Here is a 71,137-nt window from a genome sequence, read left to right as displayed (position 1 = left end):
CACAGGGAAACAGGGAGTGGCACCTGGAACTGGGGGGAAGCACAGGGAAACGGAGTGACAGCTGGAACTGGTGGGAAAGCACAGGGAAACAGGGAGTGCCACATGGAATTGGGGCAGCTCTTGGGGGCAAGCACAGGGAAACAGGGAGTGGCACCTGGAACTGGGGGGAAAGCACAGGGAAACAGGGAGTGACACCTGGAACTGGGGGGAAGCACAGGGAAACATCTGCAACACACCTGCACCGCACCTGCAACGCATCTGCAACGCACCTGCAACACATCTGCAACACATCTGCACCACACCTGCACTGCACCTGCACCGCACCTGCACCGCACCTGCACCCATCTGCAACACATCTGCACTGCACCTGCAACACATCTGCACCGTGTCTGCATCACATCTGCATCGCACCTGCATCGCACCTGCAACGCATCTGCAACACATCTGCACCTCATCTGCATCACACCTGCACCGCGTCTGCACCGCGTCTGCACTGCATCTGCACCACATCTGCAACACATCTGCACCCTGCAGGGACCTCGCATCTCCACCACATCGCCACTGCATCTGCGCCACATCGCCCCTGCATCTGCACCGCATCTGCACCCTGCAGGAACCCCACAATCGCACCGCATCCCCACCCTGCAGGGACCCGGCCCGGGGCAGCCGCTGCTGCTCGCAGCGCAGCACAGCCCGGGGATGTTCCTGCAGCAGAGGGAGCTGCAGCCCCGCGTTTCCATCGCGTTTCCATCGCGTTTCCACCGCGTTTCCAGCGCATCCGCAGCCCGCAGGCAGGAAGGCAGGGACCCGGCACAGCCCCGCAGGTGCCGGGCAGGGTGAGCCGGGCCCAGGACAGCCCGGTGCCTCTGACCCGGCCCGGAGGAGGCTCCGGGCAGGTGAAACCCGGGGTTTTCCATCCCTCAGGGCGTTCCTGGCCAGGGCAGCCCGGCAGTGGGCGGGGGTACCCCCGGGTCCCGGGCAGAGCTGTGCCCGCTGCCAGGGGACACCACAGTGGCCGAACATAAAGAAACCAGCCACTGGTTTCTTCTGTTCTTCCTATCCAGTGACACCTGCCGAACTCTTCCCGCTCCCTGTGCTGCTGCTGCACTGGTGCTGCTCCACAGGGCACCTTCTGTGCCCTACCAGACCCTTCTGTGAGCTCCAGATGTGACTGAGGGGCAAAAGAAAGAATTTGAACATCTCTTCCTGGACCTGGTTCCAGCTGTTCTCTGTGGGCCACCCCGAGGTGTTTAACACCACCACACAATCCACAATGGGGTTTGCACAATCCTCTACACTCGGTATCTCCCCTGATTCCTGATGACATTCAGGCAGGACCTGAACTTTACCCCAAGTCTGCTGCACCTGAATATTCAAAGTAACAAAAAATCAAACTTATACAAGATTGGTACAGGGTGAACAAACGATCTAATTCCTCAGAGCCTCATTATACAAAGTTAGGGTAAGGGGAAATCGGTAAGAATGGAATGAGAAAATTAAAGACTTCACACAGATGCTGAAGAGCCTAATCAAAGTTATTTTTTCGTTTTTATAGGAAGGATGACTAACTGGAAGATACAGTGCCTGTGCCTTCCCTTTCAGTCACTTCATCAGTTAAAATGTGCCTCTCAACCTGTTTTCTGCATCCCCGGATGAGGAGATCATTGGCTGAGCTTCCAGCTCAGCCCTGAGAGCCAGGAGGAAGGGCTGAGCTCCTCCCTGTCCCCTGTGGCACACCTGTTGTGCCACATTCCGGTGGATTGCAGTTCTGTGCAGTGCTGAGTCTCGTGGTGCTGTCCCTGGAGCAGAGCCCGTGGCTGCGGCATGGATGGGGTGGCACTGCTGGGACCTGCTCACCCAGGTGTGCTTTGGACTGCAGCACCGACCCTGCAGTGCAGCACCGACCCTGCTGTCACCAGTGACCCTGCAGTGCAGCACCCACCCTGCAGCGCAGCACCAACCCTGCAGTGCAGCACCGACCCTGCAGTGCAGCACCCACCCTGCAGTGCAGCACCCACCCTGCAGTGCAGCACCCACCCTGCAGGGCAGCACCTGCAGTGCAGCACCCACCCTGCAGGGCAGCACCCACCCTTCAGGGCAGCACCTGCAGTGCAGCACCCACCCTGCAGGGCAGCACCCACCCTTCAGGGCAGCACCTGCAGTGCAGCACCCACCCTGCAGTGCAGCACCGACCCTGCAGGGCAGCACCCACCCTGCAGGGCAGCACCTGCAGTGCAGCACCCACCCTGCAGGGCAGCACCCACCCTTCAGGGCAGCACCTGCAGTGCAGCACCCACCCTGCAGTGCAGCACCCACCCTGCAGGGCAGCACCGACCCTGCAGGGCAGCACCCACCCTGCTGTCACCAGTGACCCTGCAGTGCAGCACCGACCCTGCAGTGCAGCACCCACCCTGCAGTGCAGCACCGACCCTGCTGTCACCAGTGACCCTGCAGTGCAGCACCGACCCTGCAGTGCAGCACCCACCCTGCAGTGCAGCACCTGCAGTGCAGCACCCACCCTGCAGTGCACCCACCCTGCAGTGCAGCACCTGCAGGGCAGCACCCACCCTGCTGTCACCAGTGACCCTGCAGTGCAGCACCCACCCTGCAGTGCAGCACCGACCCTGCAGTGCAGCACCCACCCTGCAGGGCAGCACCTGCAGGGCAGCACCGACCCTGCAGTGCAGCACCCACCCTGCAGTGCAGCACCTGCAGTGCAGCACCCACCCTGCAGGGCAGCACCCACCCTGCTGTCACCAGTGACCCTTCCTGTCCCCCCAGCCCTGCCCACAGGTCAGTGCTTCAGGGAGCTCTGGTGCTCAAACATTTTCTCTCAGCCCTGCTGCTGCTTGTGGATTGGCCTGAGTGGGTTCGAGGGGCTGGGAGAGCAAAGTTTGGCTGCAGGAGGGTTTCCTTCTGTTCCACAGGGGCATTCCTACTGATCCCCCTCAGCAAGAGCAAAACACAACCAATCTGTGAAGCTGATTCTTAAAAATCCCTCTCAGCCGAGTCAGAGGTGCCTGTGTACGCATCCCCTGGAGGCAGCTGGGGGAGTTCAGCCGTTGAAAAGTGTTTGTTGTCAATGCACTCCCCTTTGTTCCAGAAGAACAATGTCCTGAAGGATCTCCCTTCCCTCCCCATGGCCAAAATCAAGTGTGAACAAGAGCTGAAATAAGCCTGGATAGTAGAAGAGACTTCTTTAAAATCCACATTTCCTGCGGACTTCGTTTGTTCCACAGCACGTGGTAGTTTTATACTGCATGGAAAGGACTCAGCAGGAGCAGTACCACAGACAAAGGCCTTCATAAGCAAGAAAAACCCCTCTTTTTCAAATATCTCTGCCCTCTGGAGAGCTGGAGTACCTGCCACTGGGATTCAGTCAGCATTCTTCTTGTCCAATCTCCACACGATGATCTCACATAGCCCTTAGTGACTCAGTGTGTTTATTATTTTTAACAGGGAATATTACAGCCTCTCACCTACTTTTAGGCCCTTATGTTACCTTTTTTACATTTCATTACAGCAACAAGCAATCATTTCTAATAAAACATTGTACATTTCTGTATGTGCTTCTACCCAGTCCTAAAAGAATGCTACAGCACTGACAAGGGCTTGAAGAGATTGAAAAGGATGATAAAAGATTCAAAGACTCTGCATCTTTGATCTCAAATGATATCCTAAATTAAGTCTAACTTAAATGTCCAATATATGAAATGCTCTAATTGGAGCAAGGTTAATGAATAGATCGAAAGCATTTCCTAGAAATTCTCTTTTAAACCGTGCATTCTGTGGTAAGTAATTCAAGTCCACCCAAACTCTAAGGCAGTAGATAATCCCTCCTCATTTTCAGAAGCCACCACCCAGGGGAGTTCTCTGAATTCTTTGTGGAGCATCAGTGGTTCATGGGCACTTCCAGGGGGTCTGTGGAGTTGTCCTTGTTCTTTTCAAGTATTTCCCAGTTTTCAGCAAAAAAGGCAATCCCTGGGAGCTTTCAGGAATTTTTGGGAACGCTTCAGACCTCCCTACTTGTACTTGCTCCAAGTCCTTTTCTCTCATGAGTTTCTCACGTGGGAATTTATTTACACTAAAATTTGCTGTTTCAGGAGAAGCAGCACACACAGAATTGCATCCCCCTGTGCAGATGGGAGCAGCTGGAGCTGAAGCCAGCACAGGAGACCCAGAAATGCGGCTGAGCACAAACCCTGCAGGCAGAAATGAAGAGCAGAGGCAGGACGTGGGGGAGAGGAGCTGCACACCCCGCACTCCAGGCAGGAGCCGATTGAACTCCCTCTCACGCAGGGCATGGCCCAGTGCCACCCAATACCGCAGTGCCCCAGAAGGGCAAAGGATAAAAAGCAGCACAGTGACTCCTGAGGGGAAAAGGAGGTCCCCAAGCCCTGTCCCACTGCTGCCACAGCAGGAGGGGCTGCAGGATGGAGGCGGCACAAGGGCAGCTCAGCCTGGTCAGACACTGGAGCCAGCTCTCCCAGAAGGGACGGCTTGGAAAAAAGGAACTCTGGCAAATTTCCATGTGGAAATTAATTCAGACATAAAGGCTCTGGCTGGACGGTGTCATCCAGCTCCCTGCAGTCATTGCCACAGCCCTTCAGGGTACCTGCAGGAGGCCCTCAAGGCCGGGTGACAGAATTGTAATCCCTCTCTGCCACAGAGCTGTGCTCCACCGGCCAGCAGGTGAGACTGAGTTCTCTTTTTGACCCCTCCAAAGCCAGATTCTACCTGCCTTTCATCTGAGTTTCAAGCCCTGGTGTGTGAAGAACAAAAGTAATGGACACCACATGGTCAATATTCCCTGCAATGCCTTCACTCTGCTCCAGAGTGCCTCAGGAGTCACAGGGACTTGTGCAGTTTGGCTCAGACAGAACAGATCTCTGTCTGTGGTGCATGCACACTGCAGCAGTTTTTATGACAGATTTTCACTCATTTTTTCTCACAGGATCCCGTGGGAGTCTGACTGAATGAGACATGAACAAGGGCTGAACCAAAACCTCGGGACCTGGTTCACTGACACTGAAGATGCAGAGCAATCCCAGAGTGAACAGAGGTCAGTTTTCAGTGGAAGCTCACAGGACTGACTCACTGGAGTAGGTTTTCTCACCTTCCTGGTATTTCTAGAACTCGGCCTTTCAGGCCTGTCTGTAACACGGCTCATCTGGAAAACTGTGCTCAGGCTCTGGTCACCTTTCACAGAACAGAACTGACTCTGTTTGCCCTTCTCTGTAACTGCATGGACACACCAGCTGGGATATGTCAAGCTCAAACAGGCAACCTCTGCATTAATGGAGATCTGTGGTTCTGTCCCTTTGTCATCCCTGGCTACCAGAACTTACAGGCATTAATTCCTTCCTGGCTGCAAGGAAGAGAAAGCTCTGTAATCCTTTTATTATAATTTAATACTGCATCGTTTCTTCAGCCCTGCCCCACTGCTGTTGCCAGCTAACACTTCTGAGTGGGAATATTGCCATTTGGAGCAGCTGGATGTGCATTTCTGTACAGGTGATAGGGAAGACAGGAATTGTGAGGGATCTCTTTGCTTTCCCCCATGACCATCCTGGCTACCTGAGTTTATTCCCCACTGGGAATGAGAGCAGTGCTACTCAGCCTTCCTCATTTTGAGCTGTCCATTGCCAAAGCCTGGAAAATTGCTGATGACAACCGTGTTATTTCCTGTTCTCTCGCATTCTGAGCAGCTTCAGACAGGGCAGGCACCAGGCTCCTCAGCCAGCCCTACCCACACCTCAGACAGGTCATGTCTCTGAGCTGCTTTCTGCTGGAAACCCAGCTCAGTGCCCACCTGGAAACAGCCACAAACCTCAGGGCACCGTGCCCTTCTCCTCCCCTCCTGTGCAGACAGGCCCTGCAAAGGAAAGCCCCCTGTTCCCCTGGGCAAGGCTGCAGGTGCCCACACTGTCCCAGAGCAGAGCAGGGTCTGTCCCTCTGCACCCTCTGCACCCACAGCTCTGCACAAGGGCCAGCCCCAGGGAGGCCACTGCAGCTGCAGCCTGGCCCATTCACACGTGGCACTGCCCTGGACTGAATGTGCCCAGCTGTGCAGAGCAATCCTCCTTCAGACAGGGACAGATCCTGCAGGAATGCGCGCACCCGTGGGAGCTGGAGCAGGAGAATGTGCACGCTCTGAAAACAGGATGGCCTGGCTTTCCTTTCAGCTCTGGCTGCGACAGCGTGCCAGGAGTGGCTGTCCCTGGGCACTGCAGGCAGAGCTGCCACCATGGCCCTGCCTGGTGTCCCTGGCATGGGCACAGCTGCCACCCTGGCCCTGCCTGGTGTCCCTGTCCCTGTCCCAGCACCCTGGGTGCTCACACACCCCACGTGTCACAGCACAGGCTGCTCAGGGTGTCACTCACACACTAAACAAGGCAATTCCAGCTCCATTTGGTCTTAGCCCGTTTGAGGAAGTGTTGAGCACCAGCTAATAAGGACTTAAGGCAGAGATTATAATGAGGACTAACAAGGCTAATAAGGGCTCTAAGCAGAGATTCCACCCAGACTCACGGCTCCAGCTGAGGCATGTGGACTGAACCGGGAGGGGAACACTCACCAAAGCACAATCCAAGCCTTCAGGGATGGGAAATCAACATTTCTTTAGCATCAGCTTCTCCCCACTGTTTGCCAGAAGGAGGGAGAAGGAAAAGAAACAGTAGAAGTTTGGGAATAATTAATTTGCAGTGAGCCCTGCTTAGGCAAGTGCTTCTCCACCAACTCTTCTTTAAATATTTCTGATAATGGGATGCAGATACTTACACCTGTGAATTACAGCGGTAATTTGCACCCACTTAGAGCTCCGTTTTGGGGAGGTATAAAAATACCCCAATAACAGGAATCTGGTCCATTCCTTATAACTGTTATTAGAAATGAAACTAGAAATTTTTTTAGCTTCACTAATAACAGGAAAATCAGGCAGAAATGTGCCTTTGAACATTCTGTGACAATCTTGTCTGCCACTAAATATATGAACACCATTCCTGCAAAAGTTCTCCTGGGTTTTTCATCCTCCTGCCCTCTTCAGCCACCCCCTTCACAAGAACCCACCCCTGCATGCTCCCTCCACAGGGAGCCTGGCTGCACAGACCTGGAATACCAGGGATCCAGGGATAAAGCATTCCAAGGAAAGGCACTGAACAATAGACTCCAGCACAAAAAGGCATTGGTGTCCATCCCTCCTGGGACATCCTGGGTGTAAATCCTCTCTGATACAAATGCTGCATAAACACACATCATTTCAATCCTGTAAGTGAGCAAGCTCAAACTTTTCATAAAGAACTTTTCATAAAGAACTGCCAAGAGAACAAAAGATTTTTTTTTCCCCTGGAATTCTTCCACATACACTGGAACAGCACTAAGATATTTTGGGAATGCTGCTCCCCCTGTAAAATCGGCTCTAGATTCTCCATGACAGGTAATTGTGGCAGGTAACAGAACAGATGACCTGAGACTGTCCAAACAGATTAAAGTGAGCAGGAAAATGAAGGGGTTTGAAGGCAAGCCATTTGGATCATCCCTCTCTGCAGTTACAGCTGTCATACTCCACATGACAGCTACAACTTCAATTTCTTTCAGCTTGATTTGATCCTTGTGTGACAGTCCATCAAACTCAGGAGTCAATCCCAGAACTGTATCATAACTTTCCCTCAAATTCACAGAAATCACACTGCTTCTAACTCTGTTAAAAGAAATGGCCTGAAATGAAAACTCTCCCCAACCTTTGATAATTATTTTCAGTGAGAGTGCAGCACCTCCCTAAGCAAATGTGCAGCTGGGACCATGGCCGAGAGCAGGGCCTGCACAGAACCCTCCAGTGGCTCTGGGGGCCCTTCCAGGGCAGGACTGGAGCACAGTCTGTGCTGCAGGAGGGTGCAGGCAGCAGTCCCACCCCACCCTGGGTGCTTGGCAGGGCAGTCCTGGCTGCTGAGCCCACCAGGGCTGGCACAGCAGGGAGGAGCAGCCACGAGTGTCACTCCTGACTGGGAAACTGCGGCTGCTGAGCACTCACAAGGAACAGCTTCACCCTCCCAGCTGTGGGAACATCTCTGATTCTGGCATGCACTGTTGTGTTCAGGATTGGCTTGGGGGTTCCATCCCAATCTCCCTCCAAAATATGGAGAAAAACCCAAACAAGGAGTGCAGAGAGGCCACACAACTTCCAGCGCAATCCTGCTGGCACCAGCACCTCTGCCACCTCAGGGACACCCACGTGTCCCAAAATCCAGCACAGGAACCTGGGTCAAACACAGATTCACAGGACAAGGAGAGAGAAATACAAATACAGAGTCACAGGACAAGGAGAAGGAAATACAAATAGAGATTCACAGGACAAGGAAAAAGAAATACAAATACAGAGTCACAGGACAAGGAGAAAGAAATACAAATAGAGATTCACAGGACAAGGAAAAACAAATACAAATAGAGATTCACAGGACAAGGAGAAGGAAATACCAATACAGAGTCACAGGTCAAGGAGAAGGAAATACAAATGGAGATTCACAGGACAAGGAGAAAGAAATATTAATACAGATTCACAGGACAAGGAGAAGGAAATACCAATACAGATTCACAGGACAAGGAGAACCAAGAAAACTTCTCCCTTAGCACTCCTCATCAAGAGCCTCCATCCCAAGGATCCATGGGTTTATTGTGGGGCACTTTACACATCCTGGGAGAAGACCTGAGCTCCAGGCTCAGCTGGCTCCTCGTGGGAGCCTGAGCCTCCCCACACAGAACTATTCCAGGCATCCTGAGTAATTTCCTCTGTTTACCATGCCCAGGGCTCTCCTTCTGCCAGGCAAAGGCTGCTGGGCTTTCTGAGGGTGTCCTGGCAGTGCCCCCATCCCTGGCACAGCCCCCATCCCTGACAGAGCCCCCATCCCTGTCAGTGCCCCCATCCCAGGTACAGCCCCTGGCAGTGCCCCCATCTCTGACAGAGCCCCTATCCCTGGCAGTGCCCCATCCCTGGAAGTGCCCCCATCCCAGGCACAGCCCCATCCCAGGCACAGCCCCTGGCAGTGCCCCCATCCCTGACAGAGCCCCCATCCCTGACAGAGCCCCCATCCCTGACAGAGCCCCCATCCCAGGCAGTGCCCCCATCCCTGGCAGTGCCCCCCATCCCAGGCACAGCCCCATCCCAGGCACAGGCCCTGACAGTGCCCCCATCCCTGGCACAGCCCCATCCCTGCCAGTGCCCCCATCCCTGGCAGTGCCCCCATCCCAGGCACAGCCCCTGGCCATGCTGGGACACCCTGACTGAGCCCCTGCAGAACACCCGGACACCTGGGCGAGCTCCTGGCACAGGGATCAGGTTTCTCCTTCACCTGGGGCACGGTTTGTGAAGAAATCCTTCCCACGTGCCTTGAGCAGGCTGGGGCTGTCAGTCATGGCACAATAGCAGTGCCTCAGCTTAATCACAGCCTTTCCATCAGCTGCTGCTTTGGGGGCTTCCACAATCCCACCCCTCTTCCTGGTGCTCCAGCCTCACTCCTCCTGGGATTTCTGCCTGCACTGGTTTGCATTTGACCTTCCAAAATTCATCACCAATCAAGCAAATCCGTTCATGTTACTGGACCATGCCAAGTGTAAAATAAAGGCACTAAAGGAAGCAAACTTCATTTTAACCCAATGCAAACAAATCTAAATTAAGAATTTTGATTATTGCGAAGCAGATGGGACAGTGAGGCATTACATGACCACTGCTACAATGCCTGATTTATAAAAAGGAAAATACTATTTCATCAAAATCCATTCTTCATAGTAATGAATATATGAGATAACTAAGGCCCATTAAACCAAGTTACTCTCTTTAAAAGTCTCATTTCAGTGATAGAAACTAGTGTAAATACAGTCTCTTACTGCAGGATAAAAAAATAGACTTAATTTTAATATTTTCTTTGGTCAGGGGTACATTAAATGCAGCAACTTCATCAGCCACGCTCCTATGTGGTGGAAGTTGGAAGTTTTATGCAAATCAGGATTAATTCTCCTGGCAATAGCAGAGGGCCCCCATTTCACTGCCAGCGTGCCCCTGCCTGCTCAGAGGTGTGCTGAGACAGCCCAAGCCACACAGGGTATCATGCAATAGGGAAATGGAACTTTCAGAGCTTCTTTTCCCAGCCTGGCTGTGGCCCCTCACTCACTCTGCAGCAGTGATCTCCCAGGGTTCTCCTAGAGAAGGAAATGGGTTAAACTGATGAGGTATTTTTAATGTGTGTTGACAAAGGTCCAGAGTGAATGCACAGTTACATCAGTTAAATTGGGACTGCTCTGCTCAGCCCCAGTAGGAATGTCCTCCTCCTTTATTATTTAAAGCTTCTGGGTTTTTTTAACATTTCCTTATGCAGAAAGAAGAAATACATCAGATGCAAATCCACTGGGAAAATATTCCTGCATTTTCTGTAAAATCACATTGAAGAAACCATGGAAATTTGTATTATTTTCAAGCTACCTTTACACTTAATTTGTACACAATCCTTTTCCTTTTCTTTTCCTAATTCCACTGCATGGTGCAAGGAAAGAGGAAAGGGAAAGTGCATTTTTTACTCAGTTTGCAGAGAGTACCCCTGCAGGGTGAGGATGGGGATCAGTGGCACCATTCCAACCCCTGTGTCTCAGTCCCACTGTGAGAGCAGGGAACAGCCTGGAAGGAAAACCCAGACCGAGATGCTCCACTGAGACCCTCCTCAGTGACAAAGTGCCTGTTGGCACCTAGGAGGACAGCATGCCAGGGACTCTGTGGCTGGTACAGGAAGCCAACAAGCCATGTTCTGGCAGGACCCTGGGCTGCTAGCCTGAGTCACTCTGGGTGCCACCAGGCTGCTCCCCTGTGCAGCAAAACTGCCTGCACGCATTCCTGGCGTCCTTCCACAGGGAATTTCCTTCCTTTCCTTGTCTCTGGGGGCAGAATTCAGCACTGAATTGATCAGGCTGTGATTGCTTTTGTTCATGTGAGCAATCTGTGCTCACTCCCACTCAGACCTGCTTGGCATGTTGGCTGAGCTGCACGTGGTGCCCCATTTCCCCCTCGATTCTAAAATATTCAGGGCTCATTTCTGGTGAACAACAGCACTGTGGGGACTTTTCAGGGAGACCCCAATCCATATGGCAACTGGGCTTAAAATTATCTATAGGTGCAAGTTCCCTGGTGAAAGAATGCATCAGTCGTGTATTACAAACAGCCTGAACATAAACAGATTTCACTGTTATTGCTTTAGATAAAATCTTTCACCCCTTCCAAGGTTTTATATCATTTCACACTTATAGGAAAATGTCCCAAAAGCTTTTCAAATGGGATTCAGCCACAGCTGCTCTATCATAAATCTAGAGAATTAAAACGTGCAGTGAGACAGTTGGGCTAAACAACCTCTTAATTTCCTTCACGTGAAGCAGCTTGTGTAAACAGGAACAGCAGCAGGGATGGGAGCTTGCTCAGGCCATGGGAATGGAGAGAAAGGGAGAGCAAAGCACCAGGAAAGCAGCACTGGAGGGGCTGAAGGAGAACTGGGGGAGCCAGGGAGAATTAGCAAAGCCTTTGGAGTCAGAGAGCACGGGAGGGAAGGGGAGCATTCACCTCAGCCAAACATGGGGACATCACCAGTGCCCAGCTGTGAAAAGCCCCCTGGAGCCACTGGAGATCCCAGTGGCAGTGGGGAGACAGAGCAGCATAACCTGGCATCACCCGTGGGACTCGGGGAAGAATTTGGATTTTGCAATCAGAGAGCAAATTTAGAAATTGCCTTGCAGTTTCCCCAAATCAATCCCCTGCAGTTTAAACAATTCTCTCCCTGAATCCTGATGGAATTCCTCCACTTCTGGCTCGATCCATGCAGGCATGCTGCCAGCCCAAGGAGGGCCAGTGGCTGCTCAGTGCATTGCAGATTTCAGCAGCCACACCAAGGAGCTTTCCATGAACAGCAAATTCAGGATTAATACCAACCCCACGTGTAACAGGAACACCCAGCATGCAGACTGTTCCTCATCTTGTACAGCCAGCCAAGCTGGCAACTGGCCATCCTTACACAAATACCAAATACCAGAAGAAAGAAAAAGAAGCAAGAATCCTACAGGTCTTACTTCTCACTCAATTAATCAGAACCACATAACAAAGACACTGTGGCTCATTACAGGGGGAAAAAAAAAATGTTATTCCTGATGGAAAACAACCAAATGGCAGCTAAACAATGAACTGTGAAGAGAAGTGGGAAGAGTTTTCCTTCCTCCTGCTAGCATGGGCATTAGGCTTGCACTGCCAAGGTGCTCAGTGCTACCCCAGAGCAAAGCCCAGGGCTGGGAGGGAGCAGCTCTGCTCTCAGCTGGACCCTGCTCCCCACAGCAGCAGCTCCTGGTGGCCCAGCAGTGGCACTGGAGCCACCCCAGCCAGCCTGGGAGGGCTCTCCAGCTGCACTGGCTCTTCCTAGGGACAGCTTCTTGGAGCCTTGAAAGAGTTTTATTTTAGCATGGAGCTCTTTCCTGTCAGATCAGATACAGTGATAGCATCAGCCTGTACAGGTACAATTCCAGGATTGTTCCTGCTCTCATTTTAGATCTGGCATTTGTGTCCCAGCACTGCCATAACTGGTGCATGTGGCTGGAAGCTGAGAAGTCAGTTGTGTGTTTTCCTTTTCCACAATGTCTCGAAGGCCTGGGAACAGAATGTCTCCCTCCTGCTGAAGCACACTGCACATATCAGCACCACTTTATGGGCCTCTACCTTCCTCTGTCAGTTCATAAAAGTGCCTGCCAAGTTCTGCTTTGGATGGGCTGGAGCAGCCCTGGGGATGGCCCTGCTTTGCCTGAGGCAGAGCTCAGCCACGCTCACCCTCTGCAGGGCACAGCACTGAGTGAGGCTGGCAGGAGACCGGGAAACCACAGCCCACACAGGAGCAGCCCTGTCTGCCAGCAGCAACAAACCTGGGGACAGCTGGGGCAACAGCTGGGGCAACAGCTGGGGGAGCAGCTGGGGGGATGAGACTGCCAGAGCCCATGGTGCCCACGGGCACAGCAGCACTCTCTGTGCATGTGCCATCAGGAATAATGGCATATGTGGGCTTGCACTGACCCCTTCCTTCTCCAAACTCCTGCTGTTCCACTGCCAAGTTCCACCAGAATCATTTCCAGGCTGGTCAAAGGCAGCAGGAAAGGCCAAAGAGGAGAGACCCTGAAGGTGAGCTTTGACTGAGCTGCAGGGTGAGCAGGGGCAGGGGGAGCAGGAATAAGGTGAGCAGGGGCAGGGGGAGCAGGAATAGGGTGAGCAGGAATAGGGTGAGCAGGAATAGGGTGAGCAGGAACAGGGTGAGCAGGGACAGGGTGAGCAGGAACAGGGTGAGCAGGAATAAGGTGAGCAGGAGCAGGGTGAGCAGGAACAGGGTGAGCAGGGACAGGGTGAGCAGGAATAGGGTGAGCAGGAATAGGGTGAGCAGGGGCAGGGTGAGCAGGAATAGGGTGAGCAGGGGCAGGGTGAGCAGGGACAGGGTGAGCAGGAATAGGGTGAGCAGGGGCAGGGTGAGCAGGAATAGGGTGAGCAGGGGCAGGGTGAGCAGGGACAGGGTGAGCAGGAATAAGGTGAGCAGGAGCAGGGTGAGCAGGAGCAGGGTGAGCAGGAATAAGGTGAGCAGGGACAGGGTGAGCAGGAACAGGGTGAGCAGGAGCAGGGTGAGCAGGAATAAGGTGAGCAGGAATAGGGTGAGCAGGAACAGGGTGAGCAGGAATAGGGTGAGCAGGGACAGGGTGAGCAGGAATAAGGTGAGCAGGAGCAGGGTGAGCAGGAATAAGGTGAGCAGGAATAGGGTGAGCAGGAGCAGGGTGAGCAGGAATAGGGTGAGCAGGAGCAGGGTGAGCAGGAATAGGGTGAGCAGGAACAGGGTGAGCAGGAGCAGGGTGAGCAGGAGCAGGGGGAGCAGGAACAGGGTGAGCAGGAATAAAGTGAGCAGGAGCAGGGTGAGCAGGAGCAGGGTGAGCAGGAATAAGGTGAGCAGGAATAAGGTGAGCAGGAATAGGGTGAGCAGGAATAGGGTGAGCAGGAGCAGGGGGAGCAGGAATAAGGTGAGCAGGAGCAGGGTGAGCCTGCTGGGTGCTGCAGCGTGGTGTGGCACCGTGAGCTGGGGCAGGAGTGCAGCACCAATACCAGAGCTGAGAGCACACAGGAATGGCCTGGCTCTGACCCCAGAATTGCTGTGCAGGGCACCCAGGGTTCCCAGGGCCCCAGGATGGTCTGTCTCTGCCTTTCCTCCCAGGTAAGGCTCTCAGGGGGCTGCAGGCCAGGGCCCCTCTTTCTCACAGAGCTCCTCTGGACCTGTCTCGCCTGGCTGAGGTGTCACCACTCAAACTGCAACTCCAGAGCCCCCGGGGTCTGTCCTGCATCACCCACTGCTGAACTCAGCCCAAAGCAGCCTCACACTCCTGTTTCCAGTGCGCACAATGAGCCAGCCCAGCCTGGAGCAGGGGATGGGAGCAGCTTCAGGCTGTGCCCCAGGCATGGCTGGGATGGGCTCTGCTGCTGTTTGCAGACAAGGCAAGGAACCCCAAACGCCTCTGCTGGCTCTGAGACCCACTGCCCCCGACACTGGAGTGGGGATCCCTGGGGCTGGGGCATTGGCAATGTCCCCTGACGTTCCAGGGACCCTGGCCTCAGGAGCACCATCCTGCTCCAACACCTCTCATCTGCCTGCTCTCTCCTCTCCTGCTTGCTCTTAGAAGGGGTGCAAGGTGCCCTGGTGAGGTTTTTGGCAGCCTGAGCTCAGCCTGGCTATTGAGGCGCTGTGGATTTGTGGAAGCAAGTCTCTGCTGCACCTCTGGGCTTTGCTACAGTCCCAGAGCATAAACACAGTCCCATTCCTGACTTTTCCCACTGTCTCTGCTACTGCCCCACAGCTGCTGGACCAATCCCTAAGAAAGGCTGCTTTAAGATAAAACAAAATAAAAGACTCCCTCATTTTAAAGCAGAAGCACAAGGCCCCAAGCAAAAACATGCACACAATTAAATTGATTTGTGCATGGAAATGTGGTGAGCACATGAAAATGCAGCATATTTCTGTGCTGCCTTGGGCTTCTGACTTTATGGAAATTCACTCCAATATATTAAACCCTATTTGTCCTTTGAAAAACAAATCCCCATTATTAACTAAAGTGCCCAAACTGAATAAATATGATTGTCCCATGCTAGCTGGATTGCCTATTTTAAAAAACACCAAACTAACAGTTCATATCCACTTTATTAATATAGCTGTCTTTTCAGCAGAAAAAAAGGAAAAAGACAATGGCAGAGTCTTTTATGTTGACATGCACATTAATCAGCAAGTCACCAAGCAATGTTCATAGTCCAGACAGGCTTCTGCTTTCCAGACCAAACTGAGCACAAACAGTGACCCATATTGAATGAGAAATCTCCCTCCTGGGCTGAATTAAACCCAAAATGCCTGATGGCAGGTTGGTTCTTACAACGAACAAAGTGCATTCCTGATGGAACAAGATGTTTCAGAATGAGACCCTGGGGAAGTCTCTCTCCTCAGGGGTCAGTCCCTGTAACTTCACACAGCTGTGCCCTAGGGATGTATTTTGTGGGCATGTTGGTTCTACCAGAACAACAACTGCTGGTTCAACAAAGAGTAATAAAACTTTCCAAACTGAAGGAGGAGGGGACTAAGACAGACAAAACCCTGCAGCCCACAGGATTTTTGAGGCATTGGATCATGGTTTGTTCTCCCACTCCTCCTGACTCCAAAGGAGTTTTATCAGTGACCTTGGGAGGTTATGCCAACACTGAACACTCAGCACTGTAAACCCTGGAAGGTTCACTCACAGAACCTCTGCTCCCTTTAGTTAGGAAGGATTTATCAAACACACACTTCTGTAGAAATGTTGCATTGGATAGCTGGTGCTGATTCTATTTTATACCTCACCCACCTGACCAGTTTCTTTTCAATTTGCACATATAATCAGGTGTAAGAAAACATCTCTTTTACCAACTCAGGCAGTGGCAGGACTGAATGTGACCCACAGCATGTGTTTGCTGAGAGGCTTGCAGCACTGATGTGTGTCCCTGGGTAAGGAGATTCAGGGATCAAACCCTTTTCCTGCTATGATGGTGTTTACTGAGACCAAGCCACAAAGAACAGCTGAGCTCCAAGATCATCAGAATTAACCACTGACAAACAATAATGAGATTCAAATGAAACCCTGTTAAACATAAATTAGTGCAGAGTGAAATAGTAATATTGAATTAGCAGCAAGATTCTTGGGGTTATTTAATACACTCAGTGAAAGTCATAAGTTGTGCTATAATATTTAATTGAAATATATTTCTGTCAGCTGGACACAGTAGAAAGTTGAGTGTTTTGTTTGAAAGGGATAAAGTGTGTGTTTGGTGATAGCTCAAGGAAATGAATACTTGCATGTTAGAGCTCTGAACAGCTCCATCCAAGATGAAACTTTGCTACCAGCACCTATCCCAGGCCCATCAGGACAGGGGCTGATCCATCCCAGGTCCATCAGGACAGGGGCTGATCCATCCCAGACCCATCAGGACAGGGGCTGATCCATCCCAGACCCATCAGGACAGGGGCTGATCCATCCCAGGTCTATCAGGACAGGCTGATCCACCCCAGACCCATCAGGACAGGCTGATCCATCCCAGGTCCATCAGGACAGGTGCTGATCCATCCCAGGTCTATCAGGACAGGGGTTGATCCACCCCAGACCCATCAGGACAGGGGCTGATCCACCCCAGGTCTATCAGGACAGGGGCTGATCCATCCCAGGCCCATCAGGACAGGGGCTGATCCATCCCAGGCCCATCAGGACATGGGCTGATCCATCCCAGACCCATCAGGACAGGGGCTGATCCACCCCAGACCCATCAGGACAGGTGCTGATCCATCCCAGGTCCATCAGGACAGGGGCTGATCCATCCCAGGTCCATCAGAACAGGGGCTGATCCATCCCAGGTCCATCAGGACAGGCTGATCCACCCCAGGTCTATCAGGGCAGGGGCTGATCCATCCCAGGCCCATCAGGACAGGGGCTGATCCATCCCAGGTCTATCATGACAGGCTGATCCATCCCAGGCCCATCAGGACAGGTGCTGATCCATCCCAGACCCATCAGGACAGGCTGATCCATCCCAGGTCTATCAGGACAGGCTGATCCATCCCAGGCCCATCAGGACAGGTGCTGATCCATCCCAGGTCTATCAGGACAGGCTGATCCATCCCAGGCCCATCAGGGCAGGTGCTCAGAGGTTCTGCCCCTGGGGGCTCCCTGGCCACTGCAGCTTGGAACAAGACATCCAGGCACAGATTTCTTTCCAGCTGGAAACGTTTCCCAGTCTCTCCCAGCTCAGCCCAGGACACAAGAGCTGTGTGGTCCCCAGATGGCCACCAGTGACACACCCTGTGCTCACAGCCAGGTGATAAAACCAATCCAGCCCCATGAGAGCTCTGGTGGAGCTCACCCCCCTCACAGGGAAGAAAACTGACAAAGACTTAGGTTTCAAATATTAAAAGCACAAAAATACTGAGCTGATATTTCAGTGCCAATTCAATGGCAGTGCTGGCTGTGGGAAGGGCTCCAGGAGAAAATACAGCACAGATACTCGGGGTGCTGAGGCAGCATCCCAGCTCCTGAGGAGAGCAGCCAGAGGAGAGCAACATCCAGGGAGCTCTGAGAGCTCTGAGAGCTCTGGGCTGTGCCCGAGCACAGAGCAGAGGAGCCTGGGCACAGCCCGGGCACCACAGGAAGGGCAGAGCTTGGTCCCTGTGCCCCTGATGTCCCTGGTGAGCAGAGCTCCAGCTGCAGCTGCTCCCTGCTGCACAGGGAGGGAGTGAGGTTTCCTTATTGCTCAACAAAAGCTGCTCTGTTGGGACGCTGTGCTTGGGGTTTGTGGTGCTCCTGCTGCCAAACACCTGCATTTATTCAGACACAAGTGCAAAAGAATCAGAGTTTGTGATTTGTGTTTCTGTTGTCAGACACCAGCCCCAGCAAGGCACCCAGTGAAACTCTGGGAACTCTGCTCCTGCACGGGGTTTTGGTGCCTTCACAGCCTGTACACCAAGAGTGAGCAGAGAAACAGCAGCAGCCCCTCGAGCTCAGTGCCGGGCAGTTCTGCATCAGCAAAAGTACTGCAGAATGTTTAGGGGATAATCAGACCCTTCATTCAGATTTGCTTTTTCTTTTGTATTTTTAATGTCAGTTCTGGCTTGCTTCCTTTTATCTGTATAGTGAGATTTTCCCCTTGGTTCCATTTGAAGTGGTGTCTTTTATTTATTTACTTTATTATTATTACAGATAACATAATCAACACGTGTATTTTAAGAAGGACAACTTCATCTGACTTGCTCTGTTTGTTCAGTCTGAATTTATCCTATTGGCTGAGAAACTACCAGGAGACTTTTGAGAGTGCAGAGCCGTGCCTGTGCCCGCAGAGCAGCCAGCTGCAATTAGCAGATCTGCACACAAAAACTCAGCACTGCCTTCTCCAGGCCTGACACACCAGAACAGAGTCTTGGCTATGGCAGTGGGGGCTGAGCTCAGCAGGGAGTGTGACCCTGAGCTTCTCTTTGCTGCAGAGCTGCTGGGATGGATGGAGATGTGCTGCAGGTCCATCCAGACCAGCGGCACCCAGCACTGACACCAAACTGGAGCACACAGGGGGACAAAGGTGATGCAAGAGCAGCTCTCCCAACAGCCCTGGTGGCCCTGGCAGTGGCACTGCCATGTGTGGTACCTGCCAGGGGCACTCACAGCCAGAGGCCAGAGCACAAAACCAGACACACCTGAGAGCTGGCAAGAGCTGCTGCACTCAGTCACTCTGTTCCCAGAGCATGGCAACTCCAGCAAGGAATGCAGCTGTGCTAGGTCAGCTCTAAAAGGATTCTCTTACAAAGGCACTGCCAGAGCCATTTCACCACTGCCATAAACCAAATTTGTACGAGCAAGCCCAAGGCTCTTCATCTGGATTTATGACTCTGCTACCAACTCCATTTACCATCTACAAGCACTTGAGTGGCTGGATTAAAGCCAGCTGTGTGGGAAAGAATGTGAGTCTGTCAACTTCAATGAAAGCATGTCCACCTTGCACTGATCCTGAATCTGACTCCAGAGAACCAACTGGAGCCTGACTCAGGACACACACACAGCAGATGGAGCAGTTCCAGATGTATTTTGGAAAACGGGATGACTCAGCTATTTCTCTTCAGAGTTTTCTGGGTTCTCCTCAGGAGCTGAGCTTACACATCCTTCCCCAGAACCTGCAGGCTGATCCCACCTTCCCTTCACAGCAGCATCTTATCTGGGTGGCACAGGAACTCCCAGGGCAGCTTGCCCTTAAGGATCCTGTCTCCTGCCTGACAGATGAGGCTGCTGTGGGTGCTGACATCTCTCATTCTCTCTGTGCTATCGGAGCAAACGCAGCCCTGCCCCTTTCCAGAGGGCTGTGTGCTCCAAGGATGGTGCCAGCGCTGGCTATCATGACTGCATTGTTCTCTGTGCACGCTGGACTGCACCAGGATTTTGCTTCACCTCTGTATAACAGAGCCAGCATTTCTTTCCATCCCCCACCGTGTCCTAAAATAACACTTTTTAAGCCCAATCCCTGTCATTCTGGGGAAAAGTGTGTATGGAAAATTATTATATTGGGAACATGTATTCAAACAGCTGCCAAAAGTACACAATTTTAAAATAGTGAGAGCAAAGCAGAGCACTGTGGGGTCTGGCCAGAAGAAATCTTCACTCCAAAAAGCTTATTTCATATACACAATAATTTCCTCAAAAACATAATGCCATAATGCTAATAATGTTTATGGGATGAGACGGATCTCTTCTGAATGCCAGCACAAAATTTAAATTAACTGACAAGAGGCATAATTTACCTTGAGTTCTCTTCATTAGGCACCACTGGCAGCTTCTCCTGAACTAGGAGGAATAACAATTAACTTCAGATGGAAATATGAAATCTAAATTATAGTTGCTAAACCTAAGAAGAGTAAGGAGAAGATTCTATTATAATAAGATATATTCAAATTACATACACAGCACCTTTAATTTGGGAGAGTGGGCTCGTTAGGAATGACAGAAATGAGAATAGAGTATGAAGTTTAGTATTTCTTTATATTCCTCAAACAAGCAACACAAGACTGCACCTTGTTTTCTCTCAGTGTTTATATACAGAAAATCCCAGCCAGCTTCTCAGCTGTTAGACACAGGCACAACTTATCACCCATTCCACTGGGCCACTTTCCACCCCAAATCTTCCAAGGATTATTACAGAGGACTCCAGGAACTGTGCTTGAAACTCCAAGGGAGTAACAACTCCTTCACTTTCTCACCCTACCATCCATGCTGAGGACTCCAAAAGCAGAGGAGAGAACTCCTCAGTCTGTATTACTGCACTTATTTCAGCTGGGGAGCTGCATGACACCCCCCGTGCCTCAAACACCCCCTTCCTGCCCCAAACCAACACCTTCCTGCCCCAAACACCCCCTTCTGCCCCAAACCAACACCCCCTGCCCCAAACCAACACCCTCCTGCCCCAAACACCCCTCCTGCCCCAAACCAACACCCTCCTGCCCCAAACCAACACCCCCTGCCCCAAACCAACACCCCCTGCCCCAAACCAACACCCTCCTGCCCCAAACACCCCTCCTGCCCCAAACCAACACCCTCCTGCCCCAAACCAACACCCTCCTGCCCCAAACCAACACTCTTCTGCCCCAAACCAACACCTCCTGCCCCAAACCAACACTCTTCTGCCCCAAACCAACACTCTTCTGCCCCAAACCAACACTCTTCTGCCCCAAACCAACACTCCTGCCCCAAACCAACACCTCCTGCCCCAAACCAACACCCTCCTGCCCCAAACACCCCTTCTGCCCCAAACCAACACCTCCTGCCCCAAACATCCCCTGTCACGGACATATTTTATGAAAAATCCTTTCCTTAGGATTTTTCCTCCTGAGAAGCTGAGAGGCCTCAGGAACAAAATGTACCCAATGGTTATCTGCTGCTGTGGAATGCAACAGGTGCATCTGGGATTGGGCTCATGGGATTGTTCTTAATTAATGGCCAATCCCAGTCATCTGGCTCAGACTCTCTGGTCAGTCACAAGATTTTATTATAATTCCATTTCTTTTCTATTCCTTGCCAGCCTTCTGATGAAATCCTTTCTTCTATTCTTTTAGTAGCGTTTTAATATAGCATTTTCTTTTTAATATAATATCATAAAATAATAAATCAGCCTTCTGAAACATTGAGTCAAGATTCTCACCTCTTCCCTTGTCGGGGCTGCCTGCAAATTCAACACGCCCTCCTGCTTACACATTTATTAGGGTTTTATTGGGAGATCAAGCTCCCAAGCAGGACGTGCTTTGAACCCCTGCCTTTGATGGGCCTTACCCCAGATGTGCTGTGAAGCCTTAGGGGCCCTGGGGCACTTTGTGTCCCTCCTTCCGGGCAGTGCCTGGAATGTCACCACCCAGGGATGTCCCAGGGCTGGCAGCTGTATTCCTGTGGCAGTGCTCCATGTTCCACAGCACCCCTTTCATCCCAGGCATTGTTCTCAGACCATTTCAAATATCTTCCACTTACATTCAGACAATGCCATGTCACTGTTCCCTCACCATGCTCAGCTCACTTTGAGTTATGAGATTGCATTTCTGCAGCTCACACGGGAAGTGGAATGAACAAAATAAAAACTCCTGGTAAGGACAGCAGCTGACTGATAGAGAACCAGGCCCTCATGAAACCCATTATTCTGGAACAGTTAAGGGGAGGAAAGCATTTATAAGACAGACGAATTTTTTTTTCAAAAGCATGTAAATAATTTATGAATTCAAGCTCTAATGGAAAGCAGGTGGGACCTGTGCTATAAATGGCTGCAGCTCCAGAAAACTGAAATGCTCACTGAATATACCTTGGTGGGTAACCACAGAGCACTCTTCTTCAGAAAATACAAAAGGCAGAATTGTTAATCTTTGTTTTGGCAGAGGATAATTCTAGCATGTAAAATTGCATCATCTTAAATACCACCTGGAAACAAATGGTGGAAGCATGTGCTGTGTTAGAAACTGCTGTAACATTTCAAACATTCTTGTCCTGCTTCTTTCCACTGCAAGCCAGCAAAGAGCCCAAGTGAGAACATCTGGGGCCAGCACAGAGCATGGCAGAAACACAGGCAGGGAGACTCAGACCAGTTTCAGTCGTGTCACACTGAACAGGAGGCCAGTACAGCGAAACCAGCCAATGTTTTCACACTTAGAAATGCTGCTGTCAGTATTTGTGGGCCCCAGGGAGCCCGAGGGTACCTCTGCCCACCTCCTCACCCTCAGTGTCTGGGGCTCAGCCCATCCCCTGTGAGCTGTCAGAGCCTTCCCCATTCCACCAGGGTCACCGTGGGGAAAGGCTCCTCTGGCAAGAGGGAAGATCAGAGTTCAAAACAAAGGATAACTGTGACTCCCTTTGCAAAAGCTCCCTCTGCTCCCACCCTCTCTCTTCCTTGGGAAAGCTGTTAATGTTTAAAGGGGGGTGTGCCAGGAGCTCCTTTCAGCACTGGGTTTTTAGGCTATTCCCTGACTGTGCCAGGGAAGCTGTGGTTTCACTGCAGAGCTCCTCAGTTTGCCATGGAAGCAGAGACCCAGGCCCAGAGCAGGTCAGAGCTTAACCAGAGGCAGCTGCAGCTGTAACAAAGCAGAGGTTGTGACTGGCCCTTCCTGGGGGCAGCTGAGTTGTAATAAACACATTTATTAACTTTCTTCTAGCACAACCAGGGGTGTCACCCCCTCAGGTGCTTCTTTATGCAATCCCCTGGCACCCAAACCCTTTAAATTTAGCAAGTGGTCCAGCCAGGTAAAAAACTTCAGAAAAAACTTCTTCAGAACTTTTGAAATTTCAGAGCTTCTAAATCTTCTGAGTTTGAGCTCAGAGAGAAGGAAAACCAGCAGTGACTGAGCCCTGCTCCTGAGCCCTACCACCAGCACAGAAATGTCACTTTAGCCTGGACCTGTATTCCCTCCTCACTGTGTTCTAAGCTTTCTGTGTATCTCAGCTCAAACCAAAGAACTTCAGGTGCATCTTATTTTAAGGCTGATACAGAAAAAAAACTTAATTATTATTATGTTGGAAAATCTGATTGTGCTTCTCCACCACAAGGTGAGAAGAAAATTTAAAATAAAGTATCACTTGTCAGTATCTTTATAATAACTAAAGCTGGGAACTCTGAATGCATCTTAACAAAGAGCTGTGAACATCTTCACAGATTGAAATTTCTAATCTCCTGAAATGCTGCAAGCAAAATGGTTCATTTTTAAATCCTCCAAAAATTTGGATTATTCCCTCTAATCTTCACTAAATCATATAAAAGATAATGAAAAACTAATTTGTTTTAATCACTCTTAGGAAAATCATCAGAGAAATCTCCCCCTTTAATCTCCTCACAAGTGCCATCTCCTCATATCTGCATCAGCAAAGATTTGGTCGCTGGCCAGGGGAGGCCTCAGCCCAGTCACCGTGACCATGGAATGCTTCAGTGCTGGTCTGACACTGGCAAGGGTGTTCCAGGGAGCACAAACTCATCAGAAAAACCCCAACAATCGCATTTCACTCTTGTCTCACACACCCTTCCAATTCTGATCTCATTCTGCCCAGCCACCTTATAGATACAGTGCTTTTATCAGCCCAGCAGTGCTAAAGGCTTCCTAGGAAACCAATATCTGCATCAGACAAGTGTAAAAGAGCAACCTGGGAGATAAAAGGTAAAATACCTTTTCTTTACTGCTGCCATATCAACCATTAATGTCTGGATATCTGACATTAAGGTATCCAAGAGGCAGCAGGGTGTTCCAGGAGTGTTTCAGAGCACAGGATACACAAGAGCTGGGAAGGCGTAGGAATAAATATTTATAAACACTCCTGTGAGTTTTGTTTTGGCTCAGCCATCAGAGCAGAACATTATTTACATAGTAAAAGCAAGCTCCTATCTGTAAACAAAAACTAATGATCAGGGTGATAATATATGCTGAGGGTAGGGGATTTTTGTCTCAGGTAAAACAAATAAAACTCATCAACGTGAGAGCAGGCAGTCAGTGAAAAAGGAGGAATAGTGTCACACATCACAGTGTGAACTGTGCCCAAAGCTAAAGAACAGCTGTAAATGATGCATGAGCAAAGACAGCATTTACCTACAACTGTCAAGAAATCTTGAATAAAACATGAGGACAAAAAAACCTCTCTATGAAGAAATTGTAAACTGTAAATGGAAAGAGCTGAAATTTCACAACGTAAGCAGTCAGTTGATGCTGCATTTGGAATGTAAAGGGCACAGGATGGGGCTCCCCCAGTGCAGGGAAACTCTGCTCTGGGAGCTCAGGTGAGCGGGAGGAGCTGCAGGTGCAGGTGTGGAGATTCCTCCTCGCTCTCTCCCAGCTCCAGGGCAAAGGCGGATTCTGCCCTGCCCGGGTTTTGCCCTGCTCGGATTCAGCCCAGCCTAAGCCCGGGTTCTGCCCTGCCGGGATTGAGCCCAGCCTAAACCCGGGTTTTGCCCTGCCGGGATTCAGCCCAGTCTAAGCCCGGGTTCTGCCCTGCTCGGAGCCAGCCCAGGGAGGGCAGTGCTGAGGATGATGATGATGATGATGACGATGATGATGATGATGATGATGATGATGATGACGATGCTGATGCTCCCCGCAGTGAGGGCACCCGCAGGGCTCTGCCTCCCCGCAGAACACGATCCCGAAGGAGCTGCCCCGGACAGGATGCACAGCACACTCCCAAAGGGGGATTTCTACAAGGAGAGACTTCAGAGCATTCACAGTGCTTTAAATCAAACACACAGGATAAAGAGAACAGAAGTGAGGCAAGCTCGGTGCACTGTGTGGTTGTGGATATTTTATAGCCATTGTTTTGCACTATTCTCTCACCTAAATCAAGAACAGTGCTGTCAGAAATAATTCTTGAAAGTATGAAAATAAACAAAATAATTGTACTAGTTCTGAGCATTGCTGAATATTTTCCAGAGGAAGTTTTGCTGGACTGAAGGTCAAACTTTAACTATAACAGTAGTCTAAGACAAGAAAAACTTAAAAGTCCATGAAGACATGTGGAAATTACATCAATGCATGACTGTATCTCATAAGAATCCTCACAGAACAAATACTACTATTTCCAGTCCTCAGAAGTGAGGAAGGCATGTCACAATTTTCACACAAAGAAGTTTAAGTTAGCGTACTTTGTAGCCCTTCACGCGTGGTGGGTCAGTGTCACTATCCCCACAAAAATAAACACCAGACTTGCTCTCGCACAGGACCTTTCCTTGGCCCAGCAGTGTCACCAGGATGTCCCCACCAGCGAGGAGGCTGGCCCCACACCAGCTCAGCTGCTTGTGGCTGTCCTGCCCCGGCTCTCCCGGTGTCCCTGAGGGACAGAGGAGCCCCAGGCGTGGGTGGCCCCAGGTTCCTCCTGCAGCCCCGGGTCCCCCAGCTGGGCTGGATGCTGCTGCCTGCTCCCGACACCTGCCCCAGGTTCCTCCTGCAGCCCCGGGTCCCCCAGCTGGGCTGGATGCTGCTGCCTGCCCCTGACACCGGCCCCAGGTTCCTCCTGCAGCCCCGGGTCCCCCAGCTGGGGCTGGATGCTGCTGCCTGCTCCTGACACCGGCCCCAGGTTCCTCCTGCAGCCCCGGGTCCCCCAGCTGGGCTGGATGCTGCTGCCTCCTCCTGACACCGGCCCCGGGCTCCTCCTGCAGCCCCGGGTCCCCCAGCTGGGCTGGATGCTGCTGCTGCCCGCTGGGCTTGCACTGCTCCCGACACCTGCCCCGGGCTCTCCAGCCCTTTCCGATCCCCGCGGCAGCTCACGGTTCTTTCAAAAGCCAATTCACTGGAGAAAGAGGGAGGGACGCTTTGTGCTTGATGTTTAAACTGAAAATTTGTTTTCCAGAAGCTCTTCCGACTGAGAGTTTTGATTGTACTTTAAGAGCTCCCAGTGTGACACGTTGAGCTGTGGGTTCCTGCTGCTGCTGTCACTCACAGAAACCCAAACTCTGCCTCAAGTCGGAGAGCAAGGGTAGAAATCCAGTGTAATGCCAAAGATATTAATGGAATTACCCTGCCCACAGGTGACAGAGCTACTCTGAGGCTGTGGAAGAACAGCAAGAAAAGCTCACTGTGGCTCCTGATATACATAAACCCAAATTGCTACGGCCAAGGAACACTCCAGCATTTGTCTTTTATCCCACTCCTCCCAGGGTCAGCATTTCTAGAAGCACATGTTTTTAGTGCTCAGGATACCATCAGTGAAGTTATGCTGTAATAGGAACAGAAACAGCTGAATTCATACTCCTGTATTTAAACAAGACTTAAACTCACTGTAACTTCAAAACTTTCCACAGGAGCAAATCAATTTGACATGAGCAAGTATCCTTGGATGGCTGCAGTCAGGAGATAGGGGCATGGACCAAACCACTCTGAGAGATCCTGATATACATTACACTTACAAAAAAGTCTGAATTGGAGTTTACAGACCAATTTCACAAGTCAATCCATTGCTGATCCAAAACCAGATGTGGATAGGTCAAATTTCCAGAAAGTTCTACACTCCCTTTGCTGCACAGGTAAGCAGAGCAGTTTTAACACCGTGGTCTTCTTTCAGGATAATTATTGAACAGAGAGAAGAAAGTTAATTATGGTTTGGGTTTCTTTAACCTGGAAGAAAAAACAGCAATTTTGTGCTACTATGAGAAAACTCCCAGTCGTTTTCTGCCTTTTCTTATCCTCCACCCTGCCCAAGCTCAGAGACATGGGGTAGGGGGAGGAAGGTATTTTTGGGTTAGATGCAATTTTCCCTTCCTCTCTGGAAAGTAAACAACAACAGAAGCTTGTGCTTGTCTCAGTTATGAGTAAAAAATAAACCAGGACTTCATACTAAAATCACCTGGCATTTAGCAGACACTGATCTCCCCAAAACACACAGAAAATGCGATGCCACAGAACCTTGTAAGTGACAAACAAGTATGATGGAGGAAAGCAAAGACTTCATAATTTTTTTAAACACAATTACATACTCCAAGATCAGAAAGCAGCAGCAGTCACATATACCTACAGTACAATGCATACACAGAGCCTGGCTAATGTGTGATTTAATATTCATGTCTTATCAAATATGGAAACGTGCATCCTCACAGAAAACACACATCATACACTCTAAGCCAGGCATGTGTTACCAAGATAATGTTGAACATTTATTCCTGCATTTCAAATGATGAAATCTGTGAGACTTCTCCTTGTTCTTTACAAAACAAGTAGTTTTCTAATTCTCATCCCTCAGTTCCATGTGTATTTTGAGACATCCTAGCTCCCTGCCAAAATCAGTGGTGTCTTTAAAACTTCTTAAGGAATGTAATAGGTCTGGAAACTCATAGTAGGCTACTAAATCCCCCTGTAAATCCTGGCAAATTCCCAGAGTGCCCATTCTCACAGGGAAACATGGCCTAATAACAAACCCATTAAACACTGTTAGTTCAAGGGTCTGCTTTAAGCCTGCAATTATTTGATCCTCCTCACAGTAAAAGCTTCAGTGAAACAGAGACAGGCAAAACAGAGCCAACAGGAGAGGCAGGAGCAGGATCAGAGAGCAGGAAAACTGAAATTGTGAGGCAAGTGAACAGCAGTGGAAAATGACCGAGCAGGGAGGGAAATAGCCCTCAGGAAAGGGGAAGACTTTCAGCTCCAAGGGGAAGAGAGCACAGCTGGCCAGGTGTGAGGGCTGGCCAGCCAGGGCAGGGGCACCGAGCTGGCAGTGCCAGGGCAGCTCTCTGGTACTGAGGGACTGGGAGCAGCTCTCCATGGCTGGGCAAGGAGCAGGGTCCCTGTGGAGCTGCCCCTGGCACAGGTGTGCTCCTCCCTGGCAGGATGCTGTGTATTCATCTGCTGTAACACATGAGCAATGCCAGGGCACCTCTCTGGTACTGAGGGACTGGGAGCAGCTCTCTGTGGCAGGATGCTGTGTATTCATCTGCTCTAACACATGAGCAATGCCAGGGCACCTCTCTGGTACTGAGGGACTGGGAGCAGCTCTCTGTGGCTGGATGCTGTGTATTCATCTGCTGTAACACATGAGCAATGCCAGGGCACCTCTCTGGTACCAAAGGAATGGAGCAGCTCTCTGTGGCAGGATGCTGTGTATTCATCTGCTCTAACACATGAGCTGAGCTGTGGGAATGCTCAGACAGCGCTCAGGGTGCAGCTGGACACAGCAGGCACAAGCACCCACCCAAGGGGCCACTTCCCAGGGCACAGGCACCTCCTGGCTCCTCGTGTCACCCATGGAGCTCCCAGGAGCTTGGGCACGGGCCCCAGGAAGGCAGGACAAGTTCTCACTGACACAAACAATAGACATTTGTTTTCCCATATTCACAGATACAGCACATTTGCCCTTTCATATTTTAAGATAGAAAATCTAATGTAAACCATTAGGAAAAGCTCTTGGTTTTCTCTCCCAGATCTGCTATCTCAGTGTGGCCTGAGAAGGATGGCTGGGATCAGGACAACTCTCCCAGTGCTCTGACAGTCCAGAGTCAGCACTTTTTCTTCTCCATTTTCCATACTGCACTTGTGCCACACAAGCCTTGTACTTTGTCATTTGACATTAAAAAAGACCAGAAAGAGACGTTTAAGTCATGGACTTGATTCAAATGATCTCATGGACAGGGCTGTGGAGACAGCTAATCTGTGACATTGAAACACAACCTATTTTTCTTGCTGACTATTTGCTTATGTCATGTGGGTGGTGAAAAGAACCTCTCATCCAGGGTGCCAGCAGCAAGAAAGACCAGAAAAATGGGACTTGCCACTAGGCCAGGCAAAGTGCCACTACCCAGCACTTTGTCAGGTTCTGGCTGATTGTTTTCCAGTGACCCAGACATTACTAATTAATATTTTTAATCTGCCATCCTACATTTAAACGTTTCTTTCCTCTCTTTTGAATCCCCTAACAGTCAGCTGGGCTGTGGCTGCAGTCAGGCTCCGGCAGACACAGCCCGTGGTGCTGAGTGCGTTTATCAGCCTGGCAGCCCAGCAGGGGCTCGCTGCTCCAACAGACTCTGACACTGGAAGCAATCACAGCCCTGGCAGGGATAACCTGATTAGCGCCTGTGCCAGGCTGGACATTCCTGCAGCCTGCTGGGGGAACCCACACCTCAGAGCTGTCCTGCAGAGAGCTCCTGGGTCCTGCTGAGCGGGGAGAGCTGCAGCCCCTGCCCCTGGGCAGCCCCCGGCCCTGCCAGGGCACAGCCACCCTGCCAGGGGCAGCATTCTGAGGGCTCCAACGCCCCCGGGGGGCTCTGGGGCTCCAGCCCCACCTCAGGTGCCCCAGTGCTTTGGAGTCCCAGGGGTGCGGCATTCCTGTGCTCTGGAGCCTCTGCTGTGGCTCCTCCGCAGAGCCCCGGTGCAGAGCCGGTTCACTCCTTGGGTTCTCTGAGGCCCTGGCAGTTCCTGCTTCAGTTTTGGCTGCAGTGAAGGCCCCTCTGTGCTTCTGCTCGTTTTTCCCTAGAGCTGTGGTTTTAAAGTTAACCAGAAAAGTGTGACTGAGCCTTCATAACTGTATTAGCACTGAACAGGAAACCTGTGGTTAACGGATCTCAATTCTCTCCTCTCCTTTTCTTCTGTGCTTACACCATTATCCGTTTTCACTCCATCATGCGTGGCACATGCAGATTTACATCCCCTGTTTTGACCCACTTCTTCCACGAAATCACCCCCTATTGTCCCAGTACGATTTAACACAAGGCTCCTGGTAGGGCTGCAGGGACTCAGGACCCCAAAGAGCCTGTGAGCCAGAGCTAACTGCAGCAATGTGTGGGGCAAGCTCCAAACCCGCCAAAACAAAACAAAACAAAACAAAAACACCAACAAACAAACAAACAAAATACGGGGAGGGAGATTAAAAAAAAAAAAAAACACCAAAAAGAAGCAAGCTTTTCAGCCTTTTCAGCCAAGTGTTTTATCAGGCTTGCAAACACCTGCAAATCACTTGCACTGCAAAGCCTGTTGCCTAACAAAGACAAAGCTTTGTAATACAATACAATTAGACCTGAATAATTTAGGCATTGAAACAAATATTTTGAGACCAAGACTGTTTGCTTTCCTGAATGAGAAATTACCCAGGCTTGGATTCATTACAAACCTACTGAGAAACAAAACCAGAACGAAATGAGGAAATACTCCGTGTGGTAAGACTTTATCACCTAAATTCTCACGGTCCAGCTGCACTGAACATGCACAGGGCTAAGGAGGGAAGGCAGAAGGTTCCCCATTTTCCTCTCCACTAGCAGAGGACAGGATGGGGAAGGGATCAGCAGGGTTGAGAAGGGTGGTCTCACTCACACAGGCAGCATTCACGTTGTTTGTTCCTTGAACCCTGGCTTTGCTGCTTTGAAAAGTGAGCTTTTCCAAGAGGAACTAAATACAAGTATCAATGAAGTTGTTTCACAGTCGTGTGAATGAGCCCTAACGTCACCCAGAGGGCATATGGGGAATGAGGTCGTGCTGTGGTCCTTTGGATCCACCAGAGAGCACAATATCGAATGGGCCGCTGGCTTTTCTTGACTCCAGGAGGAATTCCAGTTGAGCTCTTGGGATACAGCTTGTTTTTCTGAAGGCTGGACAGTGAATCCATTCCTGTATGTTGCTCTGAACTACTTGTGGGCCCAGATTTTGGAGCAGCTTCTTTCCCTAGCCATATTTTTAAGGGATACTACTGCTAAGTATTGCTAGCTCTTCTCAAATCAGCAGTGAGCAGAACTCTTTGTTCTTCAAGCACATGGATTTAACAGTAGCGTGCTCTTCCACGTTAACTCCCTTTTGTTCATTTTCTGACTCTAAATGCTATGTTGAGTGGGTTTTGGTTCTATAAATTTACCTCATATTTGTTTCAGCCTGGTGGCTGTGCATCAGAAGCCCAGAGGAGTCTGTGAGCAGCAGTGCCAGACCCTCCAAACTCGTGCCTAAAGGATGAAGCTGCACACTCTTCCTCCTGCTCCTTCCCACAGCAAGAAGCAAGACCAGAGCAGCACACCTCAGCAAGGTGCTAAGGAAAAACTATTTACTCTTATCTCTAAATTTGAGAATTCCATTGTTTCTTTCAATTGTGGGGTGAATTTTCTGCTGTTGGTTTGCCTCTTTGTTTCTTATCTTGGTGAAGTCCCAGTCCTGGCAGAGGAAGGTGAATAAGAGGGAAGCAAACACACAGAGCTTAGCTGGAATCAATACAAGGGTCAGCTGCCCCTTGGGTCATGCTGGCACTGGGGGCTTGCCCTCGGGAACCTGCAGGCCATGTCCATGAGCAGAATGAAGATACAGATCTGCCATCCCTATGATGACAGGATTGGAAATGCTCTCTATCCATTCCCCCAGCCCGCCAAGGCCCCAATGACAATGTCCCCAAGTGCCACATCCGCACAACCTTTAAATCCCTCCAGAGGTGGGGACTCCTCCACGGCCCCGGCAGCTGTGCCAGGGCTGGGCAACCACTTCTGGGAAGAAATTGTCTCTAATATGCAAACAAAACCTCTCTGGCAGACCTTGAGGCCATTTCCTTTTGTCCTATCATTGTTATCTGGGAGAAGAAGAGACCCCACCTCACTGTTGTGTCCCCCTGCAAACCTCCCTTCTCTGACGGCCCACAGCAGCAGAGATAACATTGTCCCGAAGAAGCAGATCACACTGTTGCCTTGCTGGGAGCTTTCCCTAGGGAAGGCCCAAAAGGAATCTCAGTGCTTGACTCACAGATCACACCTCTCACAGCCTGTGTCACCCACGGCTGCTCTCTCTTTCCGAGCACGGGGCTCTACAAGAGTGGAAACTCTCTCACTGCCTGTCAGGTATGTCTGTCCTCTTTGGGCTATTTACAGATTGCCAGACGAGTTTCTTCCTTTTCTCTCCCTTTGTGGTTAATTAGGAAGTTCTACTCTTTTTTTTTTTTTTTTTTTTGTTCACCTAAGATTTTTGAAGCAAGTCCTTTTTTTGCCTTTTTAGTTCAGTCTGTTTGCACACCACCCTGCGCTTCCCAAGCTTTGTTCAGTGGAGGCTCTGCAATGGGCACCTGGTTACAAAATCACATGCATTTTTAATGCCTCCTCTAATCTTACATTGCTTGGTGAAATTTGGTATTGTTTAAGGCACCAGGTAATGACAGGAGTGACCTGCAGGAGCACATGGCTTGTCCCAGGAAAAGGACTGGAACTCTGTAAGAATTACTGCAGGAAAGGGTGAATGTGAGATATTTATAATGATTTGAACACTGACCCTGGAAAGGATATAATCAGTATTTCCCCCACTTCTCTCTGTAGGAAGATGCAGTATTTTTGTTCTCTAGACCTTTTGAAATTTTTTTCTTGCCCACTTTTGACACTTCTATTGCTTCTGTGGTGAATAAAACCTCCTTCTTCAGAAATTTATTTTGCAAAAGTGCTCCATTTGTACAGCTAATGCTCATCTTTCCCTCTCCATTGCATCTGCCCTGCAGATCACTCACTGGCCAGTCCCATAAAGAAATGGGGATTCAGTTTCCACCTTTCTTGGCAGAAGTTACCCCTCTCAAGCCGCAGACATTTTAGTGTGTGTAGCTGGTAATAAAAGATTTCAGAAATTCCTGCCATGTCTGCCTCAGAGGTAATAAACCTCTAAAGGAACGCAGCAGAAAGCAGTGTGGTGTCTGGTTTGAATGAAAGGAATGACTGCAATTCATATTGCTGCTGTCGATGTTTGTCAGTCTCTTAGTAAAAATGAAACTCAATGAAGATGAAACTTTGTAAGAACGAAAGAAATATCGGTGGCCGAGAAATCTTTTTCCAGAGCTCAGAGCTGCCTGTCCGTGCAAGATGTCACAGCTATCTCGCTCCCAAGGAGAAATCACTCGGTGAATGAGGATGCAAGATCTTGCGGAGCGTATGCGACTGCATTAATTTGACAAAGGCGATGAGTGTGCATGGAAGCAGGCACGGAGCCGCAGGCATGCAGCCGCTAACCTTCCCTCGCATCCCCTCCCTCCTTCCCCCGAACGGCCCGGGGGGAACCGGGACGCGGGCAGGTGCAGAGGCCGCTGCAGCGGGCCCGGCGGAGCCTTGGCGAGGAGCACGGCGCCTCACGGGGCGGGGGGGCTGTTTGTTTGTTTCCTGCCCCATCGCGTTTTTATGATCGCCAAGAGGAAGAAGCCTTCAGGTCAGCCGGAGAACTGCTGGCCCGGCGGCCGGCGGACAAGGGCTCCTTTGATCGGCGGCGAGCGGGCAGCGGGGAGCGCCCGGGCTCGGATGTCCCGGCCGTGCGGGAGCCCCGCGGCGCCGCCGCTGCCCGCGGGCGCTGAGCGCCGCCAGCCTGAGCCGAGCCCGAGCCGGAGCCGAGCCTGAGCCCGAGCCCCAGCCCGAGCCCGAGTCTGTGCCCGAGCCCCAGCTCCAGCCCCAGCCCCAGCCCCAGCCCCAGCCCCAGCCCCAGCCCCAGCCCCAGCCCCAGCCGGCGCCGCCTCCCCGCGGGCCCCGCGGGCGCGGACCCGCCGGCTCGGGGCGTCCCCGCCGCCTCCGCCCGGCGCCGCCCGGGGATGTGCGAGGCGGCCCCGCGGCCGGAGCCCTGCGAGCACCAGCGGGTGAGTGCGGGACGGGGCTGCGGGAGCGGGGCGGCACGGACGGACGGACGGACGGACGGACGGGGCTCCGCGCGGCTCCGCAAGCCGGGAGCTGGCAGCCGGCAGCCGGGACGCTGGGGCTGGGGCCCGGCTCGGCCGGGGGTCGCACCCCGGGAGCAGCGCCCCGAGCCACTCTCGGGGGGCCGGGACCGGCCCGGGCAGCGGCTGCGGCACAGCCGAGCGCCCTCCCCGCCCAGGGCGGCCCGGCCCGGCCTTAGGCGCCTCCCCGGGGGCCGGAGCCGCGCTCCGAGTGCTCCGGGGATGTGCAGAGCTCTGGGGATGTGCAGGGTTCCGGGGCTGCGCCCGGGTTCCGGGGCTGTGCAGAGCTCCTGGGATGTGCAGAGCTCCGGGGATCCGCAGGGTTCTGGGGCTGTGCCCTGCTCCGGGATGTGCAGGGTTCCGGGATGTGCCTGGCTCCAGAGCTATGCCCGGCTCCAGAGCTATGCCCGGCTCCGAGGCTGTGCCGGGCTCCGAGGCTGTGCCGGGCTCCGGGGCTGTGCCCTGCTCCGGGGATTGTTCCCTGCTCCGGGAATGTGCCCGGCTCCGGGGCTGTGCAGGGCTCCGGGGCTATGCCCGGCTCCGGGGCTGTGCAGGGCTCCCGGGATGCGCTGGGCTCCGGGGACTGTTCCCTGCTCCGGGGCTGTGCCGGGCTCCGGGGCTGTACCGGGCTCCCGGGCTGTACCGGGCTCCGGGGATTGTTCCCTGCTCCGGGGCTGTGCCCGGCTCCCGGGATGCGCTGGGCTCCGGGGATTGTTCCCTGCTCCGGGGCCGTGCCCGGCTCCGGGGCTGTGCCCGGCTCCCGGGATGCGCTGGGCTCCGCGCCGTTACCCTAAGAGCAGCAGCCGCCGCAGGCTGCCCGGCGATGCCCCGGCTGGCACGGGACAGGCTTGCACAAGTTAATGAAAACGCAGTAAAGTATTCCTGTGATGTGCTACATTTTCTGTGGAGGTGACGCTGGGAACTAAGTAAGCCACAGACCAATTTTAACTAACCCATCCCAAATCCAAAAGCTAATGAATTCATTAACTCCTTCTGCCATCTAGATCAGCATCTGGCGAAACATCTTCAGCCCTCTGTGGAGTCTAAGCTTTAGCAGGCAGAGCAGAGGGGATCACATAAGCACCAGGAGAAGTGTAAGAAAACCAGAATACCGAGGCTTGTATCTGCTTAAATTATTCCTACAGTTTCGCTGTGCTTGCAGTAGCACATAAAGCAGCTTCTACCTGGTGGTCGTTAATGCAGATGGGTTCAACTCTCCAAATAACTAGAAGTAAAAATTCGTCAGATGCCTTTAGACAGAGGAGCTCTCCTGCAGGAACAGAAAGATTAGCTCGCTTGGAAAAACGCAGATGACTGCAAAGAACACATTTACACATGAAAGGTGCAGTGCTTCCTGCTGCTCTATGGAACTGTATTTTCAGTGCTCAAAGTCACCACCAGAGTCAGGAGATAAGCATCATTGCTTCAGTGAGGCTCCAAGTGCTCAGAGGATTCCGGAGACTCGGCACTATTTAGTCCATATAAATAACTTTTCTTTTGCTGCTTAATATGACTGGAAGTGAGAAGGGGATAATGATTAATTTGCTTTTTTATTGCCTATGAACTTCTAGCCCATAGTTAATGCAGGGCAGATTTCTCACTCTTTTGCACATTTCAGTGGGATTTCAGTCCTGTGCCTCAGAGACCACTGCCTCATTTGACCAAAAATCCTGTTCTTCAGAGAAAAACAGCAGCTGATGAGGCACGTGAAAGTAGTCGTGCTGGTCCCTGTAGGTGCAGAAAGACAGAGGCTGGGAAGACCTCAGGATTCCAACCTCCTGAGCCATGGAAGAGCTGCAGTTCTGGCACTGCCAGTCACCTCCTGCAGCTTGAAGTCCCAGGAGCAGTGACAGAAGGGCAGATGAGACATGCAGAAATAAAATATCCTCTCATTTATGTAGAGGAACAGTGTGAGAATGTCCAGTGAGCCACCAAGATAGGTGTTGGTAAACTCATGCCACATGAAATCTCACATCTGTGGGATATTGGCCATCTTTAGTTTATTAATAAACATACACTTTAGGGACCTGTTTTTGCAGCAGAGGAGCCTCGTTCTAGGGGAGGTGGACATCAGAGGAAGGAAGAGATTATTGGAAACTAAGGAATGTGAATCAGGCAGAAAACTAAGGAAAATAATCAGGCAGGAGTCCAGTAGAAAAGCAAAGACTGGAGATCTGAGAGATTGCAGCAGTTTGAGGAGAGTTTGAGTTGGGATGAACACAGGGCAGCAATACAGCTAAGCCAGTTTAAAATAATGAAGTTCTGAGTCTTAGACTTGACTGGATGCAGAGCCTGAGAATGGTCCCTCACTGACTTCTGCAGAGGGAGAGGGTGTAAGGAAGGTTGGCCTTTGTGCGAGGGGTCTGGTGAATGTAGCGTTCCCATTATTTATCCCAGTGAAACTCTCATAATCTTTCTCATTGAATGGAAAGGGTGTGGACTGCCTGTGGATGCAAAGTGCCCCAGGAAATGCTGGCAGGGACTCCCATTGTGAAGTACTGAGAAATACATTGCTGTGTGTGTAGGGGTTGGAATCGCAGTTGGTGGAGGAAAGTCTGGCCCTGGATAAGTGGGAGCAGGTGAAGGGAGGGCCCAGAGCTGCCACCACAGCACTGCAAAGGTGGCCCAGTTCCCTCTGAAGGGCAAGAGGAGGAGGAGGAGGAGGATCTCCAGCGCTGCTGCAAGGGCTGCACGAGTGAGCGGGAGCTGCTGCCAGCGGCGTTGCGTGACTCCTGAGAGCGGGGCTCTAACCTCCAAAGACAGCCCTGCTCACAGCTCTTTAAAAATTGCTGTGAACACTCACTGTCTTCAGCGTGAGTTTGACAGGCTCCCAGCAGAGCCTGATTTTTTTTCCTATTTTTAGAGCCAGCTGTAAAGCTGTAGTCAAGAACTGCTTACATAATATTTTAGAAGTGACAGCGAAGCACAATGGCATATTTTGACCTTTGGCATTAGATAAGTAATTGGCAGGTTAAGTTAATTTTTATTCAAGCAAAGACACTTGCTTTTTACTGCTTGTGAACTCCTGTACCTTCACACAAGATTAAACTCCACGGGTACATTTTAAAAATAGGTTTTGGTTTGCTGGCCTTCCTTTTCTGTGTGGTGTGAAGGAAGCTCCTCCACGTGAAGGAACTCCACTCCTGCTCTCCATCCATGACACAAAGTGCATGGTACGTGAGTGTGAGTGTGAGTGAGTGTGTGTGTGTGTGTGTGTGTGTGTGTGCACGGGCCTGGCAGAGGGCAGGATTCTTCATTTCCTGACTGACAGCCCAGTAGTATTACAAACAATTGGAAAATTCACCTAGAAAACACCTTTGTTGTGTGCAGTTGAGGAGCCGGTTTCGAGCCTGTGACTCAGGGTAAGCGCTCAGTGAATATTCCTAATTCACTCAGTGAATATTTCTCTTCCAGACACTGGGTTATGGGCAAGTCAGAAAGCCAGATGGATATAACTGAAATGAATACTCCAAAACCAAAGAAGAAACTGGGATGGAGTGGCCTGGAAATAGGGCTGGCTGTGGTGGTGCTGCTGCTGGCCATCGTGGCCATCACCATGATTGTCCTGTACGCCACGTACGACGGTGAGTGCACGGGGCTGCCTGGGAGCAGGGGTACAGGCAGTGAGGAAAGGGCTGGGATGGCTGAAATGTAAAGCTGCTGTACCTGGGAGCACAGCTACAGGCAAGGGAATGGGCTGGGATGGCTGAAATGTAAAGCTGCTCTACCTGGGAGCACAGGTACAGGCAAGGGAATGGGCTGGGATGGCTGAAATGTAAAGCTGCTCTACCTGGGAGCAGGGGTACAGGCAGGGGGAAGGTTTGGGATGCTGGAGGTACAGGCAGTGAGGAAAGGGATGGGATGCTGGCTGAAATGTAAAGCTGCTGTACCTGGGAGCAGGGGTACAGCAAGGGAATGGGCTGGGATGGCTGAAATGTAAAGCTGCTGTACCTGGGAGCAGGGGTACAGGCAGGGGGAAGGGTTAGGATGCTGGAGGTACAGGCAGTGAGGAAAGGGATGGGATGGCTGAAATGTAAAGCTGCTGTACACAGGGCTGCCTGGGAGCACAGGTACAGGCAGGGGGAAGGTTTGGGATGCTGGAGGTACAGGCAGTGAGGAAAGGGATGGGATGCTGGAGGTACAGGTAGTGGGAAGGACTGGGATGCTGGCTGAAATGTAAAGCTGCTGTACACAGGGCTGCCTGGGAGCACGGGTACAGGCAGGGGGAAGGTTTGGGATGCTGGAGGTACAGGCAGTGAGGAAAGGGCTGGGATGGCTGAAATGTAAAGCTGCATCCACATGGCTTGTTGCTGGAAAAACTCAGAAACTGCCTCTTTCCAACTGGGACTCGGTAGATTCGTTTGTTCATGCAAAGTTGTGGTAAACACAAACCATCTGCTTGCTCTGACTTAGGAATACTTCTGTTTGTAATTAATGCTTCAGTAAGCAACGATCCCAACAAAGAACAACATTGCTGAAGAAAACCAAACTCCAGGGCTCCCTTTGTGTTCCTATTTTTTCCTTTTTCAGGCTCTTGCAGCAAGGACTCTCAGTGAGTGTAGTCATCCTGAGAGGTTTTGTGCTTCAGTAGCCAGAGCAAAATAATTTCATTCGGAGGAAATACATTGGTAATTTTTGGGAAAGATAATACAGAGAAGCTAAAATTTCCATCTAGGATCAAACTAGAATTTTTCCTTATATTGGAATTAAGTGGTTTTTTTTTTTTTTAATTTTGAAGTACCTAACAGTTGTGCTTAAGCTTTTTATTGAAGTATAGTTCAATTACGGGCTGGAAAAATACCATTATGGGGGAAAAAAGAAAGTTTTCTTTTCAAAGTCTCAAATGGAAATATTTTCATATTCCTGAATCCTGTATTTTGTTCAGAAGACTTCAGAGTGAATGTCTCAGAATTTTCATATAATTCCTTGAAAATCCTTTTGTCATTGTAAAGCATTGCTAATTTCAAACTGGCTTTGTCATTCTCTCCAGTCCTTGAGCTATTTTTCTCTAAATTGCTTCTCTGTTATAAAAATAGTATTTTGCCCACCTCCAATTGATGGGTCATTTTCCTCTGATGACTACAAAAATTCCACATGATGAGTGACTAGCACTGAATGACCCTAAAGGGTTGAAGATGATGATATTTTTAGAGCCTGATCCTATAAATATTCCCTTACTGACTGTAAGGTGTCCATTCATATTATCTTACTGTACACTGCAATTAAATTGACTGTCAATGGAAATATCTACAGTAGATTTTATTATATTGACATTGAGTAAATAATTAAGAATATGATTGTATTCTCTTTTAGATGGCATTTGCAAGACACCAGACTGTATCAAATCAGGTAAGAATGAAAATACATATGTTTTAAATCAATTTATGTGGTTTTAAACAAAATTGCTACCACGGAATTCTCCCACCTAACTGCAGACAAGTATGGCACATGGGAGCGTGGGTCTGTTACCCCACATGATTTTCTTGGCATAGTCCTTCTGCAAAAGTAAACTCTCGTGCTATGATATTGTCAATCTTACAGAGTCCTCCTCCATGTCCAAGAGATTCTGCCTGTTATAGTCTGACAAGCTGCTTCATCCTTCAGTAACAAGGGCAGCTGTTAAAGAATCCCAGGAACAGAGCACCATGGAGGCTCCCAAAGGTGCTGATTCACAGACACCTTTTAGACCTGCAGATAGCGCAGAGCCAGCACAGCAAAGTCAGTTTATTGGTGTCCTCACTTCCATGGGACTGCTGGCTGCAGGTGCTGTTTGAGCAGCTCGGTCTGCAGGGCAGGCCCCAGGGCAGCCCCTCGTGCCAGGAGCTGCCCAGTGCCATCAGGGTCATTTCAGGTTATGTAAGGTTTGTTATTTCCATCGCTGTCTGTTCACTCCACTTCCAAGGTGCTCCTCTCCCAGCATGAAAGCTCAGGCTGTGGTTGGGAAAATGATCCAATTAGCTCTCTAGCAGATTGTTTTTAATCTCTGATGATGCTCATTTTCAGCTGAATACACATTGCTACAGGGGAGTTCAGACAGACTATGGGATGGTGAATGAACTCCAAAAGGAAAAGCAGGAAAAGTTTGGAGAAATGAGGCACAATGTAGCAAGAAGTGCCTGAAATAATTAATCAGAACAATTTTGCTCTTTTATGATTCTGTTAAATGCTTTAACAGCATTTACCCACTGGAAGGGATAAAGTGAAGATACTGACAGAGTTGATTGTTCATTTTGAGAGAAGAGCAAATAAATGACCAGAGGAAAAAAAAAAAAAAAGTAGTAAAATAAATAATGAACAAATAACAAAGAAAAAATATAATGAGAATTCATTGGTTATACCCAGGGTAAATACCAGTAACTGCATGGCACTGTCATCCATGGATTTGTGAGGCCACTGCAGTGTGGCACAGGAAGATACAATGCAGTTTGTACATTTGAGCATTTTTTGGATAAGCTGAGACACTCTGATGACTTCCCTGAGCTCAGGCAGCACAGCCTGATGGAACAGGCTGGGATTTTGGTCTCAGTTTTTTTTGGTCTCTCTTTCTTACCTAGGTAAGCATATTGTTTTCTCCTGAATCCTTCCCAGGTCACTGGTTGCTTTGCCAGCTCATATTTCTTTATTTGTAAGCTATTAAAGCAACAACTGGCAATCAGGAGTACTACAGTGAGATTAATCATTACTAGTAGATGATATGAAGCTCTACATTCTCGGTGCCAGGTAGGAACTGAGTAAACAAGTGACAGTAGGAACAAAGCCTAACTCTGGTTTGTCACAGCAACACTGAGCACTGATGAAGAGTACACTGTGTATTACCTGTATTTGTATAGGTATAAATCCACCTGGCTTAGAGATAAAATAATAAAATATTCGTAACATAATCGATTATAATATCATTAAAAATAATTGATTATAATGTATCTGTGGTGTCAGCCAAATAATGAATGGTTATCTTGGGGCTCAGGTGTGCAAGTAGCACTCTTGGGGAGAGTATTCTGCATGGTCATACTTACTGTGTGTACTTCACAGGCAGCCCTAAATGAAAGACCACAGTGCCCACAGCTGAGCCCTTCCTGGTACTTTTGCAGTATTTAGGCTTTAGGTTCTGATCAAATTGGATAGCTGATATTGGCTGGGCTGGACACTGCAGCAGGAGAGCTATGGGAGATGATTATTTCTGTGTGGCACATTGGATTACCCAGGAGCTGACTCCAAGCAGAGCAACCTGACTGCACAGTTCAAGCCAGGTTTGATATTACACTGTTAATGATTCCTCAGATTTAAGCAAGACATGGCCTTCTCCTGGCTTTTGTTGTGAGGTTTTTCCCAAAGGACAAGTCCGTGGATAAGGGCCATCTTCTCCTGGTGTCAGAAGATGTTTCTGTCCTGCTGTTACTGTTTGGCAGGGCTGGGTGCCCACTCCTGGCTGGGAAAGTCTGTGCTGCTGGACTGACACATGCCAAGGGCATCCAAGGGACAGGGATGCCCTTCAGGGGCTGCCTCAGCCTGGCAGAGAGATCAGAGGGATGCCCTTAAAACAGGAGATGGCAGGAACAGTTACAACCTTCCTCTTTCACAGCAAATTGGTGGAGTTAGGACAGGAATAAACTGCAGCATTCAAAACACTCCCCTTCCCCGAACTGAAACAGGGAAAAAGGACAGAAACCAGCACCGGAGCTTCCACAATCCCCGAGCACTTGGGGCTGCAGCAAGTGTCACAGTTAGTAAGAACATGACTGAATTTCCCAGTCTCTGGCTGTTGGCGTGATCCTGTGTCCCTTCAAATAGAAGTCACCCTGAAGCCATTGACTTCAGAAAGGAAACCATCACTAGGAGGCTTTGCATCTATTTCCACAGTGGGTTTTATGCTACAGAAGCAGTCTGAGGTTGAAAACGCACCTGTCCATGGCTATTTCCATCTTGCAGGAGCTGGAACATTGTAAAACCATCAGATGTTGGCCTAGAATGTAACACTCCTGAGCCAACAGAAAAATGGGGCAGGCAAACCAACACAAACACCACAGACTGTGTCTCCATTTCCACCAGCACAAGAGACATGGAAAATATTGAAAGTACTGGAAAAATAACTATAAATATTTGACTTGCCCATGTGGAGGAATGAACACTTGAAATCACAAGCCTCATAATTTACTAAAAATAATGTCAGAAAAATGGGAAGAATATTCAGTATCCTGGGAAATTCAGAGGTATCCCTAGCTCCTGCCTGACTCCCAAGATCTCCCTTTTCTGTGACAGACTCTGTTCTGACACACTGGTGGTAGAAGCAGTCTGGGTGGGATAGGAATAGGTACAGGGAGAAGCCCAGGGGGTTTATGGGCAGCAGCTGGGAAGCTGCCATCAAGGAGTTGGATTTCACTGAGAATCCCTGTCACGACTGGTCAGTGACTGGCCAGTCTTGGACAAGCCACTCCAGGGAGTCAAAGGGATAGCAAGAGGCAGGATCAGCTCTAGAGTAAAACGGGGAGCAGGTCTAATAATGAGTGTGGCTTCCAGAAGGCATTAATAGAAAAACCTTTCCTGACAAGAACTGAAATAGTCCAACAAAGCCAGTATTTGATTGAAATAGACAGGATTGAATTGAGTCTAAATCATACTTAATGACCAAAATTACATTACAGTGAATAATTAACCTGTGCTATGCCTTGTGCTTTTCATGTCCCTTTTCACCACGTTTCAGTACAAAGAAGGCCAGGTGAAGGGTAAATGAAACATCCTACATTTTATTTAGAAGCGAGTGACCACTCACAGGGAGCAGGAACTTCTGTCAGTTTACCACCAGTAAACACAGCCAACTGGAAACTGTGGAAGTGTGGTCAGCACAGGAATAGCAATTCCTTGTTCGCCGCTGAGAACTTTGTTTGCTCTAGAACACCCAAGTACGCTTGAGCCTATCCTGAACTGAGTACATTTATGACCTCCCTGCTGAGAGACAAGGTGCAGTGTGTGCAAAATGTGTCTGTGTGCTGCAGCTGCCAGGATCCTGGAGAACATGGACCCCAGTGCCAGACCCTGCCAGGACTTCTACCAGTACGCGTGCGGGGGGTGGCTCAAGAGGAACGTCATCCCCGAGACCAGCTCCCGTTATAGCAACTTTGACATTTTGAGAGACGAACTAGAAGTTGTTCTAAAAGGTCAGTGCAGTTTGGGGACTAAATAAAGTTTCTGCTTGGCCTTACGTGTTATCCCAAGAAGTTGTAGTTTTCTAGCAAAGCTAAAAATACTACCAGATACTTCAGGTTTTTTGTGTTTGCTTCAGGACAAATCTACCCCAAAGTGTTTGAGGGCTCTGGGAGTGTGCTGCTGTGTCTGACACTGGAGCAGAGCAGACCTGAGCAGACCTGCCCTTGCTGCTATCTGCAGATAAGACCAGCTGCAGTCCCCACCCTGAGCCTGCCCAGCGACAGCACCTGGCAGGTGAAGGAGGAGGAGGAGGAGGAGGGAGCGGTCTGTCTGTGTCCACATCAGCTGAAAAGCTGCAAGCTGCTCTCTGGCAGCCCATGCCCTGCCTATCTGTGTTCCATCAGAAAGCCCAAAGAGCAGGGAAGCTATTTCCCTACCTGCCATATCAACAGTATCAAATTCTTCACCATCCCTTTTTTCAGGTGAAAATAACAGAGTCCAAGAAGGCAGTCTGTACTCATGTAACACTCTCCAGCCCATTCTCTCCAGGCTAAATATCCTTTTTGTTTTTACTTTGCCTGTCTCCTGGTTTTGCCAGCCGTGTCTTCACACAATAGCCTGGTTGCTTAAAACCTGTCCCTGAGGAGTCAGAGCATTGTATTTCACCCAGGGATCCTAGAGAGTTATCTACTGGCTCTGTTCCACATCCCAGCACAGACTGCAGCCACTGCAGGGCCCTTCACCTGCAGAGCTTTCCCCTCAGCTGAAGGGCAGAGCCTCCCTGGGCTGGGCACAGAGCTCTCCTGGCCCAGCCCTGCTCCTCAGAGCCTGCCAGCATGGAGCAGAGTGACCATGATAGAGCAGAGTGACCATGACAGAGCAGGAGTGACCAGCACAGAGCAGGAGTGACCATGGCAGAGCAGGAGTGACCATGGCAGAGCAGGAGTGACCATGACAGAGCAGCAATGACCATGACACAGCAGGAGTGACCATGGCAGAGCAGGAGTGACCACGAGAGAGCAGGAGTGACCATGGCAGAGCAGGAGTGACCAGCACAGAGCAGGAGTGACCATGGCAGAGCAGGAGTGACCATGGCAGCGCAGGAGTGACCAGCACAGAGCAGGAGTGACCAGCACAGAGCAGAGTGACCATGGCAGAGCAGGAGTGACCATGGCAGAGCAGGAGTGACCAGCACAGAGCAGGAGTGACCATGGCAGAGCAGGAGTGACCATGGCAGAGCAGGAGTGACCAGCACAGAGCAGGAGTGACCAGCACAGAGCAGAGTGACCATGGCAGAGCAGGAATGACCAGCACAGAGCAGGAGTGACCATGGCAGAGCAGGAGTGACCATGGCAGAGCAGGAGTGACCACGAGAGAGCAGGAGTGACCATGGCAGAGCAGGAATGACCAGCACAGAGCAGAGTGACCATAACACAGCAGGAGTGACCATGACAGAGCAGGAGTGACCATGACAGAGCAGCAATGACCATGACACAGCAGGAGTGACCATAACACAGCAGGAGTGACCATGATAGAGCAGGAGTGACCATGACACAGCAGGAGTGACCATGGCAGAGCAGGAGTGACCATGGCAGAGCAGGAATGACCAGCACAGAGCAGGAGTGACCATGACACAGCAGGAGTGACCATGGCAGCGCAGGAGTGACCACGAGAGAGCAGGAGTGACCATGACAGAGCAGGAGTGACCATGGCACAGCAGGAGTGACCATGACACAGCAGCAGTGACCATGACAGAGCAGCAATGACCATGGCAGAGCAGCAATGACCATGACAGAGCAGGAGTGACCATGGCAGAGCAGGAGTGACCATGGCACAGCAGGAGTGACCATGACACAGCAGCAGTGACCATGACAGAGCAGGAGTGACCATGACAGAGCAACAATGACCATGGCAGAGCAGGAGTGACCATGACAGAGCAGCAATGACCATGACAGAGCAGGAGTGACCATGACAGAGCAGCAATGGCCATGGCAGAGCAGCAATGACCATGGCAGAGCAGGAGTGACCATGGCAGAGCAGCAGTGACCATGACTCACTGTGTGTGTTTCAGATGTCCTCGACACCCCCAGCACCAACGATATCCCAGCAGTGCAGAAGGCAAAAACCCTCTACAGGTCCTGCATAAATGAAAGTAAGTGTCCCCTGAGGCCATTGCCGACAGGATACCCCAGCAGCACCCAAAGGGTGCCTCAGGCAGCTGCACCCGTGTCCCATTCTGTGCATCCTTTCTCAGATAATATCCTGTGTGAAAACTGAAATGTGTCTATTCTGTCGAGCCCAGTCAGAATGCCAGCAGTAACACTGGTGTTGTACCTCCTGCTTTACTACCTTAGGTGTTTTAGGCAACTCTTCATTTACTAATTTGCTGCAGATACATAAACTCAAAGCCTTTCAGTTAAATGGGAGTTGACTTCTTTTGTAGAAGCTAGCAGGGATGAAGTGAAAGCTACCTGGCACACCAGGCTCTGCCACTGGAACAAAGAGCAGTAAAACAGTTTGCAGTGCTTCCTAAATCATATCTTTATAGTTTCTGTAATAGTATGAATACTTTTCAAAACTATTATTTCAAGCTATCTTCAGAGAGAAAAGAAGAAAGTACTTCAATGCCATGGTCTCATATGCTGTCTGTGACTGGAACATTTTTACATTAAATGTTAAGGCACAGTCATACATCACAGCAAACTGCTGCTGTGGCGATGGGGGAAACTGTTCTCAGCTTCATTTTTCTGAACTCATTATAATATATGTGATAATATAGAACATTTGTGGGGCTTAAAATGTCATGGTAACTCATTTTGTCTTTTCCAAAAGCTGCTATTGATCTCCGAGGTGGAAGTCCTCTAATTAGTTTATTGCCAAATGTGTCTGAGTGGCCTGTAGCAACAACTAACTGGGATGATTCCTATGGTGAGATAACCTGTGCTTATTTCCTTTTTGTTAAAATATCTGAATTATTTAATTTATTGCTTACTAAAAATACAGACTGACTATACCTTCCGTTTGCTTAGGTACTGCTTGGACAGCTGAGACAGCTATTGCACAGCTCAACTCCAGATATGGAAAAAAGGTCCTTATTAATTTTTTTGTTGGCACAGACGATAAAAATTCCACAGCACATATCATTCACGTAAGTCTGCCTGGGTGCCATGGCCTTTTGATCACAAAACTGCAGCAAATAACTGGAAGCACAGACATAAAAGCTAGCAAGGAGAAATATCAGTGATCCGAATTTGACCCGAGTACTTTGTAGATGAATTTGTGAGTTAATGTGGTTTTCAGCTGAGACTCTGGGTTTCACAGCTCCCTGTCTGCTCTCCCAGCTGACAGCTTTGTTCTGTGTGCTCCTCCAGTGTCACTGCCAGTGAGACAGGAATGGCAGAGACAGAAAGGTCATCTCTGAAACCTGAACATGCAGACAGGGCAGGACCTGCACTGCTGGGATGCAGCAGTCAGGGCAGCAAGGGCCAATCTCTCCTGCCAGGGGTGGGTGGGCCCTCACGTGCAGGGATTCCAGAGATGCAGGAGCTGCCTGGCTTGTCTCTGGGCTGTTCTGTCACCTGTGGCTCACCTGTTGTCACACTGGCTGCCAGTGCCTTGCAGTGCTCAGCAACAGGAGAAGAAAAGATTGAAAAGAAAAAACAAAGAGCTTAACAAGAATTAAAATAGTTGGGCAAGGTGGGCAATTGAAAAAGGTGGGCAACAAGAAGAGAGAGGAATGCCACTGTGGCCAGAAAATAATCTGTCCAGTGAAGCATCAGCACCTGTAGTTACCCAAAGAAGAGTGCAGGGCTCTGCCATTTCCCCTTGAGCACTTCTGGGTTTTTCTTTGCCTTTACAGATCGACCAGCCTGGGCTGGGGCTGCCTTCCCGGGACTACTACGAGTGCACTGGGGCATACCAAGAGGTGAGGGGCAGCTGGCACACCCCTGGGGACAGTGCTCCTGTTTCAGCCTCTATTTTCAAGGCAGCTCCTTGACGTTTTAAGACCCTTTGGAAGGAGATAAAACATGAAACAAATAAGCTTTGTTACAGAGCGTCACAGCTTCACAGCTGGATCAAGAGCTATCCCCTGGCTGTCAGAGTTGTATTTAGGCAGAATACAAGTGGCCATGAGCAGCCCTGTTGTGTCACTGCAGAAAGGAGGTCACTTCTGAGCTGTGACCGACTGGCAGCAGCTGCTGCAGGTGAACTTCCACCAGGAATAGGCTTGGGAAGAAAGACAGAACACTCAGAACCAAAGAGACACTTTGCTGCATGAAAGATCTGAAAAGATCACAGTCTCCTGCCCCAACTGCTGAGCACAAACACAGCAGCAAAAGGATGTGATAGCACAGAAATGGCTCAGATACCTGAAACCTTGCATGGTCTCCTTTAATTCGTGTTTGCTCATTACTTCTGTGGGTCTCATTAACCTGTTAGCACTGACACTGTATCCCTGTTGCTAATCTTGGATGAGCTGTAAGTCCTTGAGAGCTCATGGCTGTCTGTGCTGAAGTCATGGAGCTGAAACTGCTACCACAGTGACCTTTAATTAACCACATTCCTTCTGTGTAATTAAATGCAGGAGCAATGAGAAAGTGTACAGGCCATTTGGGCTTTGTAGGTATTTTGCTGATGTGCCAACAGTTAATAGTGATTACATTTAATTACAGATCACATGCTCATTAAGACAATCATTGCCATCTGAACTGCCCAGTTCCATGTGAGATGGCCTTTAGGAGCTGACTCACATTGCACAGTCTGTGCCTTCCATGTGTTGTGTTAACTGAGAGACCATTCCTGTCCTCTGACCTACCTGAGTATCAGCTCGGCACTGCTGGAAAGTGGAGGAGGCAATACTGCTGGAAAACAGCTTTATCACGGCAGGCAGGTTCCCAGTGTCCCAGTGCATTGCTCCACGCAGAGCTGTTCCCTCCCAGCCCCGCTCTCCTGCTCCTGGCTCTGCTTCCTGCTCTTATTCCACTGCAGGAGCTGCACACAGCAAAACCGTCCCTGCCTCCTCTGCCCCAGCAGCACTGCCCGCCCCAGAGCCACAGCTGGAACCTGCCAATGAGATCATTTCAAAATCTTTTTCTCTTGTAAGATACAGGATGGCTCTGCTCACACAGGAGGGATTCCAATGCCTTAAGTTTCCACTGAAAGTGCTGAGCTATTTATACAGTCCAGATGAAATTAGCTGACTTAGTTCTTTGCTACCTGACTTCAGAGCTGCACTTAGCAGAAAAATAAAGTCACTGATTGGTACCTAAAAATCACGGGTTTGAGGTAATAGCTATATTGAATTTCACGATGGCTGGTATGCACTGTCTTTTGTGACTTGTTGTAGCTGTCCGTGGTTTCATGGGCTTTTCTATTTCTGAAGTGATCTCTCCTGCTTGTAACTGGCCCTGGGAGTTGAGCCCTTTGGGCAGCTGAGCCCTGTCCCTGTCCCTGTCCCTGCTGGCAGCCCCAGGTGGGCACAGCCCCAGGTGGGCACAGCCCCAGGTGGGCACAGCCTGGCAGGGAAGGTGCCCAGGAGGGGACAGGGAACGATTGCTCACATGCAGCACTCATTACAGAGGTGTGTCCCCTGCCTTAGGAGCTGAATGTACCAAAATACTCCTATCAGTAAAGCTGATGACATGCACACCTTATTAATCCTAGCTTTAATCACTGCTTTGGTAGGTTACGTTGCATAAAACAGATTTATTATTTGATAGCTGATCCAGCACTGTGCATGGCTTTTTATTTGCATTGAAAAGGAATATTGAAAACAGCATTTCTGTTGATAAAAAATGAGTGTGGCTTACAAATGAGGAACTAGAATTACAGATAATAATGGAATTACAATAAAAGTTCCATAAAATATAATGATACCTTAAGATATTTGGCTGTGTGGCATTTCAGAGAATTTGCTGCTGTATTTACATTCTTATCATTACTGAACTCTTTAATGTTAGATTTCATATAAATTGTCTGTAGTATACCTAACTTTGCATACAGCAATGTGAGTTCTAGCTGTTCCAAGAAGCACTGGGGGAGGTTCACAGCTTCTGGGAGAGCTTTTCCCACAAAGCAAATTCCCTCGGTTTATGTTCCTGGGAACACAGCTCTTTGGAAATGGTATTTTTGGAAGTTGTAATTAAAGTGAGCTAGAAAAAACACGGGTGACGGTTTAAATATGGACATACAAATGTCTCATTCTAAATAATGAAAACAGTGCAGTCATTGGGAGTGTTCAGCTTTGAACAGTGCTCCAGTTACCCAGCAGTGCTCCATCAGGGAATGCTCACAGTTAATTTCTAGTTGTGACCTAAGAGTATTTCTGATAAAATTGACCTGTTTAAATAAGGAATGAAGAACTGTAGTTCATAAAAATGAAGGTGAAATCTTGAAGATAATCAAGGTGTGCTCTCCTTGGAAGAGTTTTGTCTTTAAACTGTTCCTGTTTTTTCCTGCAGGCATGTTCTGCCTATGTTGATTTCATGACTTCTGTAGCTAAACTAATCCGACAAGAAAGAAATATTTCTGTCAATGAGAGCGACATTTCTGCACAAATGAGAAGAGTTATGGAGCTGGAGAAAGAGATTGCCAATGTAAGAAAAACTTCTTTAAACTATCCTTGAAATAACTGGCTTTTTTCATAATGCCAAAGAGAGCTGACTGTGCAGTGAGTGGTTAACCTCCTTGCTGCTGCTGTTTCGTGGGAGTAGAAATGCACAGAGCCTGTTACACCTGAAGGAACAGCTGTGTCCTGGGAGGAGCCAGGGAAAGTATTTGAGGCAGCTGTTTCCCAAACAACAAAATGTTTTATCCTGATCTGCTCACAGAACCTGCAAGAGCAGAGAGAGACAGACTTGGGGCTTGGTTAATGTGGTTTAGAGCGTGAGTTTTGGGAGATGCTTCGAACAGTGGGGCCTCTCCTCCCTTTGTCCCGTTTCCCTGTGGGCTGTTTGGATCCCAGAGCAGCAGATTCCCAGCCCTTGGCCTGCTGTGAGCACAAAGTCATGTTTGTGCTGCACAAGCTGCTCCACAATGCTGATTGTTCCAAGGGCATTTTTTACCAAACACTGTTCTCCCTTAAAAGAAAAGGGCAAAGGAAAAATAATATCATTAATTTGACTTAGGAGGAATAGTGAGGGATTGAATGTGCATGGAGAAAACCAAAGGCATTCATGAGCAAAGCGTGGCTTATTATTATTAAGCATTGCAGCAGGACCTGAAGCTGAGGGTGACCATGAAACAGGCTGAATACATATTTTATAGCTTCAGTTATTTTTGAGGTTACACTGATAGTAAGGTCACATACTTGGGAAAAGCATTTATATAAACTAAAGCCATCTGATTTGGATTGTCTTCATTTTCGTGAGAAACACACCTCTGGGCCTGGATCAGAAATGGGCAGTTATTATCAAAAAGGGAATTCACTGAAGAAAGGCTTTAAAGAGGAGTATGAGGGGAACTCATGCCTGCAATGTCCCTGCAGCAGTTGCTGCTGGTGGGGCCCAGCTGGTGCTGGGGAAGCTGCCACTGCCTGGGATTTTAACCTTTCATCCAAAACTCAGCATCAGCCTCAACGTGACTGAAGAGAGCTGGCATTGTGCTCTTGGGAGTTTGTTTAAAAAACACAGAAAAAAACCCACTGAATGCACAATAGAATAGGAAAGAGGAAGTGGAAGAGAAGGATGAAAGGAGGCTTGGCATAACTGATTTTCCAAAGCACTTGAAAAGGGTAAAATCTGCTGCTGTGGATGCAGATGTTGAACTACTCAGCAGTGCAAAGTGCCCGTGCCCAGAGCAGCACAGAGCTGGGTGAGCTGGGGCTGAGCCTCCCCAGCAGTGCTGTGGGTCACAAAGAACACACAGGGCAGCAGCGCACCCTGAGCGAACCAAAACTCCGGGGAACTCACTAATACACTCAGTAATCTTCTCCTGATTAACTCTGGCAGGCAACAACAAAATCTGAAGACAGAAATGATCCACTTCTGCTGTACAATAAAATGACCTTGGCACAACTCCAAAAGAACTTCTCACTGGTAATCAATCATAAGGTGAGTGATCAATAACCTGGTATTTAACCTCTAATTTATCACTGATGGGATTAAACAATGAAGCCTGGATTTTTTTCTGTTAAAGACATATTTGCAATTGAACAGGATCCCTGATGTGCACAGTCCTTCTTGCTCTTCTGATGACACTGAGCTGTATGCACATTCTGTACCCACTGCTTCTCCTAACCTGAAGGTGCATCTTCCCATTGGCCTCAACATAAAAAGATGGAAAAGTACAAAGGAAAAAACCATTTCCAGTGGGAGGTGTCTCTGCCCATGGCAGGGGGTTCAAATAGATGATCTTTAAGATCCCTTCCAACCCAAACCATTCTGCGGTTCTCTGATCCTGTTCCTTATCCTCATGGGTTTATGGCCCAGGACTGGAGTCCAGCCTGTAGCCACCAGCTGCTTCAGGGATGTTGAGTGAATATTCAGCCCCACTCTGTTCATCCAGAGCTGCAGATCCAGAACAGAAATCCAGTTTGTCCAGCATTGCTTCTGTAATTATTGCTCCCAGGGCAAGCAGCAAGGAGCCCAGGCTGTCAGGCCCATGAAATAGGGCAGCTCTCCACATCCCTCCCACTGCAGCTCCCCCGGGATGTGTCAGCTCTGCTCTCACCTGGAGCCATGTGCTGTTTGTGAGGGCAGCCTTTAGCTCATGGCACCGGAGAGCAGCTGAGAACCAGCCCAAGCTTTGCTAACACAGCTCTGTCTCCCCAGGAACATAATGTCGTACTGAACATGGGCAGTTTTTATTCTCATGACTTTTATTGAGGTTTCTGAGGCCAGTAAGGTGCAATGAAACACTGTTATTCCTGGCACTTTTTCATATTCACTGCAATTTTATTGACTTTAATTCTCTGACAGTTGCCTCCTGCCTGGTTTAATTGGTTTCATAATTCACCGTCTCCCACAGGTGTAGTTGGTTACCATTACAGTCATCCTGTCAGAAAACAACAACTCCTGTCATGGAGTGGCATTGCCCTGGTTATTATTAGTGCCTGGGGGGTGCTGCAGATCAGCACTAATTTAAATTTATTCCAAAATGCTCAAAAGACACTTGATGGGAGTTGGTAGTGTTGTAATGTCTAAGGATAGAACAGCAATTATTCCCAAGATTAGCCTGGAGTTTGCTGCTTCTCTCCCAGACCTGCAGTGACTGCTCCTGAAAGTTTATCTGCTCTCCTCAGCTACTTCCACTTGTCTGATGGAAGACATTACCTCTTCCAATAAACCTTTCCAAAGACACAGGCAGGGAAAAATCACCAACACTTTTTAAAGTAATAGGCAGAACAGAAACTTTAAAAATTAAAAAAAAATTGTGTTAGTTTGAAATCAAAGCAATTTCTCTACCCCTTCTGCCAAATACCCCCCTATGTTAACAACATTTCTAGAGCTATAAAATGATCTCAGGCCAGCTATTATTACAATGACCCCATTTTTAAGTAGTGCAAATATTAGGGAAACTAAAGGCAGAGCAGCTGTGTCATGCAAACATACTTAAACTGTTTATGATCGAACCCTATCATAATGCATATTGATTTTCCAGGAGTTCAACTGGTCAGAATTCATAAATGCCATCATGTCAACTGTGCAAATCAACGTTGACAACACGGAACACGTCATTGTTTATGACCCTGACTACCTGCTCAACCTCAGGTCTGTTCTCCTAAAATACTCCTCCAGGTAGGTGTGTTGAGTGTGGTATTTGCATTTTCTTTCCAGAAAACTTCAAAAGCCTCAAAACATCACCAGCTTATTGTGGTTGTTTTGTTAAACAGAGACCTTCAGAATTACATGGCCTGGCGCTTTGTCATGGATCTTGTCAACAGCCTCAGCCGGGACTACAAGGACACGAGGAATGCTTTCCGTAAGGTGCAGAAATTCACCTCTCCCTAAGTTGTAATGATGGCTTTTGTGAGCCACAAAAGATAGTTTTTTATGTAGGTGTAGGATATAAATATTTAATGTATTTTGGATTTTGCACACAAAAGCCAGATGTGTTTGCTGAGCCTCTGCTGGAGTGTATCTATAATTTATGGGATTTATGCCTGATAGCTGAGTGGATTTGAAAGCACTGCTCTGGTACCTGGTCTCTTGTTTTTCTGAATCTAAATTAATCCCCATTTTAGTATCAGAACAGTCACATTTATTTGCAAGGCATTACAGTTCTGACTGACTTGTTAGAAACTCTTCATCATCCAAGGGAATATATTCGAGGCAAACATTATGGCCCCAGTCTTGGTTTCCAGTCATTCGATCCTGCTGACAGCTTAGTGCTTTTAAGGAAATGCTGAGCAATTTCAGCAACTGGGCATGGAAGTTCTTTGTATTCCCACAGCAGAACTTCTTCCTTTGAAAGAGTTTTCCTAGTGATCCTCCTGTTAGAGTGAGTCCAGCTAAGTGCCCTGGCGGGGAATGGACTGGGTGTGTGCACGGAGGTGGAGGAGCTCCTGTTTAGCCCTGTTTGCCTGCTGTGTGTCTCCTGTTTAGCCCCGTCTAGCCCCGTTTAGCCCCGTTTAGCCCCGTTTAGCCCCATTTAGCCCTGTTTGCCCTGCTGTGTGTCCCACAGGCCCTCTACGGCACCACCTCCGAGAGCGCCGTGTGGCGCCGCTGCGCCAACTACGTCAACGGGAACATGGAGAGCGCCGTGGGCCGGCTCTACGTGGAGGAGGCCTTTGCTGGGGACAGCAAGCACGTGGTAAGGCCTTCAGCCCCTCAGCCTGAGTGTGTTGCCCTGATTCTTCAAGATTTTCTAAGCCTTCTGATGTCGACATTCTTGTAACGAGCTTTCTCGCACACTTTCTGTAAATAACTCACTGTTTCGCGTTCTTTTGTGGAAGAAAGAAATTTGATGGACTGTTGGATTGTCCAGTGTCATTGGAGAGGTGGCACTGTCACCCTCCAATCCACTGTCACTTTTAGAAATCTATAAATGTTAGAGTCAGACAATAAACTTCCCTTGTTTCACCTTGAGAACAGCGCTCGTGTGGTGTCCTGTAGTGACACGAGTGCACTACATCAGGGGCATTAAGTATTTAATTATCCTCTGTCTAGGCTTTTATCCAGTTTTCACAGGAGATGGTACCTTCATCACCACCATGAATAATAGGAGCCTCCTCAAGCCAGGTCTCATAAGCTCGTGGAGGTCTATCACTCACCTAAGATAGATCAGCTACCTTTGGAGACATAAAAATAACAGGATAGCTTCTGTTGCAGTGTTAGAAACAAAAAGGTTTAATAAAAGGCAAAATAACAAACAAAAAAAAAAACCCGAGCCAAGTGCAAGAGGTTTTTGCTCCTAGTAAAACACCTCACAAAAGCAATTAGTTTCTTTGTTCTCTTCTTTTTCTAATAAATTGCCCAAGCAAGACTTTTTAGCTTCTATCCAATTAGGTATCCTTAAGTTTGAAGTCCCTTAAGCCTATAAAGTAGCTTTTTCACCTAATCGAGGAAAGAAACGTCTAAGCTCTTTCCTTTTTAAAAAGACAAAGAATAGTTTTGTCCCTCCATCAACAAAAAACACATTCCTATAGCCATGCTCTTCCTGACACAGCTTTGGTTGCACTTTCTATTACAGCTTAATCAAGGTGGGCTTGATTTTCAATGTCAATACCGGTTATTACAAAGGTTTAAAAATGCAGGTTTTTACCAGAGTACAGTGTGAAATGTGAGGCTTGCAGGTGCACAGCTGGAGGGAAGAAGCCCTGCCTGCTCTCTGAGCCAGGTGCATGGGCAGCTGTGCAGGAGCCCATCCTCACATCCCAGGAGCTCGCTGGCACCAGCAGCCGCTGATGCTCTGAGAGTGACACAGTTCACATCCTGCCACCACTGGGCACAATTGGTTATTTCTGTTCACCTCCAGCCACACAGAAAATTCCTGAAAACGGACCTGAAGTGAAGCCTTAGTTGAGTGCGATCACCGCTGGAATCTTGGTGTGAAACCACCCATTTTTGGGCTTGGCACAAACACAACGATTCCCTCAGATGCACAACATCCAGTGGGGCAATGTCTATCAGTTATGGTAACCCTGCATGACTGAACTGCACTGCCCACCCTCTTACTCTGTGGGTTTGTAACATTCTGGTGTTTTTTCCAGGTTGAAGAAATGATTGCAGATATACGTGATGTTTTTATAAAAACCTTAGATGAACTTCCCTGGATGGATGCAGAGACCAAAAAGAGAGCAGAACAAAAAGTAAGTTCTGTCTGAAATATTGGTAATGTGTAGTTCTATAAAAATCAGTATTTAAATTGTTTGTCCTGACAAAAAATAAGCAGTAACTTCTATATTATAATACCAACAAATTTATAGTTATGCTTATATAGGCACAGCAGTTTAGGACTCCAAGGGAAGGGGCCTCTGGAGACAGGCACACAAAATAGGAAGAATCTGCATACAAGAGTAAGATCTTTCAGGCAAATCAGTGATTAAGGAGCTAGATAATGAATATTACAGGAAAAGAATACTGAAAACGAGAAGGAATGATTTCTGGTGATTTGACCAGCTATTAGGAGGAACAGGATAAAACCCACAAACTTGTGCTTTCAGTGAATAAAAAATTTAAACAAAATCTATATATAATTAACATCCTACGGTTTCTGCAGTGGCTTCCATATTGCCTTTCTTATATAATTTATCATTTAAAAACATGGCTGGATTTGCTATGGATATCAAATTCCCTTGTCCCTAGGCAATAGCAATTAAAGAGAGGATTGGTTATCCCGATGAGATCGTGACAGACAACGACAAGCTCAACAGTGAGTACCTGGAGGTAAGTTTGCACAACGGGCAGGGGAATTAGAAAAGGGTAATTTGCTTTCCTTGCCCCACTGGCCTGTGTGTGCCCAGCTGCAGGGGGAAGGGGGGAGTATGACCAGACAGCCTGGGATGTGACACGAGAAAATGTTCTTAGAAATGTGTTGCTTCATACTTAAGACTAGATTTTCCTGATCCGTGTGTCTTTTATCCCAAATCAGTAACACCACCACTAACTCCTCCCTTTCTTTTTAGTTGAACTACAAGGAAGAAGAATACTTTGAAAACATTATTCAAAATTTAGTATTTACCCAGAAGAAAAGGTTGAAAAAGCTTAGAGAAAAGGTGGACAAAGAGGAGTAAGTATTTAATAATACTCTGTCTAGTCTTTTATCCAGTTTTCACAGGAGAAGGTACCTTCCAACTTCAAATATTCTGTGATTCTGTTATACAGTTTCTAGGCTTATTCTAGCAATCATTAACATTGCCATTAACAATTGAAATACTAACATTTATTCTTCTGGTGTTACCAGGTGGATAAGTGGAGCTGCTGTTGTCAATGCTTTTTATTCAGCAAGTAGGAATCAGATAGGTAAGGTTTACCTATTTATTGATGCCCAGATTATCTATTTTTTATATTTATTTATTATAATATATTTTTTATATATGTATGTATGTACTTTTAAAATGAGGGACTGAAACGATCTTGTTATAACAAATTTGAGTATAAAGATTCCTCATGTCAGGCTACCCAAAACCATCCATGGGAATAAAAAGCCCTGTCCATTCTGGCTAAGGATTAGAACCACATGGAGGCCCCAAGATTTCTCATCTTGTGAGCCATCCCAGCCCCCTCACAGTGCTGCAAGGCTTGCAAGTCATGAAACATTTCACAACATTAATTATGCATCTCAATATTTCTGTCACGTCCATTCTGCAAATAGTGTTTAAATTTTAGTCATCCAAATGTCACAGACTGCAGTGTCCTTTCCAGGCCATCACTGAGGTACAGTGATCCACCCGTAATTCCTGAAAACAAGTCTAAGAAAATGGAAAATCCTTGTCCTGCAGGGCTCTGCGCAGAAATGAAACAAGATTATTTCTTGATGCGAGCATTTAGCTCTTGACTGAACAGTTAACACAAAAACTTCCAGAAGGCTTTGTTTAAAATAGCTTTGTTCAGTAATTTGTAGCAAAGGAATCATGATGTGGAAGACTGAAACTGGTGACTGGCAGTTAATGTGAGTCATAAATTCTTACCTCATCCTTCAGCTATGGCATGCACAGGATAATTAAAGCAGTCTGATCTTTAGAGTGATGTCTGAATTAGAACTAGACTTCAAAAACCCTCTAAAGAGCAGTTCTGTGCATGGTGTGTAGGGAACCCGGAGCTCTGTGGCTCCATCTGGGTGTGGTGTGACCTGCTCTGCTCCATCAGCGGTTCACACCACGAGGAACCCACTGAGCTCCCAAAGAGCAGCTGAGCTGAGCTGCACCCGGCAGCCCTGGTGTGCTCCCCAGGAGCACCTGGCTGAGGCTGCACAGCCCCGTCCCTGTCCTGGGGCAGAGCTTCCACAGGCAGCAGCTCCAGAGGTGGCTCCCCACGCTGCTGACACCATCTGTGCTCCCTGATAGCGGCTAGAACAGTGGGACAGCCATTCCACAGCAAACTAGCACTGGGATTGCTGTGGCAGCAGCTCCAGAGGTGGCTCCTCTCACTGCTGGCACCATCACTGTGCTCCCTGATAGCAGATAGAACAGTGGGACAGCCATTCCACAGCAAACTAGCACTGGATTGTGCTAGAGGAGCCAGAGGTGGCTCCCCACGCTGCTGACACCATCACTGTGCTCCCTGATAGCAGATAGAACAGTGGGACAGCCATTCCACAGCAAACTAGCACTGGGATTGCTGTGGCAGCAGCTCCAGAGGTGGCTCCTCTCACTGCTGGCACCATCACTGTGCTCCCTGATAGCAGCTAGAACAGTGGGACAGTCATTCCACAGCAAACTAGCACTGGATTGTGCTAGAGGAGCCAGAGGTGGCTCCTCTCACTGCTGACACCATCACTGTGCTCCCTGATAGCAGATAGAACAGTGGGACAGCCATTCCACAGCAAACTAGCACTGCACTGGGGCTGCTGTGACACCAGCTTGGACACACAGCACAACTGGCTGATTTTGAACCTCTTTGTTATTTTCTGGTTTTCCCATGGCTCTTTCTTGTCCTGAAAGAAAGCCCTAGAACTGAACTGGATTTATACTGAAATGCAAGAAGCATCAATCTTCTTTCTTCTGCTGTGTGAGAATTTTCACCCAATTCTGTCTGTTTAAGTTGTGTAGAGCTACATCCACCTCCTTCCCAGGGAGAATCAAAACTTCATATTGCAGAGGCAGCAGGGAGACAGGAAAAGGCCTTCAAGATACTAAGTAGAACTGAATATTTTATAGTATTTTATTACTCTTAATTTATAAAAAGATCAGAATTGCAACGTGGTTTCTTTTTAAATGAATTATTTTGTAGAAGAAGCCTAGAAAAATGAGCAGAGAAGTGGGTAAATGGAACTGCTTTGTTCCAGTTCTTTTATTGACAGCTTGGCCTATTTTTATTGATTCCAGTGGGAGTTACTTGTATTTTCAAGGGAAGAATAAATTCCTGTCTCTGAGATTGATTTGTGATGGAATGATCAAATAATCTATTCTTCTGGGGGGACACCCTCCCACTTCTCACAATGTTGTGAGGTTTGTTTAATGATGAGACTGAAGTCTGTGAATGCTAAGTGATGTAAATTGGAACAAACTGTTTTTTCCTGCAGAGCAAAAGCGTAACAAAGCAAAAGCTGGTCGTGGTTTTGGAAGTGTCTGAAGAGGGGGGGTGGTCCTGCTGCTCTGTTTCTCCTGTCCTACAGCATTCCCACGTGTCAGGCACTTGTTGCTGCTGGGAGATCCCAGGGAACAGGGTGGTTTGGGTTGAAGCCTATAACAGTGGCCTGGCCCCACTGTACCTGCAGGGTGACGGGGCAGGGCCTTGACTGTGCTGTGCTCCCTTTTCCATGTTAACTGTGCTTCCTTTTCTGTGTTAACTGTGCTTCCTTTTCCATGTTAACTGTGCTCCCTTTTCCATGTTAACTGTGCTTCCTTTTCTGTGTTAACTGTGCTCCCTTTTCCATGTTAACTGTGCTCCCTTTTCCGTGTTAACTGTGCTCCCTTTTCCATGTTAACTGTGCTCCCTTTTCCGTGTTAACTGTGTTCATTTCCAGTGTTACCTGTGCTCCCTTTTCCATGTTAACTGTGCTCCCTTTCCAGTGTTAACTGTGCTCCCTTTTCCAGTGTTAACTGTGCTCCCTTTTCCATGTTAACTGTGCTCCCTTTCCAGTGTTAACTGTGCTCCCTTTTCCATGTTAACTGTGCTCCCTTTTCCGTGTTAACTGTGTTCCTTTTCCATGTTAACTGTGCTCCCTTTCCAGTGTTAACTGTGCTCCCTTTCCAGTGTTAACTGTGCTCCCTTTTCAGTGTTACCTGTGCTCCCTTTTCCAGTGTTAACTGTGCTCCCTTTTCCGTGTTAACTGTGCTCCCTTTTCCGTGTTAACTGTGCTCCCTTTCCAGTGTTAACTGTGCTCCCTTTCCAGTGTTAACTGTGCTTCCTTTTCAGTGTTAACTGTGCTCCCTTTCCAGTGTTAACTGTGCTCCCTTTTTGTGTTAACTGTGTTCCTTTTCCATGTTAACTGTGCTCCTTTTCAGTGTTAACTGTGCTCCCTTTCCAGTGTTAACTGTGTTCCTTTTCCGTGTTAACTGTGCTCCCTTTTCAGTGTTAACTGTGCTCCCTTTTCCATGTTAACTGTGCTCCCTTTTCCATGTTAACTGTGCTCCCTTTTCCGTGTTAACTGTGCTCCCTTTTCCGTGTTAACTGTGCTCCCTTTCCAGTGTTAACTGTGTTCCTTTTCCGTGTTAACTGTGCTCCCTTTTCAGTGTTAACTGTGCTCCCTTTTCCATGTTAACTGTGCTCCCTTTCCAGTGTTAACTGTGCTCCCTTTCCGTGTTAACTGTGCTTCCTTTCCAGTGTTAACTGTGCTCCCTTTTCTGTGTTAACTGTGTTCCTTTTCCGTGTTAACTGTGCTCCCTTTTCAGTGTTAACTGTGCTCCCTTTTCCATGTTAACTGTGCTTCCTTTCCAGTGTTAACTGTGCTCCCTTTTCTGTGTTAACTGTGTTCCTTTTCCATGTTAACTGTGCTCCCTTTCCAGTGTTAACTGTGTTCCTTTTCCGTGTTAACTGTGCTCCCTTTCCAGTGTTAACTGTGCTCCCTTTTCCATGTTAACTGTGCTCCCTTTTCCGTGTTAACTGTGCTCCCTTTTCAGTGTTAACTGTGCTCCCTTTCCGTGTTAACTGTGCTCCCTTTTCCGTGTTAACTGTGCTCCCTTTCCAGTGTTAACTGTGCTCCCTTTTCCGTGTTAACTGTGCTCCCTTTCCAGTGTTAACTGTGCTCCCTTTTCCATGTTAACTGTGCTCCCTTTCCAGTGTTAACTGTGTTCCTTTTCCGTGTTAACTGTGCTCCCTTTCCAGTGTTCCCTGCGGGCATTTTGCAGCCCCCTTTCTTCAGTGCCTCCCAGCCCAGATCCCTGAACTACGGCGGCATCGGGATGGTGATCGGGCACGAGATCACGCACGGCTTCGACGACAACGGTGAGGCCCGGGCTGCCCTGGCCAAATCGCAGAGCTCAGGGTGCCTGCCATGCTCCAGGGCTCAGTCCTTCCAGGAGCACCTAACAGGGAGCTGAATCCCCACGTGTAGCATGGAGCCTGGGTTTCTGAGGCATTACAGCATTGCTCTCCCAAGAGCACAGCCCAAAGCCTTGCTCGCTCCCCTCCCCGCTGCACCAAACCCTCTTTTCTTGTATAAATAATTCTGTTTAACTCACTGCTCCAGGCAGGAATTTTAATGAGAACGGAGACCTCGTGGACTGGTGGAGTGAAGAATCAGCACGGAATTTCAAGGAGCTGTCCCAGTGCATGGTGTACCAGTATGGGAACTTCTCGTGGGACCTGGCAGGTGGACAGAACGTAGGTCCTGTGTGGGGAGGCAGCACTGCTCACAGAGCTGCGTGGAGGGCACAGGGAGTTATTCCTCTCAGTTCCACTGGCTGCCTTCTCACAGCCTGACAGTATATTCCATCACACAGGACAAGGCAAAGATAAAACTCCCTGCCCTGAGGTTGTCCCAAAACATGTGCTGAAGTGTGGGAACTCAGAGACAGGCCAGTAAAAATAGAGAAGAAAATTTCAGCGTGTTTTGCTGCCCTTTTATTCACACATTAAATTCAATCAAATGATGATTCTAGATTTTGCAGCTTTTACTATCATTAATCAATATGATGGACTAAATCTTAAAATAAGTATTTTTTAAAAATAGAATTAGATGTTTCCCATTATCAAAGCTTCATCATCTTTGGTGCTATTTGACTGACTTAGGAATACCTGCTAAATAGAGATCTTCTACTTGTCTGGCTACCACAAAGCTACTGAACTTGCCTACTATACAGAAAAATACCTTCTAGCAGGTTTGCTGATGTCTGTTAACAGACAATTTCAGCAGTTTGGAGTTTGAATTTTAACTTGTTCTACAGACTACAGATTCTGTCCACTTCCTCTAACTGGAACTGTGGTAAGAAACTGAGGGTTAAAGACAAGGAGAAAAGAGGAAGAATAAATGAGCAATGACTAAGTAGCAGAAAATCTGGGTAAGAGATAAAGAGCTGAGAAAGTTGCCTGGAGGGGAAGGAAGAGGATTAGAAAAACAATAGTATCTCAAAACATGGATTTTGAGACAAGGGACTTAAAGACTTTTCAGAGATTTTAGCATAATCTTCTGCTAAACCTTCAGATTTTAAGGTAATTCTTGCCTTTAGAAACTGGGAAATGCACAAAGTTTGGTGTTACAGGTCCTAGATGAGCTTTTTTTTTTTTGAAACCAATACTTTTCCTTCCTATTTTACAGCTGAGTGGAATCAACACACTAGGAGAAAACATTGCTGATAATGGGGGTGTGAGACAAGCATACAAGGTAAGAAATATTAATTTCTCTATTTTAGCTGAAACTATCAGAGATTAGGAAAGTCAGTTTCAGAGCCTTGGAAGAAGAAACACAACTTCTGTGTTAGGGACAGGACCAGACCTACTGTGCCATCAAGGCCTGCATTAAAGCTACAGGCCAGCTGTGGTACTTCTCTCACCCTGTTAATCATGTCAGGCTACAGATTACCTGTTCCTAGGAAATTCTTTCTCAATTTTTCTTTCCTTTGTGAATAAGGAATGTGAGGAATGGAAACATTCACTGGCTGACACTTGGACCATGACCTAAAGAAAGTGCTGATACCAGCAGCTGTGTGCCTCTGGCTCCCTTTTTCACCAGGCTTTTCGTGCCAGGAAGGAGGGGCAGGATGACTTTCTTCTGACCCATAGACATAAACACTTTGCTTTTCATCTTGCTCAGGTGACTTGGGCCCTCTGTCCTGGTATCCCAAGATGCCAGAGGCACTGGACTCCCTGCACGAAGCCCTCCAGAGGAGCTGGATGCTTTCTGGCTCTGCTTTCCTTCTCTTCCTCAAGCAGCTGCTGGACTCCCTAGGTTGGCCACCATTGAGACTGGCAGTCAGAGAGACTCAGGTTCTTTTCGTGAGCATGGTCTGCAAGAGAGCAGCCAGCCAGCTTCTCTGTCAGCTTTCCTTCTTATTCACAGATCTGATGGCTGCAAGCCTCAGCAGCGTCATCCTCCTTCTCCCTCCCTGAACACCTTCTGTGGCAGAACACCCAAACTTGACAGCTGAGTGCTGTCACTGCCCAACAAAGAGCCTCTGGATGCACGGGCCAGCTCACGCTTCTCCAGCTCTCACTGGAAATGGACATGTTTGAGGGCAAGCACAATTATTAATGAGAGTTTAAGGAATGGTTTGGAAGCCTAAAAGAGGCATCAGGCTTATTAGATTAGTCTGATCTTTGGTTACTGGAATATTTGTGCAAAGTACAAAGCCATGAAAGGGGATACGCTTTCTGAAAGGAATGGGAGTAGCCAGAAAAATTAGGTCAGAAGTATTAAAAATTATTATGACATCATATAAACAGTAAAAAAAGGTCCAGAAGGAATCTTGAGAGGTCAGTATCACACCCCCTCTCCATGCAGGTGGAATCAACCCCTTCTGCATCCTTCAGTCTCCCAGAGGAGCATTCCTGCTGCCTCCTCGTGGCGCTCCCAGTGCCACCAACAGGGCAAACACAACAATCTGCTCCTTTCTCTCCTGTGACCTTTCACATATTTGAAGACTTACATGCTTCAAGGCCCAGACTCCTCTCCTTTAGACTAAACAAACCCAATTCTTTCAATCTTTCCTCATAGGTCATGTTTGCTGGACCTCTGCTCATTCTTGCTGCTTTCTTCTGGACTCTCTCCAGTTGGTCCACATCTTTCCCGAAGGGCAGTGCCCAAAAGTGGACAGAGCACTCCAGCTGAGCCCAGGCCAGCGCCGAGTGGAGTAGAAGGATTACTTCATGTATTTCATATAAGCCACTCCTGTTTACACATCCCAGTACAACACTGGCCTCTTTTGCAGGGCTGTGGCACTGTTGGCTCTCGTTCAGCTGTTATCCATGGAAACTTCCAGAGCCTTTTCCATGGACCTGCTATCTGCTCATCCCTCAGCTGTGCTTGGGCAGTTGATTTTACTCGCGCGTTGCTTTGGCACTGACTGCAGGCAGAACATTTCTGCAGCATCTTTCATCAGGGATGAGACACTAACAACACATCCACTTTTGACACGTCTCCATTAGAAACATGAAAGCAGCTGCTCTTACTGTGGCAAGGTTTTAAACCTTTCTGCAATTCACTTTAAAAAAAACCAAACCCCAAAAACGAGTGGGAAAAATCTCATTTTCATAGTGCAGCATTAGATAATTGATAGCACAGTACTGAGAAATGGCCCTGTTGTCTTCTGCTTCAAGGTGGCACATGTGGGATGGATGGCCAAGGGAGGCAATGATTAATTATGTCAAAGAATCCATGTTCCTCCTTGCCATCATTTCATTTTGACTGGGAAAATGCTGGAAGTGGTAACATTTCTACTCACTCCATTCTACAGGCTTATGAAAACTTTGAGAGAAAACACGGAAAAGAAAAACTCCTTCCTGGTCTCGACATGAACCACAAACAGCTGTTTTTTCTGAACTTTGCACAGGTATCCTTTACTTCTGGCCTGAGGGCTTTGAAAACCACTTGACATTACAGCTTAACAGCAAGTCAGAACAGGCTGACTCCTGTGGGCTAACTAAGAGCTGGCAGAGCTGCAGGGCTGAGCAGTGTTCACTGCAAAGCAGTGAAAATAAAGTCTTGTTAGCTGATTATCTTCCCCAAAGAAATGAATTCAGCCACTGGTAAGCCTGGTAGGAAGTGCCTTGTGCCCAAGTGCCTTTGTCTGAGGACAGAGACATACTTTTTTAACAAAATACACCCTTTTTTCTCTGTGTTCTGATGTGGAATTCATTCTCATGAACATCAGGTATTTCACAGTTAAATAACAGCAGGTCTCTTCCTGTACAATCTCAGGCTAACGATGCTTTTCTCTGTTTCCTGTGCAGGTGTGGTGTGGCACGTACAGACCAGAATATGCAGTGAACTCCATCAAGACAGACGTGCACAGCCCAGGCAGATTCAGGTCAGCAGAGCCAACACCTGAGGTGTGACACCTCTGCAGCCTGGGATCTTAGTGGGGGAACTGAGGAGACCCTGCCCAGGGCTGGGCTGCCCTTCCCAGGGAGCTTTAGCATGCACACACCACAGGCAGAGCTCACTGGAGGAGGGCTGGGCTCTCTCTGTCCCTTCCAGCACTGCCCAGACAGGCACAGCCCTTCCCAGGCAGCTCCACAGGCAAAGGAAGGATGTGGGATCATTGTCTCATCCTTGAGAAGATCCAGCTTAATTCTGTCCACGCTATGGAGCAGCTTTGAACAGCCTCCCCCCCAGGACACGCAGCATCACCTGGCTGTCACTGCGTGACTGTTATGCAGAGTCCCAGGGACTGTGTCTGGGATCCAGGGCTCATCCACAAATCCCAGCTCCCACAATAGCTCCTGGTAGGGTTCTTGTACACCAACAGCACCGACGAACTTTCATCCTCCCCTGGAGTCTTGGGTAGAGTCAGTGGGAAATCACTGCCCTCCCTCCTCACAAGCCCTTTGCTGTGGCACAACAGGGATGTGCATTCTGTGCCTGGTGTGCCCAGCCAGCCTTCCCAAGATCAGCTGGGCTCAGTTCAGTGGAGCCATGCAGGAAACGTGGCTGCTCAGGCCAGACTAGGATCTTTTCTTTTTCTCTGAAGTCAGAGCAGCCCACTCATCAGCAGCACCAATGTGCTCTGATAAACCTGCCTGGTCCCGTGCCAGCTATCAGTGGCAGTGCAGCCATCACAGCATCTGCTGGGAGGCTGAGCCACCTCCAGGCTCCACGTCCACCACAGCCAAGCTCTGTGCTGATACAATCCACTGCATTAATTCCAGTGTCTTTCTTCCAAGGGCTTTCCAGCAAGCCCTGTTTACCCCCCACGCTGGGATATTCAGTGAAAGCAGCGACTGTTCCTCGCTGTTCCTGGTGCTTCCCTGTGGGTGGGTTGTGCTATCTGAGATCTCTCCCAGAGGCACTTTGTGCACCAGCTCCTGCAGCCATTCCTGTCTGCTCTCAGTGCTAATGAGGCTCCAGAGGCCCTTCAGAACCTCAGCACATCTGATCTGGCCGAGGTACAAGGCCTTTGAAGCCGGCTGGTTCAGCATGCCAGTGCAACAAGCTGTGTTTGTGTGTACCCTGGACACGTTACATCGTGCTGTGCTCTCTGTACCTCGGTAGGACAGGCATAAACTGGACGTGCAGGGATACAAGTGTTCATGAGAAACCTGACAACATCCTCAGAGTGGGCAGTCAGTTACAGGATGAGGCCCCCTAAGAGCTCTAAAAGAGAAAACATTTCATGAGACATACCCACAAAATTAACACCTAATAAGGTACTACAGAAGCATCACGGAGGCTCCCCAGGTGCCTCTTTTGATTATTATCTGGGGAGTGCAATGAGCCTTTTCAGTACCTGCTACACTGGCTGGGGGCTGCTTCTCCCTGCAAGTGGAACAGGCAGCTCCTCATAGTAATTGTTAATTGCAGTGCATCCCATTTTAGCAGTCCTTGTTCATTGGAGCACTGAAGCACAGCTAGATCACCAAAATGCATGAGGTTTCTGATAACCCTTTTTCTGTGCCATCTCCTCCTGTTCCACTGCTGGCTCCCAAGACCAGGGAGTCACTTTTGGCCTTCTAGAACAGCTGAAGTATTGCAGGTGTCACTGCTGAACTTCACCTCGGCTTCTGTGGGCACACCCTGGTTCTGATGATGAACACAAATCTCAGAATAATCATGAATTACTCAAAGAAACAGTTCTTTAAAGAACTTCTGGGCCACAATCAATGTCCATCAGTATCTGTATTTGAGCCGTTTCCCTGCATAGGTATGTGCTGCTGTGTTCCCAGTCCTGAAGGAACAAGTGACTCTTAGCACACGTGTTCACAATTACACATGTAAATTCAGCCTTAGCTGGAATGGCCTCATACTCACTCCCCATGTTGAGTTGAAAGCCATTGTTTGTATGAGATTTTTTGCCAGAAAACTCATTCACTGGAAAATCTGTGCAGAACGCCCAGAGGAGCAGCATGATCTCAGTTAAAACCTGGTTGGTGTAAAAATGTAAATGAACATTCAGAGATGAGTTACCACCACAGCCCTTGACCTCAGGGTCTTGTTTTCCCTTCACCAAGACACTTGTCAGCAAAATGGAGCTGAAAAAGCCCTCAGTGAAAACTACTGACAAGTGAGAAAGCTGTTCTGGGGGAAAGAACTGGCTCATGAGAGCCAGCCATGAGGAGGGGACGGGTCCTGTATTTCTGGGTTGCAATAGGGGCAAGACAAACTGAAGGAGAAAACACAGCCAGCCCTTGAGGTGAGATGAAGCAAGTCAGAGCCCAACAGCAGGGCGTTCCCCACACTACACTGAGGTGACACAACAAAAACAAGTTACAAAATACGGGTCATGTTGTTTGTTTCAAACCCAGGCATGTTGATTTGTTTTTAAAGGGTCCTGGGGTCACTGCAGAACTCCCCAGAGTTTTCAGAAGCCTTTTCATGCACCACGAGAGACAACATGGACCCTGCCAAGAAGTGCCGTGTCTGGTGACGGACTGCAAACCTCACATCTCAAGGAGCTTTCCAGGAAAAGAGACCTTTCCAGCTGATTTTGAGAGGGGGAGGAGGGAAGAAAGCTGAGTGGAATGTGCTGGAGACATGGCTGTAATCCTTGGTAAACGTGCAAACCCCAAATCATCGCCGTGGCAGCAGGGAGGGCGCCGTGGCTGCCCGGCTGCTTCCCCCCAGAGCCCGCAGGACCTGACCCACCTGGCAGTGCACACCTGCAGCTGTAAGCCTGCCCACAGCCAGTGGGAGGGAGTCCTTTTGAAATGGCAAAGTATGGCCCATGATCTCCCCGGGTGGGTGAATGCAGATTTCTGACCAGGGCAGGATGGAAGTGCTCAGTAACACACATTTTAGCCACCATAACACGACAGAGAGACAGCAGTTCATATCCCAGTGTCAGACTCTGTACCCTCTGCTGTTGCAGAAAATCTGTTCTACCAAATGTTTTCATTTGTACTTGAAACCATTTATACAAGAGGAGTCCAAAGACCTGCTGTACTTCAGTAACTTCTCACTAATTACTCCAGCGTGTATTACCTGAAGTCTCTATTTACAACAGTTAATTTACAGCTTTCCAGCCCAAATGAAATCAGAGGTAATTTATTAATTTCTGTACCTATAATCTGTAAGATTGTGATCAAAGACCCTTTCACCATTTTCTAAGCTTTATCTTGCTTTCTCTAAAGTCGCTCTTTTTTAAAGTTTCTAGTAATGTATAAATCATAGTTTTTATATTTAAATCTTGAGCTACACTTTTGACTTGAAGTATTGTAACATATTTTATCAATGGCTGCATAGAACTGGGAAATTGGACTAAAGCATGGTATCGGGCAATAAGATAAAGCCTACAAAACTGAGTTCTCCAATGGAGGGCACAAACATGGGAGTTTTCAGGCTGACTGTCAGTGCTTAGGCTCTGATCCTGCACATCACTTGTACGTGTTCTGATCAGTGTCAGTCCTCACATGTGCAAAGCTGCACAGCTGATTGCAAGAGTCTGAAGGAGCTTTAAGTAAGAGGGTAAAAGGCTTTAAATCTGCAATGATATGTATTACACATCCTCATGCAGATTGCAAAGGAACTTACTGCTTTGTTTATCAAAGCAAAGACATTCGCAAACCAAGTACCAGATACCTCAGATGACTGCTACAATAGGTCTATTTAAAAACCTATGTCCTTTTAGCTGAGTTTGTCATCTGATCAAAACATTTTGATAATAAACTGAAATTATGAGCCAAATGCAGTGCGTGTTCTTCATAGGAATTATGAAAACACAAATTCTCTGCAAATAGATGCCCGTGCTTGCCCCCGAGCCTCACAGTCAGAAAACACAGACCACGACAACAAATCCCTCCCGCAGCCCCCAGGCCCGGCTTTGCACCGGAGCGAGCCTGTTACAGAGAGGAGAAACCCAGAGCGCCTCTGTTTTCACACAGAAACCATCATTTCACACAGGACCCAACGCTCCGCACAGCTTTGCGCAGAACAAGGACCACGAAAAGCCTCCGGGGCTCGGAGGGAGCTGGAGACGGAGAGCGGAGCCAGGCGGGCCCTGCACAGGTGAGGGAGCGCCCTCACCTGCGCTGGGCCCGCGGGCCCGGGCGGCTCTGAGGGCCCCACCCGCCGCTGACCCCGCCCGGGGCTCCTACCTGAGCCGGGGCTCTTCTGTGAGCCGGGGTTCTTTCCTGAGCCGGGGTTCCTGCCGGAGCCGTGCCCGCCGCGGGCCGTGCCGTGCGGGGCTCCAGGTGCCCGCAGGTGCGGGGCTCGGCGCTCACACGGAGCGGGGCCGGGGGTCCCGGGGCTCGGCGCTCACAGCAGAGCGGGGCCGGGGGTCCCGGCGCTCACACGGAGCGGGGCCGGGGGTCTCGGGGCTCACAGCAGAGCGGGGCCGGGGGTCCCGGGGCTCGGGGCTCACAGCAGAGCGGGGCCGGGGGTCCCGGGGCTCGGCGCTCACACCGGAGCGGGGCTGGGGTCCCGGGGCTCGGCGCTCACACCGGAGCGGGGCTGGGGTCCCGGGGCTCACACCGGAGCGGGGCCGGGGGTCCCGGGGCTCGGCGCTCACACCGGAGCGGGGCTGGGGTCCCGGCGCTCACAGCAGAGCGGGGCCGGGGGTCCCGGGGCTCACACGGAGCGGGGCCGGGGGTCCCGGCGCTCACACGGAGCGGGGCCGGGGTCCCGGGGCTCGGCGCTCACAGCGCAGCGGCTCCGAGGGGCTCCTGAGGGCGGGGGCAGGTGAGGCAGCGGCCCCATGGAGCGCACCTGGCGCCCCCGCCCCGGGACCCGCCGCGCGCTGTTCCCTTTGCGCTTCTACCCAGAGCAAGGCAGGGCCCTCAGCCCCGCGGGGAGGTTTGGGCCGTGGCGGGGTCACGCGGGCACAGGGGAGCCCAGGTGTGTGAGGCGCTGCGGGGCAGCAGCCGGGAGCAGGTGAACCTCTTCCCTGGGCGGGGGGCAGCCTCTGGGGCAGGAGGGACACAGCAGGCGGGCAAAGAGCCCTGGAGCCGCTGTGCTTGGCGTGGGGCTGGGAATGTCCCACCCAAACTGGTTCACAGGCAGGTGTTACCCCTGTCCCACCCAAACTCTGCTTCACAGGCAGGTGTTATCCCCAGGGCTCTGCTCTGCACCAGTCATGCTCTGTGTACACCAACACCTTTAAATGGGATTATGAGCACTGAAAGAATATAAACATGAGCCTGGAGGTTTCCAGGATGCCACATCCCAGGACACTGCGGGGGGACAGACACTCCTCCTTACTTCATTTATTCCAAGAGCTGTTCAGGGGAAACAGAGAAGCCAGGAAGCGTTTGTGGGGCAAGCTTGGCATCCTTCTGTAACAATACTGTGGTGGCCTGGCACTGAGTTATCACCTCACTTCAATAGTGTAGCACCAGCATTTTGAAATAAATCTGAATGTGCATGGCTTTTTTCCCCTCAATCACCAGCACTTCTCTGAGAGAAAAGAACCTGGCTCTCAAACACTCGTTTTATTTTTCAGGAACTAAAAACCCCAAACCTTTTGCTCCCCCTTTTACCCCCGCATGTTAGGAGAGCTTCACGCTGTACAGCTGCACCATGAGCAGACGCCCGAGTGGGCTGTGTGAAGGTGGTTACAAAAGGTCACTGCAGAGTGCTCAGTGATCTTCCAGCAGCGTGGGGGATGCATATTTTCTTGGAATAATCCTCTCTTTATTACCCCATAAAACTGGCAGGAACTCCTGCTTTGTATACAGCAAGTCAGCTCGATGATATTGACGCCAGCCTAGAAAGTTATTTTGGTTTGCTCTGCCAAATCAGATCTCAAAAATCAGGTAAAGCTAAACCAGATTGCAGTGTTTACATTTTATCTCTGTAACATTTTAATTGGAAACATTTGATTTCCAGCGCTGTGGGATACCCAAAGAGCAGTTTGGGCCAGCGGGCCCTCTCAGAACTGTTTCCCTCTGTGCCTGGTAAATGAAGTGAGTTGTGAAAACACGGACGTGGTCACTGTGGAGCCACAGCTGGATCAGGCTGGGTGGGCTCAGACACCGAGGAATGGAAGGTGAGACCCTGGGGTGTGTGCCAGGGTGGGCTCAGACACCGAGGAATGGAAGGTGAGACCCTGGGGTGTGTGCCCAGGGTGGGCTCAGACACCGAGGAATGGAAGGTGAGACCCTGGGGTGTGTGCCAGGGTGGGCTCAGACACCCAGGAATGGAAGGTGAGACCCTGGGGTGTGTGCCAGGGTGGGCTCAGACACTGAGGAATGGAAGGTGAGACCCTGGGGTGTGTGCCAGGGTGGGCTCAGACACCGAGGAATGGAAGGTGAGACCCTGGGGTGTGTGCCAGGGTGGGCTCAGACACCCAGGAATGGAAGGTGAGACCCTGGGGTGTGTGCCAGGGTGGGCTCAGACACCCAGGAATGGAAGGTGAGACCCTGGGGTGTGTGCCAGGGTGGGCTCAGACACCCAGGAATGGAAGGTGAGACCCTGGGGTGTGTGCCAGGGTGGGCTCAGACACCGAGGAATGGAAGGTGAGACCCTGGGGTGTGTGCCAGGGTGGGCTCAGATACCCAGGAATGGAAGGTGAGACCCTGGGGTGTGTGCCCAGGGTGGGCTCAGACACCCAGGAATGGAAGGTGAGACCCTGGGCTGTGTGCCAGGGTGGGCTCAGACACCCAGGAATGGAAGGTGAGACCCTGGGCTGTGTGCCAGGGTGGGCTCAGACACC

General features: G+C 49.3%; 1 protein-coding gene across 1 annotated transcript; it reads left to right on the top strand.

Annotated features, from left to right (window-relative positions):
• Positions 1-33,552: 33,552 nt before the first annotated feature.
• Positions 33,553-68,172, top strand: MME (membrane metalloendopeptidase). The gene is made up of 23 exons (XM_036389189.2): positions 33,553-33,633; positions 37,126-37,295; positions 39,025-39,060; positions 42,702-42,863; positions 44,924-45,004; positions 45,685-45,780; positions 45,882-46,000; positions 46,712-46,777; positions 49,314-49,448; positions 50,802-50,903; positions 52,453-52,589; positions 52,685-52,778; positions 53,476-53,604; positions 55,004-55,102; positions 55,599-55,679; positions 55,919-56,022; positions 56,197-56,255; positions 60,222-60,341; positions 60,586-60,719; positions 61,654-61,719; positions 63,788-63,883; positions 64,284-64,360; positions 66,817-68,172. The coding sequence occupies exons 2-23, from the start codon at positions 37,136-37,138 to the stop codon at positions 66,914-66,916; spliced, it is 2,253 nt and encodes a 750-aa protein (XP_036245082.1). The 5' UTR covers positions 33,553-33,633; positions 37,126-37,135; the 3' UTR covers positions 66,917-68,172.
• Positions 68,173-71,137: the final 2,965 nt, after the last annotated feature.

The sequence above is a fragment of the Molothrus ater genome, chromosome 10 (genome assembly GCF_012460135.2).
Source record: "Molothrus ater isolate BHLD 08-10-18 breed brown headed cowbird chromosome 10, BPBGC_Mater_1.1, whole genome shotgun sequence".
NCBI classification, from domain to species: domain Eukaryota; kingdom Metazoa; phylum Chordata; class Aves; order Passeriformes; family Icteridae; genus Molothrus; species Molothrus ater.
The sequence above is the reverse complement of the archived record's forward strand: the minus strand, read 5'-3'. Positions and strand labels throughout refer to the sequence as shown.

What these genes read in the sequence shown, in the direction of transcription:
- MME (XM_036389189.2), top strand. Translation starts at nt 37,136, where the DNA reads ATGGGCAAGTCAGAAAGCCAGATGGATATAACTGAAATGAATACTCCA. An exon ending in CCACAGCACATATCATTCAC is followed by an intron (nt 46,001 to 46,711) that starts GTAAGTCTGCCT and finishes TTGCCTTTACAG; the next exon opens with ATCGACCAGCCTGGGCTGGG. An exon ending in GAAAAGGTGGACAAAGAGGA is followed by an intron (nt 56,023 to 56,196) that starts GTAAGTATTTAA and finishes TGGTGTTACCAG; the next exon opens with GTGGATAAGTGGAGCTGCTG.